Source organism: Nilaparvata lugens, chromosome 1 (genome assembly GCF_014356525.2).
Source record: "Nilaparvata lugens isolate BPH chromosome 1, ASM1435652v1, whole genome shotgun sequence".
Classification (NCBI taxonomy): domain Eukaryota; kingdom Metazoa; phylum Arthropoda; class Insecta; order Hemiptera; family Delphacidae; genus Nilaparvata; species Nilaparvata lugens.
Genome location: NC_052504.1, coordinates 68191284 through 68248670, shown reverse-complemented (window position 1 = coordinate 68248670; position 57387 = coordinate 68191284). Strand labels below are relative to the sequence as shown.

At 35.3% G+C, this 57387-nt stretch overlaps 2 protein-coding genes and 1 long non-coding RNA gene across 4 annotated transcripts; 2 read left to right on the top strand and 1 right to left on the bottom strand.

Moving 5' to 3' along the window:
• Window positions 1-26043: 26043 nt before the first annotated feature.
• On the top strand, window positions 26044-28679 carry LOC111045864. The gene is made up of 2 exons (XM_022331339.2): window positions 26044-26477; window positions 27252-28679. The coding sequence occupies exons 1-2, from the start codon at window positions 26349-26351 to the stop codon at window positions 27606-27608; spliced, it is 486 nt and encodes a 161-aa protein (XP_022187031.2). The 5' UTR covers window positions 26044-26348; the 3' UTR covers window positions 27609-28679.
• A 4105-nt stretch (window positions 28680-32784) lies between these two features.
• Window positions 32785-44221, bottom strand: LOC120354217. 2 transcript variants are annotated; one of them, XR_005572900.1, is made up of 3 exons: window positions 44088-44221; window positions 40004-40202; window positions 32785-34144 (listed from the first exon to the last, which is right to left on the bottom strand). It is a non-coding gene; the product is annotated as an uncharacterized LOC120354217 (long non-coding RNA). The 2 variants fall into 2 exon arrangements; XR_005572899.1 differs by lacking the exon at window positions 44088-44221 and adding an exon at window positions 41738-41869.
• Window positions 44222-52346: 8125 nt separating this feature from the next.
• Window positions 52347-55630, top strand: LOC111045866 (enhancer of split mgamma protein). Its single transcript, XM_039440970.1, has 2 exons — window positions 52347-52932; window positions 53822-55630. Exons 1-2 carry the CDS (start codon window positions 52876-52878, stop codon window positions 54410-54412), a joined length of 648 nt encoding a protein of 215 aa, XP_039296904.1. The 5' UTR covers window positions 52347-52875; the 3' UTR covers window positions 54413-55630.
• The last annotated feature ends 1757 nt before the right edge of the window (window positions 55631-57387 follow it).

The following is a 57387-nucleotide window of genomic DNA, read 5'->3' as shown; positions in this document are numbered from 1 at the left end:
AAAGAGTATAATATAGGATGGATGCTTTTGGTCATCTGTCAGTTGTGAGAGAGATAAATGTTGTAAAGGACAGAAGAGGGAGGACAGAGCATATTGCTCCTTGAAAGGAGCCAAGGAGCTCTTGGCATTCCTCAGTATTTTGACCGAAGATGGGAGGAGCACTGAACATCACTTGTATTCCATCAGCCTCTCACAGATTCATAAAACACCTCCAAATTAGAGGAAGTTTTTCAAAACTTCTTTAAAAGCTTCATCTGGAAAAGGTCCAAACGTCTTGAAGGCCTCCTACTGGATTTCTTTTTCCTCGATTTTTGAGAGCCAACTAACAATGTTTGGACTTGGGGCAGGCGCTGGAATTGAGTGCTTGGACTGATTTTTTTCCTGCTTCTACAAATTCCTTGACGACAAAAGTTAGGCAATTTTTCAACCGAATAGTCTCTAATGATGGGCACTTCAAGATATTCTTAAATAATAATGGATATACGGTTCGGTACGTCTTGATATGGAGATGATGAAAATAAAATAATAATGCGTTGAGCCGTCGAGCATGAATGAAAATCTAAGACTGAACTTATATCGATACATAGATAAAATCGATAATGCAATTATCTTTGTGGGAAGTAATAAAAATAATCGATTTACAGGATGCTTTCACTTGGATCATTGATCCAATCTTGTAAATTGTAATCCAAATTGTAATCTTGTAAATAAATAATTATGTAAATGAGAACTACACTTTATTCGTTAAAATTCCATTCCAGTTACCTATAGGAAAGTTTTAGCTAATTTCATATCACATTACACACATAATTATGATTTTTAAAAACAGTTGAACTAGGCCTACTTGTATATGATTCTTATTCATTGTACGTGATTTATTGCTAATCGTGTAAGACTTCATCTTAATGAAGACTTTATAGAGTGTTACAAAAAAGTGTAGCAAGAAAAACATGAGTGATTTGATACAATAGTTTTTGACTATGATCCTCCGCTTTCATTTGTGTCAGACCTATGTAGATTTAAATATAAAGAAAATAAAAATCTCAGTACCCTTTTTTTTGAAATATTTTATCACAACATGTTTCGGACATTTATGCCATTTTCAAGTGATATGAAGTAAATAAATAAATACTCAGACTATAAACTATGTAAATTTGGTTGGTTGGTGATTGAAATTCTGTTATACAATTGAAAACGTTAGTAAAAACCTAAAACATTCAGGAGACTTGACTCAGGTTGATATATGAGTATATTCATGAATAATAATCTTGAATTAGGGATATGAATGAATAAATAAATTTATCAGATTCCAAACTCCTAACTTTAGGTCAACACAGACATTCAATGTGATATAGATTACCTGTTTATGATCGTATGAATTTGACAAAATTGACTATGAGGTAATGAGTAATTGATTCTGAATAACTGATTTAGGAAAATTCATTGTCTATGGTGTAAGATAAATCATCTGAGTCAAGTCATAATGAATGAATACGATTTTTCACTGGAGTACAGATGTATTATGAAGTCTTCACAACCAAGAAAAAATGTTGGAGTATTACAGTATGGTGCATTTATGATAAAAGTGGAAAAGAATGTAAATCAGGTATGGTATCGAACCAACTTATTGTTCCTTGTCACTAACATTGCTTCCATACTAGGCGTTGAGCACTGGCTATGTTGAAAGCACTGATCAATATCATAGGTTTGTCAGCCCTCCATTGATTTATATAATGATGATATTTTTTACTTATCAATCAACTGGAGTGGAACGTTATTGAGGATGGTAGGATGCGAATCAAACGCTGAAGAAATCATCATTTGAAAATTTCACTATTGCTATTTTTTGTTGAAACCCAATGTAATACTGTTTAGTAAAGATTGTCTGATCGAATGTTTGCACGATTCGCATAATGGAATTGAGTAAAAAATGTGAGTAGCAGTGGAAGATCAGATAAAAATAAGCCTGATGCAACAACAGGCATTCAATTTCTAAAACTGAATACGAAATCTGTCAGTCTCTGGAAATAATTCTGACATGCTCGGTCGCGTGTTTGCACAATTACTTTATTTGATCAACAAAACTATCACATTTCAGAAACGAATAAGTATCAGCGGGTTAGCTGGTTAGGGGTTTTGGGGGGGGGTTGACAGGGTGAGGGTCTAATTGTGTGGGCCAGGTAGTAGAAGCCCTGTCACTCCCAAAATACCCCCATCACAGTCCGCTTCTTGGTTTTGGTTCCCCTCGTCAATGTATCTTCAGGTTGACATTATATTGTTATATAAGGAAGATTTTTCTTGCCCGTGCTCCGACTAATGGTTATTATAAGTGTTTAGTGGATCGTGAAACTTTTGTCGAGTGGGTCTCCGCGTCTTATTCTTTCTTGTATAGCTTTACTAGAAAAGAGGCCTGGATATTCCGCTTATATTGTTAGGATATTATTATAGTAGCGTGCGGTAAAGCCGGTTTCAGCATTTCCTTTTCTCGAAACGAGTCTTCAAATTGTAAATAACCACCGTTCCGAATCTCGGACGATCTTTTCTCCTGGGCAGCAGCTTGATGCTCGTCTTTGCTCTCGCGCAGCGGGGATTCGCCTTCAGTCACCCCCCTCCCCCACCACGTCACCCGCCCACACTCCGCCCGTCCTAAACCCGAAAATTGATCTGGTCCACACTTCAACAAGACCAATGCTACAGCCGCGTATACACGTCCCTCCTGTCGAGAGAGTCTCACAAATGGAAGGAGGCGACTGTCTCCAAATATATCATACAATCTTTGTGCTCTCTTCTTGACATAGCCACTCTTATTTCCTAAAGAAATAAACAAGAACTGTCATTTTTGCCAGATCAGTACGACTGTCACTGACACCTTCTTTTCTTTTTCCATCAAATCCATAACTTTTCAGGCTAATATTCTCCAGGACACAATAGCGTCTCTTTGTTGTTGAATCAACTACTTGGGGTAATCTAAGAGAGTATCTCTCTCATATATTTCTTTTTCATTATACATAAGTGACCTATGATGTTTCATGTCATTGTAGAAAAGAAGGTACGAACATCTGCACCCTGTAATATATGTTGGAATGTTGAAACTCAATTTTTATAGAGTTGAAAAGCTGAAAAACTTATTCACTAGCTGTATTAATCTAATTTTATGTCAGTTTTTTTTCAAGGAAAAAGCACAATACTCATATCTTCTGCCTACCATGGCAAATAAACGTGAAAAATAAACGCACGAGTGTCTTATTCATGAAAGCTAGTTGGCGACACTTACTTATCCAGAGCTGCCATTGGGATGCATAGATCTCATCAGCCCAATTATAAACTAATAATCTCAGTTCTGTAAAAGATTTTATGTGACTGAATTCAGTATGGCTGCCGGGCTATAAAAATGATTCACTTGAAATGTTATGTTATCCTAGTGTCGTCATTAAGATTAATGTTTCATGTTATCCGATGTTTGTTTTATGTTATCTTATATTTTACCTGACGAAATCCATGTATATGTTGTACATTTGTTGATCAATAAAAACTATACTATTCTATTTGTATCATTCAAAAGTACTCACTTATTGTGTTACAATCATCCAAAATTAATGTTCATAAATTGATTCACTCATTGAATCTCTGCAACTTTTCTACAGATATTGGGTACCAAATTCTAATATTGAGGAATTACTCCCTATATTTTTCACGCAGAAATTTTTATTGCAGAATGAATAAAGTCGCACTAAAATAAATATATCAATTATTTTCCAACTCGATCTTTATTACTAAAAATTCGATTAAGACCAGAAAATCATCTAGATGAACGAATAATATCGATTAATATAGATAGAATACCAATCAATTTCTTGTGAATCAATCTCTTCCTTGCAATTCTCTTTTTGCAATATCCAAATTAGAAGTATGCGTTAAACACTGCCATATTGTTGAGAGGAGGATTTTGAAATCAACTCCAAAAACAAGATAAAACCATAATAACACATTCAAGTTTTTATTTATTCAGTAGTGAATATCAATCAGAAATGGAATGAGTGATATGATTTTTTCAAGTTCAACTACTTCTCTGTAAACTATTTTTTTTATTATTTGAATTTTGAATATAAATTTATTTGTACTCATTTAATTCTGGCACCACTTTCCTATTGCTGACCAAAGTAACGTATGTTTAATGAGGCTGGGGAATCGCAAATGCGCGTCTTTGTAAGTATCACGAATATCTTCATATCACATAATTATATTCACAGTATGATGACTGGAAGAGTTTTATAACAAAAAACCATTCCTCTGTTTTTCACGGGAAAGATTTATCCGGCTTACTACAAGATGCTTTGAGCATCACCAAGGATTAAGGATCAAAGTAATGAACAGGCTGAAAATTGCTCGGGAGGTTTTAGAGTAATCTCTTTCACGCTACGTGATTAGCAGTCATGCTTGACTGATAGGAGTAGTTTATACAGGAGGAAGAGAGGAGTTCTGCTGCTCCACTTCATCGAAACGAATCTCTGGAATTGCTTGGAAAATTGCTGTACGATCCAGGATTTGTACCGGATCAAATGTATCATAAGTAATAATGAAATTTAGAAATTTTCAAGCTGATTTAGGAATTCGAGAATTAATCAATTTCTACTGAAGTCAGATGAATTCCATACTTTTTAATTCGTTTTATTCTCAACTCATAGAGTGCCTCGTGAGTCCACGTTGGCATCACTGCAATCGCTACACTCTGGCCCCGTGATTCCACATTGGCACCACAGTGTTAAGGCTGTGCAAAGGCTAAAAATAAACTTTCTACTCGCGATATTTCTCAAAGTTTATCAATTTGTCTATCATCAAGCTATCAAAATAAAAAAGTTTTTTCGGAAAAACATTTTTTTTCGATCATTAATTTTTGAGATATGAGCGCCTGAAGTTTGAATTTTTGGGGCAAAACATTTCAAATTCGGTAAGATATAAATCCATGAGATTTAGAGGATGGATTCTTCATGGTATTGTTGATCTAGTAAATCAAAAATTTTCTGAAAATATCAATTTTTGTAAAAGTTATTCAATTTACCAAAAATAACTCAACTAAAAGTTGTTTTTGGTTATTTTTAGTGAATTGAATAACTATCTTAAAAATTTATATTTTCAGAAAATGTTTGTTTTACTAGATCAACAATACAATGAAGAATCTATCCTCTGAATCTCATGGATTTATCTCTTACCGAATTTGAAATGTTCTGTCCCAAAAATTTAATCTTTAGGCGCTCATATCTCGAAAAGTAATGATCAGAAAAAAAAATTCTTGAGAAAACGTTTTCATTCTGATAGCTTGATGATATACAGATTGGAAAACTTTGAGAAATATCACGGGTACAAAGTTTATTTTTAGTCTTTGCACAGCCTTAATCATTGCTTCAAGCCCAGTGGTGCTACAGTGGCATCACAGTAATTGCTATATACAGTATTTCCATATGGCTACGTAGTCAAGGGCCACATGCATGTAAATTTGGCTTTGGTCTGTAGATATATATATAGATATATATTAGGCCAAAATTAAATTTAAATTCTTTACTATTTGGGCACTCTAAATAATTCAAGCTTACATTACTCAATCATATCAATTACAAAAATGCCACTCAATTTTTCATTATTTTTCATAACACTTGAGGGTTCATATTTTCTTTTAGAATCAACGAGATACACTTGCAGAATACAAGTAATTGTAATTGTATTAATACACTTAGAAACTCTACTTGAGAAATACGAAATACCAACTAATATGCGAAATATTCGAGCTGCAAATGACTTCAATGCAGGCAACATATTATTTTGAAAGTCTTTGTTCGTCGAGTCATGTACTAGTATCACGCCTTCGAATAAGTATTTGCATGACCTTTGGTGTGCGTTACGGGCAAAGGGGAATTTATTTAGTGGTACGTTAAAAGATAACGGTCCTCGCTCTTGGCAAAGACTTGATTCAACCCGCATGCTTCAATGAAAAAACAAGCAGTTTCACGATCTTGTTCTAAATCAGGGGAGTCTCAACGATACGGGCGTTGAGGCAGGTCCAGGCATTTTTATTTGGAATCGGTGAAGGTGACAACTCCTGTCAGCAGTTATTGCACTATAACTCGTTTCCTTCATAAAAAATTCATTACCAAACAAGCTTTCTACTTTGAAAAGAAGATTTTATTAATTTTCCAGAAAACACCAATAAAGAATGCAACATCAACATCAACTGAACCACTACTTAGCTGCATCAGCTGTAGCATAAGTGAATATTAGAATATTAGACATTAATGTCATAAAAATCTAAAATATTATATGACTTCTCTAGCGAACCACCCATATTTGTACTTCAGATTGCATAAATAACCTTGATTGTTAGCACATCCTCGTCGCTAATATCATTTGTCAATTAATTTATGACTACCACCATAATGCAGATCTCTTCTAAGTTTATTTGATAATATGAGTGCATAGTCAATTGCAATTCATGTTAAAAAGCCAACAATCCGGATTGCCTTGCATTTCAAGTTATTATTCATTTATCAAATTTCTGACTTGACGCTGGATGCATTTATGTTTCTACAAATGCCTCTTTAAAAAACACTTATCTCCAAGAACAAGGGAGGATTTACTATGAATGTCAGATATGTCAAAGATTAGAAACCAGTGTTCTTCCCTGACAAGAAAATAAAGTCAGTTTTTTATGTTTGTCAGAAAAATTAATAATGAGTCTAGAGTGAATTTAACAAATATCAGAATGCCACAGACATATTCCGAACAAAACTACTCTCGATCCTAATCATCATGGAGGAATCTGATAAATAGCTATCTATTTGACACTATAATGTTTGAATATAATATTTGTGCAGTGGCAAGGACTTCCAACTTCTTCATAAATTTCTCTCCACATAAAAATATATTCTTTAGACAGGGGTTGCGATTTCGCAAAATTAATAGTAGTTCCAAGATAGTATCTGAACGTCCGCTATATTTCACAAAACGTCCCAGCAAGCAATTATCGGCAACGATTTTGAGTTGGCCCTGGGGCAGCGAAAAAACTGGGCAGTCCAAAAACAGCGAGCTTTTGTAATCAGTTAAGTACTATAATTCTTGCCCCCGAGTTTGTGAAAACGACCCTCCTCACAAAATGACAAGGCAATCATTACAGTGGAATTCGTAAGGGATTGAATACTCGGAATCTAGCTCTAGGTATTCTAGGAGAATGACTTTTCTAAATGATATAGTTTTCAGCACAGTGTTGCTGAGGGGGATTATTGTCATTACTGATAGATTATTGCTCTACCCCGCAGGCGAACACATTAATGAGTCACCAGGCTTTAGGAGATTTATTAATATTACATTAATTATTGGTTATTGATAAATCTTATCTTATTGAGTGCAACTATAATGAGCCAAGAGTGATAATTTCTATAAACCATTGAATTTTTCCATTTTGATTCTTTCCTTGAATAATATTAATTGAAAGTGGTCATTTTTCATATGAAGTGAAATTAGAGCTTTAAAATTTAAAATGTTATGTGGATGAAATTTGATCTTAGGTGGAGGAAGTGGAGGAAGAGGTGATAGATGAATGAAAAGAAAAAATCTTAAGTAGATATTGAACGTAATTTGAACAACGGTACTCAGGTTTGTTCGTCAAATCAGGAGGCGTTTCATGGCACTGAATCTCATTATCAGAGAGTACAGATATTGCAGTTTATTCATTATAAATGTAATCATTGTCCATTACCATCAATGTTTACTTGTTACAGGTGTATGTTTATTTCTTACAAGATTCTGATTCGTACTGCTTTTTTCTGATGTTGATGCCCACATAAAAGTTTGTACATTGGTAATGATGATAAGAGGACAGTGGACCTAGAGATTAATGTGGGTTCCGAAGCTACACTGATCTAATACTGCGTTATTGTCGCAATAGAAGAAGTATCAGTTACATTTCAATGATACAGTCTCAACAATCACCGATACATTAATATAAAATTGATACGCTTCAATTTGATCCACAGGTTGACTACTGACTGAAGCCATGAAGAATCGCAAGTATGAAAATAACAGATATTTGTTTTTCATGAAATACTGTACTACATGGTACTGTACTACACATATACCACTTATATCAACACTTATTACATTACTAAGATACTATTGACATAAGTTCTGCTTTTTCTCTGATTTCTTATTTTATTCTTACTTTGATTTGACTCGAGTTCTTATTAGTATTCTCATCGTGCTTGGAGTGGTATTCTACTCATGATTCCTAAGCTCCTGCAGGTGCTTCATGGAATCCTTCGTCTAGTATTGATTCAACAACGAGGCATATCAACCAGTCTTCGAAAATCTCTCAAAACAACCAAAGTAAAAACTGGAAAATTGCAAATTGGAAGGCTTCTGACAGTACCCGTCCGATTGTTCAAATGAAAGTGCCAATTTTACTTCAATGTAATACTAAAAGCAAGAGCTTGGAATGTCGTTTTGAATCACATTTTCCCGCCATCGATAAATATTGCAGCGCTGCATTTACAATGTACTCTTCCTTTACCATTTTTTATTCGAGTAGCAAGATTTTATTTAGTATCGCCCGCATCTATTGTTCTTGTAAGTAAACAATGCAATCCCAATAAGTATATCAATTGAGTCCAACAAGAAACCTTGTAATTCTTAATTCTTCCCTCATTTGGCTTACACTGGAATTCTCCATTCGACATAGGGCTACATAATAAAATCTGTGCCTGGAAGAGTTTTATTTCCATTTCACCCCGATTTCATCTCTAATTGATGGGATGAATTTAATTTATCTAATTTATTCATCGACGAATCAATTTTAATGTTTTTAATACGTTCTTTTTCGCAGATTAGAAAATCTGCATTAATAATGTGCAATAATGCATTAATAATTAGATAATCTACATTGATAATAATAATTATACTGAGGGCGATGCACACATAGGCTTATGCGTGGATAACGAGTGAGGGGGATGATGATGAGAGATGACGACTACTTTTTAGGTAGACGGGACCGACGGCTTATCGTCTCCTCCCAGAGAAGAGGTGGCCGTATCTATGTGATTGTGCTAAGGTAAGAACTTCTGTCCCGGTCGAGATTCGAACTCGTGTTCTCTTGATTATTAATTAGACCGGCGCGTTATCACTTACTCCATTCTCAAAAGTTATCAATATGATCAGCTTCTTGAAGCTGGCTGAAAGCTTTATGCATTCATATGAAATAAGTCATATGAAATCTGTAGACTTGTACATGAAAAACTCTATAGATAACTTATTGAGACTGCACAAAGTGAATAGAATATTATTATATAAGATCTAATAAAGTCTTGGAAGTCTAGAAGCTTATAGCTTAATGAAGTCTTGCTAAGAATCTTGGTTGGGTTATTTGGAATGAATATGAAGTATTCACCAACCATTGTGAAACCTTTTCTATTATTTTGGGTGTATGTTGAAAAAGGTTTTTGGTGCAGTTACCATATTATAGAAACTGATATAGATCTTTGATATAGTAACTGAAGTTTTTGATTATTTGGAATTATGTAGTTTGAAGGAACCACCCCCAAATTCTCTGCTCATTCTCATTCTTTTTGAATGATTCACACTGGTTTACCATTCCTGTAATGCCTAAAAATAAGTCAACCTTCAACTTCTTCCAATGTCACTGTCACTCTGTCACTGTTTCTGGATTCGATAGATTATTTTCAAAATCTCAAAAGGTCTTATACGAATTTTCCATGACTGTTGTTTTATACTCTTTATAATTAGGGTACCTAGGTCGTTCGCTTATTTGGCAGTAGAAAGCATCAATCACAGAATCAGTGTCATCTAAGGAAGCAAGTAATAAAGTTGTTCAAAGCTGTCTCCATCTTCTTTCCTCCTATCTTTGACAAAAAATTATAGTTTTTCATCTTACATTCGTCTCCAGTTTTCGAGTTTTCTTCACCATAAAACAACAAAATGATGGTATGATTTAGAGGGCAGAGCTTTCACGAATCATAACCTTGGTCTACCTTGACGGAGACGTGACTGTGCGTGTGAGCGTGGTATTGTATGGGTGGGAGGGGTAGAAGTCGTGGGGGGAGGGGTCGCTGCGGGCGACATTCCGAAATGGCTTTTGTTTTTGGTCCATCAGCCCCCGGGCAGTAAATGGAAAAGGTGGCATAATAAGCCTTCCGCCGAACGGGCCTATTACGCTGATTGTATACCGCAGCCCCTTCAAACTCAACTACCAGAATACCCGTCTCCTACCTCTCACATTGCCTTCGGGCACTGGAAGCTATAAAAATATTCCTCTCCTCTCACACCAAATTGCTACGTGCTCAACCACTACAAATTAAACAGCGATTGTTCTCTCTCCAGTCCGAAATAAGAAAACGCTACGCTAAGAACACGTGCTCAAGTAAAAAACCGGGGATGAGTCATTAATAAAATTGGATTTTCAACTTATCTACATGCATACCCTTGTTGAGCAGGCCAATTTCATCTTTCAGCTACAGTGAGAAATTGTTCTCGATCCATAACTATTCAACGTGACAGACAAACTAATTGATTGGTAGATTTGGATTTCTCCAGATAATTTTCGAAAAAAATGAAATCGTATTATCGATCTTCTGTCGATTATCAAGTCTACCTTGTACGTCATAATTATTTCTTGTTTTAATGTAGGCTCTCCTACTTCTCCACTAACCGACCAATCCCCCATGAAATATAATTCAGGATCTTATCTGAAAATTAATTGTGATTATAAACAAAGTCGACCACACTAATACATTCCAATATAAATTATGTAACACGATTCAATGTGAAATATATCTAAAGAAGAGGAATAAATAACGGTTCCTTAAATAGGAGTTAGCTTCTACTTTTAGAAATCCAGTGATAGACACCTTCATCAGCATATAATTTCTCTTAATTGTTGCTATTTCATAATTGACTAATCAACTTCGTTGAGTTCCATTGACAGAAATTATTATCAGACATTATTTGATTTCTATCGATATTTATCATGACAAGAAGATAATCAATAATTTTGAATGAATGACTTATCAAATTCCGTGAAAAGATTATTGTAGTTCGCCGTCATGGAGATGTTGGCATCATTATTCAATCAAGGATTGTCTAATTACGTTAACTCCATTAATACTGGCCGTCGTTGCACAATTTACAGAAAGTCCAGTACCTGGACTATCTCGTGGGTTTTGAAAAGCTCTCGTAGCACGTGTTTGGGAATAATCTTCAGGAAATTTTCATTTTTCTTTCTATCTCTTCACTCCAAAAACTCCAAAACAGCAGGAAGGACTCTATTTTGCAGTTGCCAAACCAAATAAATAACAAAGACGATGCAATACGTGTCTCTCAGACTAGAAAACGTGAAAAATAGAATTGTGATAAATTCCGGTCAACCAGTAAGTTAGTATTGGCAGTCACCATGGGAGTCTGTATCCAGTGGACGGATCTGTTCATCTCCAATCCCACATTCTGGGTAAACTTCTTTTGTGGGGCAAGTGATGTCTCATGGTGGATGTATCTATAACTGAACAAGAAGCAGGCGGGGGGCAGCCACCTATTTACAAACAAAGTTCACTGGCAACGCGCCTGTGTGTTCCTGTTGAGCCTCACAATCCACTGAGAGTCTTGGACCACCGTGATGAGTGAAATATCGGACAGATGCTGGATATACTTGTTCGAACGTGGTCAAACATGGGTGAGCAGAAGTCACTCAATCCGTAGAACAAATAGAATGATATATCAAATGGATCATTCTGACAACAGAAGTGATGCTCAGTGAACTTGAGGCAGTCCGTTTTAGAAAATTCTATTCCACCTCCATCCTAGTTGTTCGACAACAGTGAAGATGTCTAAGGTCCAATGATCTACGTGGAGCGAGGGTCTGGGGTCTGGGGGAGTCAGGATTACACAGCTAGAGAGGTGGTGGAATAGGGGATAAGTTGGATTCTTGGAAACGTTAGTGAGCTCCAGCCTGGATAAATAATAATGTTGGTAGAGGTAGGAACAAATGTAAGCGGATGTAGCGATTTGAAGAAAAAGACGGATGATGACATACGCACGTTTTGTTTCAAATTTCAGGAAAATTCCATATTGAAACATCTTATGAAATAAGTAGATACTGTATTCCCAAAGAAGTTTAAAAACTTTTTGTTCGATAATGATGACATTATCCATTTACTTGGCTTCTGCAGGTATGTTCCCTGACAATCGTTTGTTATTTTACGATTAGTTATCAATATTCCAATAATATGTACAATAGCAATAATTCTAATTTGAATCATTCCACAGATAATAATTGTTCTTCATTAGTTGAAGATAGACCGGACAGGATTCATTCCAAAACACGCTATAAAATCGAAAAACACAAATCAAGGTTGTTTTTGGATCTGTATTTTTATCTTCTCAAGTTTTCAAGCAACCTGTATCACATACTATTATAATTTTTTAACTTCTAGTTACTGGAATTGAATTTGGAAGAGAAAATTCTACAGCTTACCTGTCCCAAAAATTCAATTCCCTATTGCGTTTCTTTCTGGGGGTATGATAAAGTTACAAATTTACAACAGACTACAACATGTTGCGTTTTCAATAACCCTGACAATAAATATTATTACTAGAACTAGTCTTATCTACAAGTTCTAGATTTACAGAGTCAGAACTAAAATAAGCGCTCGGGTCTGAATTGTGTTTCTGAGTCACGGGTTTATCATCTAAACTCCGGGATCTATTAAATCCTGACTTATTTGAGTCCAGGACTTGAAGCAATACTCATGAGAGAAATCCTCAATATTTTGTTGTTGTATTGTTGGCATTATAGCAAAACAGCTGATTGAAGCATACTAATTCAAATGAGTGTTTTCTCCAAACTATTTTGTGAAAATACGTTTCGATTTCTTTGTATTGTGTAGGCCTACAAATTCAAAGCAGTACCTAACCTTTTGAAACATGAATAGATAGAAAGTTCATTTTACGTTATGCTATTATTTATCATTGATCCTCGCCAGTGATTTTAAAAATGTTAGTAGGCTATTGAGTTGGAGAACGTATTTGTTTTGAAAAGAAAACTGGAATGAAAATTTATTATTGTTATATTACTATTATTATTTTTATTATTTTGTTAAAAATGACACTGATTAAAAACATTTACATTGGAAGATAAAGTTTCAAGGCTTCTTGAAAATTTCGGCTATGTCACAGTAGTAAAATAAAGTTAGTTTTTTACGAATAATTTTTATAGATCTTTATACCAAAATAAACTTGCGAACTATAAATTATGAATTTAGATGGATTAATCTAAATAATTAAGGAATTCCATGACATCTATTTGGTTATTCATCTACTCCAAAACAATAACTGAGATATGTTTGCCCAGTTAAGTCTAGAACTCAATTTTAAATCCTACCCTAGTAGAGGGTTTAAAATAATGCTGTTTTAAGTTCTGGACTTAACGATTTTCGATAAATCCATGACTGGATCCATGACTCGCCAATGAGGCGAGAATGTAATTCAAGTCCTGGACTTATAAGCTCTTCACTCAGAAAGCGAAATTATAAACTCCAGAGTCTAATGTGATTTCTAAACTTCAGGGTCTATTTAAGTCCAAAAATGGATCGTCCAAAAATGAGATCAGCGGGCTCGCTTCGCACGCCTGCATTTTTCATTTGAGCATGCTTCATTCCATCAGAAAGTCAAAGTACTGAGAAAACGCAGAAAAGCTGGAAAAAACGTTGGAAAAACGCTAATTTTAGGCGTATCTTTGATGAAATATCAAAATCACCTCATCACAAAATTTTTAGACCCTAGCTAAACCTCTGTACCAAATTTGAACATTTTCTGTCTATTACTTGACGAAAGAACTGAGAAAACGCAAAATAACGCTAATTTTGGGCGTATCTTTGACGTTATTGTAAATTCCTTCTAACACAACATTATTACACCCCAGCTGAGCTTCTGTACTAAATTTGAACATTTTCTGTTCATTTGTTCTCGATAAAGCTGAGAAAACTCTAAAAAAACGTTGGAAAAACGCATATTTTGGGCGTATCTTTGTAAATTTTCCCAAATCCGTTCTTAGTGCGCCTCTAAAGGGCCAACTGAACATACCTACCAAATTTGAACGTTTTTGGTCTGGTAGATTTTGTTCTGCGAGTGAGTGAGTGAGTGAGTCAGTCAGTCAGTCAGTGAGTGAGTGCCATTTCGCTTTTATATATAATATAATAGATTTGTGGTACATTTAATGTGTACATTTTATTTCACGAGTATTTTGTGTACAACATACACAAGAAGGATTTAGCGCATAATTATGTGTTATAAAATAACACATAATTTTATTATGTGTAATAATAAACTATTACATAATTTTTTTATCATCTTTATTTTACACATAAATTCCAATTTATGTGTATTTTGTCTACAGTACCTGCTTCATCTGTCTTTATTTTTTATGACAATTTTCAATTTTGGATAATGTCAACATTGGATGGTAGGTTGCAGCCCCATAGTTGAATAATGCTCAACGATTTATAAACATACATACCTAAGTTTGTAGATAGTAATTAACACGCAACAAGCAACTTATAACTTATACCCCATCACATATCATTCATAGTGGGGTGTATATTTATTCATTGAATTATCTATGCTTATTAAGAAATTATTCAATGGATAAAACTTCATTGTTTCAATTGTATTAAATGTTATAATATTCTTATTTGTATTAAAGATATTAATCTCCTGAAAATAAATTTAAAAATTTTTCAGAATGGTTTTCTCAGAAGTTAGAATGACTTGGTGGATGAAAATGTACCACCTGTATGGAATACTTAACGAAAATTAGATTTCTTTATTTATTCAGATCACAATAAGAGTTTGAGAATAAAGTTAGATAAAAAAGCGGAAATAAGAACGGAAAAATTTTGCTCAAAATCGGATATTTCTATGTGCACTAAATTCAATGCGCAGGATTGCTACTCCAGTTGTATTTCCTACAGTACTAATTCGTTACTTCCCAATATTTTCTTATACCTATGTACAGTACGTTCGCCAATCACTGCATTCGAGAATACATGCTGTTTAGTGAATCGAGCTCACTTCCACTTCACTAGGATCAATTCTCAACATATTCTATCGATATGAGAAATGTGTATTATTGTATAAAACTAGCCAAGTTCCGGAGTCATTCAAACAACATTCACTTCTCACCTCCTACGTTTTCAAAGATCAGGCTTCATCTTGAAGGATTTCACAAAACCTCCAATTTCTAAAGAGGCTTGGGCGTTTTCTGGCTTGCAGCATTTAGATTGAGGTTCTTCTTGAAATCGATAACAAATGAAAGCGATCCACTGCAAAGAATTAATGATTTGGATTGAGCACAAAGCCGTTTAGGATGGCTGGAAGTGGCGGCAGGGCGACCGGAGTCACCCAAAAGATTCTTTAGAGGTCAACACAAAGGAGAAGCTGTGCCGTATTCGCCAGATCTTTTACAGTTCTTAATTCTAGAGTCTGAATACAAGACGTATGGATACGTCCTGTGCTTTGTGTGTTAATGGTCCAATATTATTGCAGGAACTAGGCTTTGCTCACCTATTATTCAACAGGCCTCTGTCCACGTTGGCCAAATAATACTCAAATCTGTTTGCACATCTGGATCTGTCCTAAAGAACCCCGGATTAGGAGACTGCCAACAACAATATAACTCCACGAGGAGTAACTCTGTTTTGCCGCTTTTTCATTTATGAAGCTAATCTGAGGAGTTCGATTGAAAATATTATTCTCAATAGTCTTAAATTAAGCAGATTTATGTCCTGTATATGAGAGACGTGTATTCTGTGATAAGATTGATGACGAATTATGTAGAAAATTCTGTGAAGGAAATTCGTTGAGAGTCTAGGTTTAAAAACATAAATATGAAATAATACAATGAACTCCAAAAAATAAATCGGAAAAATCAATAATCCTGTTTTCACATTTCATACGAATACCCTATTACAATGTTATGTACTGAACTCCTTGAGTAGCTTCTCCTTATTTCATCTTCTGCAAAGAATCATAAGAAAATAACACATTGTCTCATGAATAACAATACAATATAATTTTATATTTCTTAAGAATAAAATCATTGTTCAGATAATGATAATGTTCAAAAATAATTATGAACAACAGTTGAAAATGTAAAATGATAATGTTTCCTCATATCTATGAATCAAAGGGAACGCTGGTTCCCTAGTATTATCTGAAATTAATTCGAAAGTTCTAGACTAAAATTGAAAAATGAGGGTATTATTGAGAAAGCTATATAAGACTGTACTGTACCAGAGAAAACGTATATGTTTTATTGTTTAATTCTATGACTGTACATTTACTGTCTCCATGACTATAGTTTATGGTATGGTTCTTGAAATTAAAACTCGCTTGCTTCTGGGAACATAGATTTATGATTTCCATTCATAGCAAGAATATGCGTATAGTCTGCATATCACCGTAAAGTCTGTATAATATGCATATAACTGTAAGTATCATATCGTCTATAAGTCTATAACATGACCGTCCCCCTCCAATCGAGGTTTAACTGGATTCCCGCATATCTTTCACAATGAACAGTGAAAATATAATTCTTACGAGTTCCAATTGGACTATTCAGCCCGGTCGATCAAGTATGAATAATACCATAAGAATTTATGGGATTTTTTGTAATTCATGGAATTACATGCAACCATCATAATTGAATTATAAAGATCTGATAAAATGATGTTTGGTGAAAAAAATGTTGATGGTAATAGTTGTCATGTGCATGACGCTCGGTTCGATCAAATTATGGTGTTTTCGGATCTATTGTCAATCCAGTGGTAGTATTATTGTATTAAGGTACGTACGCTCACGCGAACACGCTTATTTCACTTTTCATTAGCTGATACTCTTATCCTTGCTTATTATATATATATCTGTATTTGTGCAGAAACAGTAGGTTACAGATATAATAAGCATCAGCTGATGAAAAGTGGAATGGGCGTGCTCGTGGCGCATAAGTCTATACGCACCTTTATATATCTTAACTTAACTGTATTCTAAAGGAGAAACTCAACGTGAAGCTCAAGTGAATAGACTCGAAGGAGATGATTCTTCGTTGTACTTCACTGATTCATCTTGAGCCAAACAATCGTCATTGCTGAGCTGAAGAAGGTCATTAGATGTTCTGTTGAGCAAAACTGAGTGATCCGCGATTCAGATAATCTGTTGACGTAAGACAAGCACTAGACGAGAGAGCTATTGGGTAAATATTTGCAGGAAATAGGCTGTCGAAGTGAACGATGCTCAACAAAATCATCAATAATGGTCGCAGGAGATAATGCTGTCGTAATACTTAACCACTTTCAATCTGTTCGAATTTTTGACCGTGGCAGGGAACCGATCGCGTTTTCGGAATAAAAGGCGCAAGAAATCTTTTATGTGATTGTTGGTGGTGTTTTCGATTCGGTTTTCACCTTCAGCTCTTTCAAATCTCCTTCTGGTTTGCTTGCTAGTCCAGCTTCTGCACGTGTTCCTTTGTGTAGCATCTTCCTCGGATTCTTTTCTTTCTCACAACTTCTCGATCACTCTTCTTTACAAGGGCCAGAAAAAGAGCGAAAACATCTTTAGAGACGAACGCAGAAACCTTTTGAAGGAGACCAACGAGCCAACATCTTTTATTCAATCAATAGAAACGAAACGCCATCGATTCCATGTTTTATATTGCAGTTTAACTGAAAGCTCCCACTCTGAGCCCACTAGAAGGCCTTCTTATAGTTTATTATATTACGAGGGAAATGTGTAGACATGTGTAAACGATGCAAAACATTAATGACCCGTGTTGATTCCAATTCGGTTATTTCCAAATCTGCGGAATTGGTGGCAGATGGCTAGCTTGCTTTCATATTCTATGGGATGGAATAAAAAAATCAGAAGGAATTTACAGTTGTCAATTCAGCCATTCAGAAGCGCATCATTGGAAATATTAAATTGAAGCTATTATTTCCTTTGAGTTGGGTTTGAATAATTGGTATTGGCTACTTTTGACTAAACAACCTCTATCGATAATGTGAGAATGTGAAAATGTCGCGAGGGGCATAAAATGGTGGATACAAGGATTATGCCCCAATCAGAAAGTAATACTGGTAGCACTATAATTGAATTTGAAAAACATTCCGAATAAGGGGAAATCATATTTGTTGACATAAATCTCCAAAAGAAAAAAGTTGAATTATTGTTCATCTTTTCAAACTTTCTTACTGATCTATCTTGTCCGTTACTGTTTGCTGTATTAGATGAAATTCGCCTTTCATTTTCACGAGAAGTAGACATATCATGGAATAATTCCTCTTGAATAAATGTGGACTATAACTCTTCAGGCTACCACTACAATAATTTCAATCGCGACAACTATTGAGCCCGTTTATACCTAAATGAAAATCTGCAAACCTGATTGTACATAGGGAAGGATAAAAATTACGTCAATGATAAAGAGTCTGTAGTGAAATCCACGTTATAATTGCAGTATTTGAGTAACATTGGTGTTGCTATCCTTGTCTATTGTTCTACAAAACATATAGTGCTATCCTTCTCTAGTTTTGCAACATTGCCACATCGTTTTTAAACAATATAATTATTGTAGAAATATAATTTATTGAAAAAATGTCTAGTCTCAATTATGAAAATTTATTATTGAATAATTGAAAAATATTTTTTCTTGACGAATGATTATAATTGATTATTTCAAACAAGAATGAACAGTGTTATCCTGTAATATTAAGCGAGCAATTTCTGTATATGTTTGGTTATTTATTCATATGGTTATTTATATTGTTATATATTGGTTATTTATGTCCAACAGATCTCGAAAACGGTTCTAACGATTTTCACGAATTTTGGAACATAGTAGGTTTATGATATAAAAATTCAATTGCACTAGGTCTCATCCCTGGGAAAACTCGCTGAACGATATTAAAAGGATAATTCATCCTTGGAAAAACAGCTGAGACTTTCGTCGTCTGTGGATGATAAAAAAGTGAGTGAGCGATTGCGTCTGTGGAAAGTCAAAATATCTCATCCCCGAAATTCATAAGCTGACGTATAGCCAGCTGTAGAATATAAACACGATCATTTTAAAAAATTGTGTTCTGTTTATCAATAAATAAAAATAACGAGCGAAGCTAGGTGCCCCGATATTGTAACATTGAATTAATGTTAAGTTGAATCAGATATACCAGTATCAGCAGAGTTCTAACTTCTAAGTGCATGTTTGTCAAGTGCACACAGGAACTTGAAGCCTGTGAGACATTCAAGTAATGTCAACTGCAGAAGCAGTACATCACAAGATTTATCATTGGGATTATATTCAACCCGTGCTATTGATGTACCGTAGGGTTGATAGAAGGTGTAAAGTTTTGTTCTAAATTGCTTGCCTTTAAATTGTACTTCAAGTGAGAGCTCCTCCCGCTGTTTATCAACAATTGGTGGTCATAATTTTCGAAGAAAAATCCACGGGTACGTGCAATAAAACTAACTTAATAAGCAATTAAACTAAATCAAAACGATTGAAGTTTAATTAGGCGTTACTATTAGATTGCTTAGAGGCTCGAGCAGAGAATTGATGTTTCCTGTAGGGAAGAGTACATGAGAATTGCTAACTACTTCTGCCTCAGGTTACTTTTTATATAACATGGTAGTAGAAAAGGATCAAGAAATAACAAGGTACAAAAGGGTGAAGATTCTTTTCTTTATAACCATTGAAATCAAAGATACGTTATCCAGTAGCAATTAGATGCTTTCTGTAGGCGGCAGGAGAGAATAATGGGGGTAGATTCGCTATTTATGCCGTAGGGCTGAAACGGTACAATGGGCTTGGGCTAAAGGGCTGCTACCCTTGCTAAGGTCGGTGAGCACCTGTATGCCCGCCCTCAGACTAAATTGCATTCTCTTCTTCATCGGGGCGTAAACAAGTTGCCCTCAGAATATATCATCTATTATCAGCCACCCTTATTATGCCACCCTTCCACATTGAAAAAGTTTCAAAGTGAAGACCCCTGGCCTCGTCTGAAAAAGGTCTAATTCGGCATTTTAACCCTCTTCTCTGACACTTCCTGCCAATGACTGACCGACCCCTGCTTTTATGATTGCTGACCACTTGTACAATAGTGCGGCCTCGAAAGATCTTTTTCAAAAATATCGATTTATTGTAATAAAAGACGAGCCACATTTCACAAAATCATCTCGACCGAAACACTTGTGAATCAATATCCCTTGTAGGTCTTCCATCTTATAAACACGATGAAGAGGATCGATCAAAAATGATGGATAGTGAATCCTGATTTGAAAAATTTGTTTTGCTAGACCTATGGTGAATTAGTTGAGAATCAAATTGTGTGTGCAACCGATGCAATCAACCATGATAATTATGTATATTGATTGTAGATTATTACAGGTTTACTTACACTGTCATATATTGAATTATTTTCAACAACAGGCAAAAATATATGTTTTGATAGAATCAATCAATTCATAGCTCAAATTAACAAATTTTTAATATTTGAGCAGATTGAAATTATTTTCCTCATGTTCTAATGATTCATCTGTTAATTACAATATTTCAAACAATAGCGTTTTAATAGCTTCATGACTGAATACCAAAGTTATTCATGGATCTTCGATGGTTGAGGAATGATGATGACATGATAGCGATGAGAGAATACGATCAACTGGAATAAAGCTAGCTGCCGGTCAAAGCAGTATTCGAGTACATTCGACCATCTATATTTCCTTTACTCGAGTATCTAGAAATATACTGTTGTCTATTCTTTATTTAAAATTCTGACAATGAACAAGAAAAAATGAACGTTTCTACGATAGGATAAATTTTAGGTCACTCAAGATTAGCCTAGTATTTCAGATCGTATTACACGTCTCAAACTATTATATCAAGATGACGATATGCTGTCGTGCTATGCGCTAGTGCTATCTATGCTATTGTGATAAGCTATCATGCTACATACTTGTTCAGATTCTAGCTCATAATGATTCACAATACAGTACATGAAAGATGAAACCATTCATTGAAATCAGTACATGCTGGCTCAGATTTTAGTTCATAAAGACTCACAATACAAGTTATGAAACCATTCAATGAATTTGTGTGAACTGAATAATAAAATGATATGAGAAAGAAATTCAATTTCATAACTCATAAATTGTTGTATCTGCTTAAATCGCTGAAACATTAATATATTAATGTATTTTTTAGAAAAGGATATAAGTTCCCCTATTGTAAGTGTGCAATACTGTAATTCATTACTAATAAAGGGAAATTCTGCTTTGTCGCAGGAAGTTGTTAGCCCTCACTCTGTATAAACATGAAAGTTCGAGCTGTGTAATTGGATTGACCGATTAACAAAGGCAACATAATCGCCGAAATATTTCCAGTTATCATTTAAGTTTATAAGAATACTTTTATGCTATGTGTGATTTGCTTTCTATGTATATGATCACAAATTCCTATACAATAGACAATTAATCATAAACACAAGAATCATATTGAACTTATTTCCTGAATAGATAATAAGGGCATATCAAGTATAAAAAAGCCAGGAGTACCCAGAATATTCAACATTTTCGAAGTAAAAGGTGTAACATGATCTACGGAACCTGACCTGTTAAGGTCCAAATTCCTTTGGAATTCGGAAAGAATCACCTTGGGGTGGAAAAATACGAAGATTGCTTGTTTGTTCCATTTTACCTGGTCCAGTTATTATGTATACAGTGAAGCCCTTTCGAAAAACTGTTTTGGTATAAATAGGTTAGCGTGAAGCCTATTCTGTGGTATTATTGTATTATTAGCTGGTGAAGAAGAAAGGAAATTCCATTTAACTGGTTTCCTTAGGCACTAGCAAAAGTGGCCAGGTGCTGCTCTAATGCCTAATCTCTTTCTGTGCCGGAAATCTTACGGTCCAGTGCATATAATCTAGTGTGATTGGCAAAAAGGCTTAATGCTGACGAAAAATTTGATCGCTTCCACACGTTTCAAATCAATCAATATTTGAGTATTGTACACACGCAATTAATTATCTTATGGTCCTTGTATCATCATTGGATATTGAGACTAACGCAATCCTTGATTCGTAGAAAAGAGTATGATTTTTCAAGCCAAACCAGTGTACATCAGGTTTAAATCCTCAAAATTGGAGTAATGAGTGCATGACACTAAGTCAATGCGAAGAAGACATAGCTACTTCTCATATTGGAAATTGTGTCTCTTACATCCAGATTCAACTAGTACGTTCCGTAGTTGGACCAAATACCAACATTACGTCGAAAAAGTCAATCACAAAAAGATTCATTTTCAATTAGGGAATTCATTGTATTACAATGAAACATTTTTCAACTGTTTTGAAATGAGTGTATATTGAAATGTCGGATTGCAAGTTAATTGAATAAAATTGAATATTGAGTGTTCATCCAAAATAGCAATATGGATAAAAACAACGTAAATCTTCGATGCATGAGGTACTTCCAAACTCAATATTATATATGTGATAAAAAAAAGATTAGATAACTATTGGGTTTCACTACAGGTTGATATAGCAGGGAAGTGATGAAATTACAGAATTAACTCTCTCAAATTAATTTCACTTCCTAATCCTCATCCTGTCGTGGTCGACGACTGTATTTACGCACAAACCATAACCCACCTTAAAGCTGTGTACAGACGTTTACGCCACGAACACGCGCATTTCGCTTTTCATCAGCTGATTACATCTGTGGTTGTACATAAACGGAAGATATAGATATAATAAGCTTAGCATCAGCTGATGAGAAGTGGAATGCTCGTGTTCGTGGCGCGTAAGTTTGTACGCAGCTTTAAGGCTGGTTTTGGTTTGTGGATGAATACCGTCGTCATTTCAATTTGTCTAAAGAACCTAAAATGTTCTGTTCAATTATGTTTTAAAGGGGAAGGTTAGGTTCATACTTTTAAATGGCAATATGTTGATATTATTCAAAAATTTTTTATTCTTAAATATTGATCAGCTGTTTTAGCACATTTGAAATTTGGACAATATGAATGTCATCAGACAACAGTGCCTGTCGTCGTCGACGTCGGAAGTTTACGCACAAAACTAATCAGAAACGAATCAGAAAACTAACTACCTCTTATGCCCGGTCTACACGACAACGATATTAGCGCAAACCTGCCAGGTTTGCACTAAGTTTGCATCGTGTAGACGGGAGATCGTTGTGAATTTCTGAGGTTTGAAGGTTTGTGCTTTCTTCAATCAATCTCAGCCAGGATGCGTCAATTTTTCTAGGAAACGATTATGTCTCATCTATCCATCAAAACCTGAATCGCTTCAAAATGAAGATAGAGAATTCGCGATTTCAGATTCGGATTCAGCACCCTCAAATTAAATATGTGCGAGGTCAATTCTCAAAAATACTCAAAACAAGGAAAGTTTTTTAATGGATAATAATTATTTTATTTACTCTATAGTAATGTAATAGATATTCGCTCTTCCTTGATAAGCAGTATTCTTGATTATTATTATTATTGAGGAGAAGGAGGAGAAGTGAGAGGAGGAGTAGGTGGAGGAGAAGGAGAAGGAGGTGGATGAGGAGGAGGAGGAGAGGAGGAGGAGGAGGAGGAATAGTTGGAGGAGGAGGAGGAGTAGGTGGGGGAGAAGGAGGAGTAGTAGTTGGCGGGGTGGAGGGTTAAGGAGGTGAAGGAGGAGGTCGAGGAGGAGGTGGAGGAGGTGGTAGATGTGGGGGAGGAGGAGGAGGAGGAGGAGGGGAGGAGGAGGAGGAAGAGGATGAGGAGGAGTAGGAGGAGGCTTGAGTTACTATTCATCTCAAGTTTATAACCTAAACACTTCAAAGACTTCGTATTGAATTTATATATGGTTTAGTTTATAGTACAGGTTTGTGTTAAAGTTGGTGTCGTGTGAACAGAGATTTGAGCAAACTTGGCTCAAAGCCAGATTTGCGTAAACCTGGCTTTGAGCCAAGTTTGCGCAAATATCGTTGTCGTGTAGACCCGCACCGGCATTAGGCTAGGCGCACACCAGTTAGTCAAGACTAGACAAGACATGATCAGAAACGTTTAGTCACAATACTTCACATAGTTGCTAATGAAGTCTGATTGAATGTCTAATTGCAATGACTAATCAGTGTGAGTTGCGTCACAAGCAGCTATGTGAAGTATTGTGACTAAACGTGTATTATCTTGTCTTGACCAACTGGTGTGTGCGCAGCCTTATAATATTGAAGTCTTGTCACTTAATATTTCAAATCAAGTGGATGAAGTCAAGAAGATGATGTCTATATTCAAAATTTGTTTCTCATAATACCTGATGAGAAATTGGGAAAATCTACTGCTATGTTACAGTTATACTAGACAGTTACAGTTATGCTACAGTTAGGCTTGAGTGGGCAGAGTAGTTCTGTGTATTTCTAAGAAAGTCAACAAGGCTACTTCGCCGGGTTGCATACCGTGCCCCGTTCTCCCATAACATTCCATGCAAGGTACAGTACTCATTCATCCATACTACACTTTCATTTTACGATTAATTGCGTGATGGTATTCCACCAACTAATAAAGCCTTCAATTGAGTATTTTAGAGTGACTGATGAACAGATAGTTGGATATAAAATGTTATAAAAAATTGCATTGCAACTCCTTTTTATAATATTCATAATAATGACTTCATTATTGGTTCATAGAAACACTCTCTGAAATACTGTATTTCAGTGCTCAATGAATCTGTAGGAATGTGAATTATGTGAAAAATAAGTTCTAGAAATATAAGACATTGATATAAAAAATTATCACGATAGCTCCTTATCATGAATGGAAAGAAAAATAAAAATCTCTTTTTGAATTGTTTTATCACTTGAAAATGACATCAATGTTGAAACATGTTGTGATAAAATAATTCAAAAAGGGTACTGAGATTTTTATTTTTCTTTCTATTTATATTACAAGTAGCCCTATACAGGAAAGAGATAAATAAGATGGCATATCTCCTTATCATGGTATCAGCGTTATTGGAGAAATTTTTCAAATACAGTATTAAGTAATTTTATTTCAAATAGATTCTCTTACCTTGAGTTAAGAAGTAATCTGGTTGAAGACAATTCTATTTCCTTATACGAGTACTTGATCAAATCAAATCAACACGGTTGATTCGACAAAAAGTTCAAAGAATTAAGATGCAATTTTGATTTACAGATTCCTTGAGCAGACTTTGCAGATGGATGCAAATCAATTTGCATCATCTCATTCCATTGAACATTATTATTAACAGTTCTTATGTATTTTCTAGCCATTTTCAAGAATATAAAAAGTGATTATTGATTTGCTGCTTCAGCCATTCAGTAGTAACTGGGCTACTGCAATTGAAAAGATTTGTGTAATGATTGACTTCCCTTGAAAACGCTCATATGATCCTCATCTGATAGGGGTGAGCATGGCAACAGTGGAATATAATAATAAACAGTTTTATGCCAGTTTTTATGAGATTCTCCCTTTTCTAGGGTTAACAGAAATTATAATGAAAGGAGCAAACACATAATAAAAGATAAGGCGCAATAAAAGAGTGAATGTGCAATCCAAGTGCAGCCGCAGAGCCTTGTTTTTATTACCAGGGAGGTGTTTGTAAACAATTCCACAACTATTTCAGAGACCTGTTTAGATTTCAGGGATAGATTTTCACAGTTTTATTGGGGCTGCTTAAAATGCCGAAAGATCGGGAAGAGAGGAACAAAGCAAACCGTTTCTGGGGGTTGAAAGTATAGCAAGCAATAGAGGTAGAACAGACATGTTGAAACAGGTAGTGTTGAGTGAGTGGGTGGGAGGGGTGGAGCAGGGGGCAGATGCTCACTGTTGCCGCATTCCACAGAGATGCAACCCCGAATCGCACTGGTTTGTGTGCTTGTGTGAGTGGAAGATGCGTGAGTGAGTGTGTGTGTTTGTTTACCGAAAAGGCAGGTGTTCCTGTGGTCCTATCTTCGGTGCAGAATCACAGCGTCGTCGGCCTTCCCATTCTGCTGTGTTAAGAACTGACCTCAGAAACGGCAGATGGTCGCCGCTCCTGGGAAAGGCTCCCGAGCCTCGGTTCCCACGTTCGTGGATCCACCACGTGCACTGCTACAGCACGCACCTGCCACCCCCACCCTCATATAAAGCTCGCTCCCCTTCGCTTATCCATATCACTTCGCTCCCAACTCTCCTAGAGAACGGATCTACTAGTGCTTCTACATTTCGCTTGCTTCCTACACGACTTCCACCCACGACTATCACCATGTCTGCTTATCACTTGGAAGAGACAGCCAACCTCGCCATCGAGGAGTTCGAGAACCGCAAGAACAAGATGGCTGTTCACAACAGTCGCAACACCTTCTTCGCTCGCAAAGTGCACAAACTCAAAAAGGTAATTTCAGTTCAATATCTTTCTAACCTAAAAATTTGTAACAATTATTCGAAAACAAACATGCAATATCATAACCTAAAAATTTTAAACATGTCAACTGAATCACTATCTCTTCCTTTATCATTAACAAACAATCATCTTTCTGAATTGGTATGTTTATACTTCTAACTTGTCATTGCTTATGGATAGTTTATAGATAGCTTGAGTTGCAAATGCTTGATTTCAATCTTGTGTTTCACAAAGAATAATTTTTGAGGCTATCAACTCTGGAATTTTCAAGGTTTTTTAATGTTCATTCATCATTTAAAAATAATTTAATACTTTCAATTTTGACAATAATAGTTCACTTGGTGGAGCATTAGATCAATGTCATTGAACTTTATTCCATATCTTATTAATATTCTAATTAGCTCACCATCGAGTGTTGTAATTATAATCATATGCTCATATTATTGATCTGATTCCATGATAATTCCTGACTTCATTCATTTGTTCAAATACTGTGGATCATTGATTTTTCTAAACTGCTTCTACCTCAAACAACAATCAACTAGGTTTTGAATAGATAGATGCACTCATAGGAAACATGGAGTGCTCAGCTGTGATCATAGAAGGGAGAGATTGTTCTCACAGCTATCAGACAATGTGTATGATCAGCAGTCGTAACAGCTGTGACGGTTGCGCCCTTCAACAGAAGGGTGTACGCAGTGTACTCTTTTTATCAATTCAATTGTCACCCTTATCTGACCACATGTGTTTTTTTCTTTTGTGCAGATGCTACGTGCGCTTCTAAAACGTGACACCCCATCGCGGCCGACTGTCCAGTCACCCGAGGAGATCCAGAACGCCATGAATGAGGCGCTGGAGGCGAGGCTGCAGGAGGATGTCAAGAAATCAGCCGGTGTCTCGGGCAATGCCATCAAAGTGGTGCTTCAAGGACGCATCGAGCTGTGCGGAGTCGAGCCCGGCCAGACGGTGTCCATCCCTGTCAACTTCCTGAGCACTTCGACCGGTCGCTTCGCCTGGTCCTTTCTGCCACCCGCGGACAGCGACATCTGCCCCCGCGGCGACTCCGCCCCCTTCACCACATCGCAGCCCGCTCAACGCCAGGCGCCCTCTTCGTGCCAGTAATCCCATGTAAGATTACTCCACACCTCATACTACAATGTCTTTCATTCCAATGTCGATATATTGCATTAACAAACAATTACCTCGTCGAATCTACTGGCGATCTCACATCTCAGAGTTAATGATTAGAATACTTAATTTTAACAGAAAAGAGACAATACTTAATTTTATTTGATATATGTATTCTTGGTAAACATTAGTTAGGTATATTTTAGTAATAATGATAAGAGAGACTGATTTATATTTGAGATTTGAAATTATTTAATTGATAGTAATTCATTATCGGTCTTGGAAAACTATTATTGTACTTTTCTCATTCTATACAATATCTTTGGTGCATCAGAAGTTTTTATGATACTCGATTTATACTATATTACAGAATGATTCTTACTAATTTTTAATGGATATTAATTGTAAGTAAATTTTTATTCAATTCAATTCAACATCTGAATTCAATCATTCTGAGGTATATTACATTTTTTATTATGTCTTTCACTCATCATTTTAACTGATGCATTACTATTCTTATTTTATTCTAATTCTCGTGATTTATTAATGTTATTTGGTGATTCAATTCATTCTAATTCATGTATTTATATAAATTGTCCTTTTATTCACTTTTTTGGAAATAAGTCATAAAATTTCATTGATTTCTTCCATTGTCATTATGTTATTACTTGTCTTTTCAATATTAAAGTAGTATAAAATTATTTAATCATTTTTTTATTCAAATATACATTGTCTGTCGAATACAAATTATTAGTAGCTCTGCATTTACATTTTCTTGGTTGAAATTTACTATCTCAATTTCTTTTGGAAGAATTACTGTAATTGTCTACCTCGAAGTGCCATCTATTTTTTGTTAGTTTTATTCTTCTGTTTTTAGCTGTAAGATTATATTATAAGTATTGTGGATCTTGATATTGTGATAATACTATTGTCGCCTGTGATAAATGTTCAGCTTTAAATTGTGATTTATGTAAACAACTTCAGGTTTTCATAAGATTTCATGATTTTGTGCTACATTACCATTTTTGCATTTTCGCAAAATAAATTCTATATGGTTACTTGAAACAATTCTTATGAATTTCTTCCTTACATTCCTCTATATATTTAAGCTTATGGTTTTATTGGATTAATTATGTTCTTTCAATCACTCATCCTCATCATTGAGATAATTTATAGTGCTGAATTAAAATGCATTCCATCCTGCTATCAGATTATACTTCGATGCACATTTTAATTTAGTTCTGTAAACTATCAAGTTCAATGAGTGATTGATATTCGCATATTACTTTATTGCAAAACATAATCACCAGATTTTTAGTATAAACTGATTTAAAAAGACTTTAGTCATGACAACTATGAATATAACAATCAGAATTTCTCAAAAATAAATAAAGTCTCTGTGAAATCTCTATTGAATAAAACTGATAGTCTCATATGGAAAGGAGGAAGCTCCAGTAGTACAATATTGAAGAAAACAGTAATATTATTTCAACAAAAAGTCTTACAAATTTGGTCTGATAGTCGTTATTTCATGACATGACATGACATGACATCATTCACGACAACGTTCAGAGTCTTGGAAGACAGGCCCGAATGCATGTTTAAATTTAACAGTCGTTAAAGGAGTTCATTATTTTAGTCTAATTCGCTTATTGGTTCTCCTAGCATTTTTCACGTTAGATGGCATTGTTTTACAGCTGTTCTATTTAGTAGACGTACGAGCAACCGAGAATTATGATTTTAATGAAGCATCTTCATTCATCAATTTTCAAGATTGAATTCTTTATGACTCACAATAGGATGTGAAGACTATCAACATGTAGCTTGTAAAAGTTCTTCAGCAGCATCTATCAATAATAGTCACTAATCGCATCTAGATCCTTGCATATATTTCCCAACACTCTTATTTTAACCCTATGGAACTATCATATCTCCCTGAATTCATCAATTATTACTAGTAAATCTGTGAACAGTAGAACTCACACAGTTTTCTCATACACAAGTATCTGATGTCACCTGTTTGAAATGTTAACAAACTCAGTTCACGTTTGAATTTGTATTCCATAGGATACAATTCATCCAGTTCCGTGATAATATTTCCATCTGATGATAGTTAATTTTTTTACAATCAAAAATATTATAATTTTTTCAGCATTATTTAGTTCATTTGATTATTTTTAATCACCTATAAAATTAGTTTTTTTTTCAAATGTGAGAATATTGATACTGTATAATACCATGACTGCATAACAAAATATTGAAACCAAAGATCTTAAAGATGCATAACCCTTTCAGGTCTTTGATTGAAACTATAGACCTTATAGAAATAATAGACACGGCTTCTCCAGAACATCTGTGTAATCCACTTGTCAGCTGATTGATTACGAATAATTCTATAATCTGATAAAGTTGATGATATCAGAGTATGGAAGAACTCCTTTTCTTTTCATATTATCCTTAAAATGCAAAATTTCAAAAAACCTTGAGTATACATCGTCGCGCAGTTGAAAAAGGAATATTCCTGCCAAATCTCATTGAATTCTATCAACGTGTTTGGATGTAATCGCGTTACATACAGACAGACAAAAGAAAATCCAAGTTGAAAAATAGACCTTACTACGTTCGGTCAATTATTTTATTTGAATGACATGCTCCAATACAATGATTTCATGTTTGATATGTGAGTTCAATTATGCTTGGTTGCATTCAATTATTCTCAATTCGTATTATAGTTCCAAATAGAATCAGAGTAGATGAATAGCATTATTTTCTATTGAACTTCCTGATTCATCAGGGAAGTCCACTAATATACTTTCCGCAAGGAATACCAAGAAGATATTTTGTCAGTGTAGATTCTGACAAGTTTTGTAATACTAGTTCCTGGTAGAAATTAGTACTTGGAAATCGTCATGTTATGATAACGAGTTTTCACACCTTTTTAGTCACACCTATTACTGGTAATTGATTTCTTTGTTGTATTTGGAGAGGCATTGCAATATGAATACTGTGACAACAGGAATGTGAGATAATGTTAATAGCATCGTTACTGGTCTCAGTCAAGAAATAAACTGAATTCAATGCAGAACCACGCTGAATCCATGAATCCATCTCAAGCATGAATGATCTAGCATTGTTGATATTCTATTAGCAGCTGAATTATGTATACTTAACATATTCACTTGTTTTATTTAAGCTCAACCTACAGCGTTTGGATTGACGTTAACGTTGGACTGAGTTATAAAATATCAATATCCAGTGTTAACGCAATAACTGTGCTTCCTGTATTATCTTTATATTTCCATAATACCTGATTTAATAAATGAGTGATGAATATTGTTAATATCTGCTAAGTCTAATCTCGACGCATCATAAGTTAGTAATGACTTCAAAGAGAATGCTTTTTAAATTAACGCAGGGAAACATTAGAGAGATTTAATATTGAATTGATATAAGAGTTTCTCAGATTCTGTATTCACTTTGAGATCATTGATTCATGGTGGGGGGGGGGGTCGGTTATTGGCAACTTGGACCCGATTCAGTATTCAGTAGATTCTGTATTCACTTTGAGATCATTGATTCATGATGGGGGGGGGTCGGTTATTGGTAACTTGGACCCGATTCAAATCTGTTAATGCAATTTCAAGAAGTTTCTTAGCATATACAGTTGAGAATGGATATCGAAGAAGGTGAGACAATGATTCACGATGCTCTACGATCTCTATAGTCCGATGACTGATAAAAAAATACTTTCAGTAGCGTCTTGGAAGGTCCAGACCAAAAACGCCTTGAGGTAAATATGAAAGACAGTTACGAAAAAAGCGACAAGGATGAAGATAAACGAGAGTATACAAGAAGAGAATAAGAAGCGAAACAAAGGCACGAGAGCAATTTATAAAAGGAGCTATTAAATCGAATAGCCTCGCTTGGACGGTCGTCTTCCCAGCGATCCGCGGACGCGACGGGGCGGGGCGGGAGTGAGACGGCGACCTGTACAATAACAATAATTTATTTCCCAGCCTTTTAGTAGGCAGCTACCTTCCTGCCTCATGCTACCACAGCAACTCACGTTTCAAGAGGAATATCAAGGAGCCGTTCTCAATCACTCCTATCCTCATCATCCCGAAGAACTGCCTACCCTCAGGAAAAAACTTGTTGTCGATTACGGCGGGGGCAAGGGGCTAATTTCGAGAAGATAACTGGAGGATAGGAGAGATAGCTGTGTGCAACGGACAATGAATCATTTTGTTGTACCTTGGAGCGTAATTATCTGTTTTATTATCAGCTACCCACGACGAAGCTACTTTCTGCGGGGTCTACTCTCTCATTCATAACACACGTTCAACATTCTTTCACAAAGTACGGCGAGTTGTTGTTTCACAATACCGGCTATGCAGGATATTTACCTGTATGCAGTATACTATATGAAAACTATGTGTCTAGAATAATTTGCTTCGTTTTTTTCATGTTGGAGAGATTATTGTATTCTTCGAAAATATGTGTTCCATTACCGATCACTGTAAATAACATTCATGTTGGAATAAACTACTTGGAAACTACTACTTGTTACAAGGCTACTTGTTTTCATAATAATTGAATTATTCAAATGCAGATTGAATGTTTTGTTTTTAATATTGTAGTAATATATTATTTATTGTATTTCTCTCAAATTGTAACATTGTATTTGTAATGTCAAGGTTAGTGGTACAGATTACTGAAAAGTCCAAAATTTGTCTAATAGACAATATTTTCAATTTCATTTTCTACGAGTAGTATTTATAATCCTCATCATCAGAAACCATAGTCATAGACACCAGTATAAAAATATGAATGTCTACTATTGTAAACCCCCTTTAATGTAATACCAAGTTCAGCTCATCCAGGCATGATTTCTTAAAAGATTCAAAAGCAATATTTAGGAAAAAATTTCACTTCAGCGAATGAGAAACTTAATTTCGTAACATCAGTTAGAATATATTTTGTGAAACAAAAATAAAATATTATGTGAATAGTAAGTTAGACAGTTGATGAAGAACTAGCTCAACTTTATTGAAAATAGTGCTGCTTCACTTCTGACTTCCACCTACTTCAAGAGAATCCTATTGTCGCGAAAATTGGTATTTCATGAAGGATAATAGGTTATACAACTTATTACACAACAAGGAACTAATTACAAGTAGATAATATGATAATAAGACTTTTGCTACTCAAATTATATTTACTATCATAAATGAAATAGAGATAGAATTTATTGTGTGGAATTATTCATTTCATGGGAATATTGTTTAAATTCATACATTTATAAAATATTATTTTGTAATATTATGCTGGCAGTAAAATAAATTACAAGGTAAAGACAAATGAATGAATTTATACACATAACTATTATACTAATCGATCAACAAATATCAATAATTGATTGATCAGATAAATTTTCTCAGTTCAGTCGATACTGCACCAAAATAAAACTTTACCATAAAGAAATTTAATCATCAAAGTATTCTCTCATTCAACCTCCAACACTAAAAAATCAACAACAAATCTTCAACTAGCGGATATGTAGATCTTGGTGCGCCCAAAAAAGTAAATCAAACACGACCTCCATACTATGGCATAAAGGCAATTTGGAGCACAAGTGAACGCATTAGTTGTGGGTCCCTTTTTTATTGTTTCGTGTCCCTTGCTGGTTGCTGGTGGTGACGAGAGGCGTAAACTACTTTGGCTTCGGAGGTGGATGAGGAGGAGGTGGAGGAGATCTTGTGTCGGTTTATTATTGAGGAAGAGTGAGTGACTTTATGTCGTTTGTGTGTGTGTGTGTGTGTGTGTGTGTGTGTGTGTGTGTATGTAAGCGTCAGGTGGTTGGCGGTTAGCTGTCGCCGAGTGGAGAAGGTTGGGGGAGGGGAAGATGAAGGCATTCCTGAGGGGCCAAATCATCGGAGCGTGGCTTGGCGTTCCCACGGCTGCCGACAGCTCGCGTTGAGCACGTGTTGAGCATACAGACATGCACACACGCGCACAAGCGCACACTCGCTAACAACGTGCGCCGCTGCGGCGGCACTTTCCCACAGTCGAATTACCGCACACACACTCACCAAATAGTAATAATAATAATAATCAGTTGGCCGGGCGCATCCGGTTGGCACCTGACTTGCGACCACTCTCTCCCTCACTCACTCACTCACTCACTGTTAACAAATTGTTCGCTGATTAGCTCGTGGCGTGTCGTCGCTCGATAGCAAATTAATTAATGATATTAATGATCGGGGTCAAATTTTCCATCTAGTGATAATGTAATTTGGTAGAGAAATATTATTGGATAAATGCTATTCGTATTCTACGATATCATCTGTACTCGAATGGTTATGAGTTGATTTGATAGTTTCTTTCGATGTATCCAACTGCTTCTGTTTCTAGCAGTGTTTCTTTCACAACTGATGAGTTTCACGTGCTAGCTTCATTTCATAGTATAATAATATGACATCTAGCAGACTCATGTCACGTCAGGTTACGTCGTCTCTCAATCTGCGACAAGCCTAAAACATAAAAGTAGTTTTGTGTAGATGAATAATAAACTGTTGAAACTTTACAGTAATCTTTTGTATTAGTCAGTTGAAAGATTTTAGGAAGTTGAAGGACAACATAGAATACTTATTTATTGGATTATTATACAGAAATGCAGTGGTGATTAACTGAATTACTAATCTATTTATCTATGGGCGGGTATTATTATAGTGAATTACAGATAGTAACAACAGGAGTTGTTATAGATCAATTATTTTATTGTGAATTGATAGGCTTATTGCAATGAATAAAGAGAATACTTTCCACGGATTATTTCGTTGCATCCTTGGAACATAACTAAACTTGCTGCAAATTCGGTTTTCAATAAGAATACTTTCATGGATCTGAAAGCGATGTACTCAAAACATAAAATACGTAATAAACACCAACATAGTAGAACGTATTTAATCCCAAACTTCTCTAATTGACAAAATAAAATAATTGGATAGTATATCTTCCTTAGCTTTTTGAAATTAAATTGTTTGATACATCACAAATCTTTGCTTTTGAGGTCCAAGAAATGTTGATAACATTGCTCACATCACTCTCCTGTAAGAGTAAAGTGCGAGTGTATTATATCTCAATTTGTAGCCAGTGGCGTATCCAGGGGAGGGATATGGCCATGTATCCATCCCCCTCCCGAAATCGAACCTGAATTTGATAAAAAATTAGCATCCAATGCCATATTTCCGTTATATTGTACTATGCTAGTCGAAAAATATATAAGGGATAAGAGAATATCAATGATAATAATATTATGAGTTATTTTCTTATAGACAGTGAGAAGTCTAGTGCGTAGGTACATAGTAGCAAGGGATAGAGAAACTACAGATAGCACTTCAAAGTTAGTTCACTAAAGTAAATTCGTATGGCTTTTGTTGGTGGGGAGTCCCTTGCGGGAAGGTCCCACCGCCTGAATATATAATGTAAGCCGTCAATGGGCCTTACGACTGTCATACTTCAGCCGGGACCGACAGTTTAACGTGCCCATCCGATAACACGGGAGTGATCTGGTTAAAAAAATTTTGGCTATGAGAGGGTTTGAACCCGGTTAGTTCACTTTTTACCATCTATTATTATGAAGAAATTCAATAAGCTTATATTGCTCTAGTTGATTATAGTTTATTCAGTTTCATGCAAATCCTTGAATAAGTGGCGTGGTTTCTACATTGGACAGGGGGGGACACATACCCCTAATATTTGAAATAAAGGTTTCGCCCCCCCCCAAAGAAATGTGAGTTTGAGTACGGTACTTAAGTAAAAATCGTGTAAATCTTGAAAATGTTATAATCAAGTTAAAACTTCATTGAAACAAACCTATAAATTTGGTTGAAATGGTGCTTTATTGTGGCCAGAATTTAAGCTTTCTAGCTTATCTGAAAATGAGTAGGTCTTCTACAAAGTCACTTTTTTAGAACAGTTGAATGACTAATAAAATCCTACTCCATTCCATTCTATTTGTTATTCAATCAAAAACCCTTAAGCCTATGCAATTTTCAAGGGAAATAGAAATAATAAGTGATCTACTGAACACCAAAAAAATTTGAATGGAATGTTTGTTATCAAGTGGAAATTGCGTAAAATCGCATCAAATTAAAGATATATTTTCAATATTTTCCGGGGGATTGCCCCCGGACCGCCCTTTAGGGGTGGAAGGGTATTCCATATCCCAAACACCCGCCGGTTTCTCCCCCAAAGTTTGGGTGCTCTCTACTCCAATGTTATGATCCCCCCCACCCGAATTTTTTTTCCGGGTATGCCTCTATCTGTAGCTGGATGGGTATTGCAGAATTATATCTATAGCATAACACCTATATCATGTTTCATGTAACATCTTTATAGGCTACTGTTGATGAATAATCTTGAAGTTTTGCCGATGAAAGCTAAATTGAATGTAGGATTTGAATGACTTGATAGGCTTCTCACTGGTAATCCATGGCAATCCTGTAATCAGTGGTATATCGTTTTTTTAAACGTCTGGAATGATCTCTCGAATTAAGATCATGGATCATTGTTCTCCGATGTGAGTGTAGATTAGTCTAAACTCGCGTCCAAGTTTTCGTCGACAAAAATGTATCTCCATTATTTTAGTTACAACATCAGATTGCTAAAATATTACAGGCGTAGATTGCCCTGATTGCCCATCTAATGATGGCTTCTAATTATGTCTAGTCCGAGAGAAAGTTCATAGCTTGGGATGTGCTCTGCTCAGAATAGATAAGAAATGAGGAAAACACATAAAACAGCATCTACTATCCTAATCATCCAGTTTCAACAGACTCCAATGCATTATGTGATGTAACACACTGCAGCTATCATCTGTTGTGATGAAGTATCTGAAATTGCAAGAGAATTTTATGAGCTTCTCTTGGTACTGCATTATTGATCGTAATGAAATGTTCGAAATTGCACATCTTTCTTTAGTTTAATGAGCATGCTTTTACGATTTTAGTCGTATATCTAGTTGAATTAGTTCCATAATAATTATACTGTTCGGTTGTGATTTGACTTTTTGGTTACGATTTCTATTAATGTCAAACTATTCTATTGATGGTATAAAATATCTGCTCTTTTATTATTGAAAAATGTTCATTCATTATAGCCAAAGAAGTGTTCCAAATAAACTGAACAATTACAAACGCTTATCATGCAGTTCAACAATTTTTGGATGTGGAACAATGCTGAATTATGTAATAAGTGCTGTTATCGCCAGAGACTATAAACTGTTCTATACTCTCTGTTTATCACCTGAAACATAATATAAATTATTGATCTTCTAGAGACAATTGTGATTTGTATTAGCATTCCAATTTATCAAGCAGTTTTCGAAGGTCAAATAATACAGAAAACTATTTGAAAAGGAATTCATAGAAAAATCATGTGAAAAGATATTTCTGAAATGAATTCATATAAAAAGATAGGTAACTGAATACTGATCGAATGTGAAGATTCCTCAGTTTTATTGAATTTCCACCAAACAACTAAAGGGTTCTCTTTTGGTGGTAAGTCGATGAGATAGTATAGAAACAATAATTATTCAAAATACTTTACCCTATGCTCAATTTAAGGAAACTTGAACAAATAGTATTTTTGAATGTTAAGGTGCGAACAGATTTACGCGCCGCGAACATGAGCAATTCACTTTTAATCAGCTGATGCCAAGCTTTTGATATCTGTTGTAAAGACGTGCTTCCTGGGGGGTTATCTCTTATGATAGAGTCCCACGTTGTGAAGCCATTGTGTAAAGTGGTAAATTGTAAATCCTTTATAGATGATACGGTGTTCTTGATATTTATAAGAGCGGTTGTTAAAATCCCTATTTTGCGAATAAATTCACAAAAAGTTAAGGCCGTCCGGCTCACAAAATCGCTGGGTTCAAACCGCAGCTCTAGCTCAGTGGTAGATACATGAATTTCCCAAGTATAATTAATCGCCACATGGTTCAATGACTGGTGATTAATAATTCTTACCGCCGCTTCTATGAAGTTCTTGAAGAATACCAATAAGGAAACCAAAAAGACAGTTGATGACTGATTACCAGTAACCATGTATCCAATTGAGAATAATGAAGACCAACTATGGTTTTTTCTAGTTGATTTTTAAAACGCTCACTATGAATACAGGTATCCACCAATTTATCCTTCTGAAATTCCTTACAACTTACAACGTCAGTTCTGGAAGTTCTCTGGATCCTTATATGATATAACTGGAACCTTATTAATATAATTATCAATATGTTTTTTCTGGCGAACTAGTATGACTATCATCAAAGGATGATAAGTATTGAATGCTCTTAATAAGATCAATATTAATTGATTCACTAATTTTATATGCTGCAGAATATTTTTTCTTGGTACTGAGACAGCCCAAACTGTATATCATGAGATGAATTAGGACAAAATAAACTTCTATGATTTTGTATGCTGACATAAAACACAATATATTCCCATAAAACAATATATATATAAAATATTCTATATCTATAATTCCAATATATATAAATTCTTTAATAGTTAAACAATTATCACAAGGTTTACTAGCATTCACAGTTGTGAGCTTTAAAAATTATGAATATATTATATTTAATACTGATACTTGGACTTCAAGTCATTTCAGAATTCTACAATATAAAACTTGTTCGGTCTGTAGATTTAATAGGACATGCTTTGATCAATTAGCAAATAATAATTATTAAATTTATATTTAAAATCTCAGGGTTTTTAATGAGTCCGTGCCGTGCATGGAAGTAAGCTTCCTACATGAATCAAATAAATTCATAAACGTTCTTATAGACTATAGGATAGCACTCAACACGTTGCGAATTTTTCTTTGACTGATTTTATTTATATAGCGCTTTGATTAATTCCCCAACTCTAATAAAAAGGCCTTTATAAAACGAGCTCCTTTGAACTAACACTCACATTAATGATGTTCTTGGAGGTCTTGTAGAATAAATTAATTATTTCCAATAATTAATTATGCAGGTCCTTTTCGTCTCGGCTGGGCTCGCGCGTGGTCCAGATTTCTTATAGATTTCTTTCCGTATTAGAGATATATTTATGGGAATTGATTACAATTAAGAACTCTTCAACAACACTGAGTTCACAGATAGATAAACATTAATTACAAATAGTTCTCATTTAAAAGAGGGATTGGCTTGATAATTTTAAAATTTAACAAGAAAGAAGACCCTAATTTCCATGTGCATCCTTTCAAAACGAGATCACAAGCCAGAAAGAAAAGGTGGTTTCCAGAAAAATTTTATCTCTTCCTTGAACGATTTGTAAGCCTCCTTCTAATTGGCTTTTTGATTTAGCAAAACTCAATACAATTGGTTACTTCAGATTCAGGGTTTCTTCAACTTTATAATAGAAAAATAAATAAAAAGTTTTTACATAAATAGATGGGGTAATTGTCTTAAACTATTCTAATAAATAAATCGTGATATACGATGCTATCATGCAACATATATTTAATTTTTTATATGAGTTTTGTATAGTCTTGATTTTCGTGCTTTTTAGATTGTAATAAATATTTATGCAGCAATAATAGTTGTCCCTATTCATTTACATAAACCTTCCTTAGTATACATCTTTTGTGAGTAAACTTTATAATTCAACTTGTACTGGTTGATCGAACAATCAGCTGATTCGTTAGGTGTTGATTCAAATAACTATCGATTTATCCTAGATCGATTGATTCATTTAAAAGTGTAAACAAACAATTCTAACCTCAAATGTACATGCAAACTTTTATTTTTTATAATCTGCCAATAATAAATAAGCCGCTTTATAATTTTTAATTCTGCCAATGGATCCTCATTTTTGTTGAATTACAATTATGCATGTTTTTTCTTATCGCTTTAGATGATACGATTACTCTTTATCACTAACAACATTCGATTTTACTTGAGTGGTTCTTTGACTAGGTTATCTTTCCTTTCCATTTTATATTTCTATTAAAATTCAATAGTTCATTTCAAAAATATTTTGTGGTGCTAAAATACCACGTGACACTGTATCTTACCGTCTCTGTAAAAATTCAGATATAGTCAGCTGATTAAAAGTGAATTGCTTATGTTCGCGGCGCGTATATCTGTACGCACCTTTAGAGCACTATACCTTTCGGCAAATCTTGAGCAGAACATAAGATTTAGCATTTAAATTTTAGAGTATAAGGAGCAGTTACACATTGGGAGAAAGTGCAAGACGATTTATCCGTTATGTCGTCTGTTATCAATTATACCGTCTTTTCTGTTCCTGCTTCAAGACTTTTCAAAAAGGAAATTTTAGTTATTTAAGCTCTTCTTTCTCTAATCCATTCGTACTGACCTCCAACGAAGACCTCAATATTGTAGGCGTTTAGCGCTGACTGTCGCCTTGTAGCGTTCCGTTTGAGAGTGGAGGTCACGCATCAAACGGCTCGAGCAACGCAAACACCAATCAAACAATTCAATATTTCCGCTGGCAGCCTGGCAGAGTTCACATCACAGTGTAGAGTAGAGGCAGCACGGTTATACAGGCTTGAATCCTGCACAAAAACCGAGTCTTGGTCATTGGTTTAGAAATTGTTTAATTCAATTATCACTGCAACGACTCATTATTTTGACTGTAAAAATGTGAAGTTCCTATTATCCAAATCCTTTTAGAAAACATACTTATATGAGAATTACCACTCTAGTGAATACCACTCATGACTAGTAAACCTTGAAACATGTTAGTATTTAGTAAATTCAATAACAGAATAAATTTAGTAAAAGAGGCTTAGTGGAGTTATGCGCATTAAGTTTAGTATATTAATTACCATAATAGTAGGGTGATTTTATGCAAATCATTCTTTGTGTTGTCACAGCTGAATTAAAAACCATCAACACTGTTCACTGTTACTTACTAGGCCTGTTGCATTGCAATAGGTGCAATAGTAGAAGAAGGGGTTGTACGAGAAGTTTTGAATGCACATATACAGCAGCATCCATAATATTAACATCATAATTATTTAGATTTGTTTTGCTTTTCAGCTGCTGCAAGTTGATTGGTTCATTGAAAACTACAGTTTAAATCTAACATCCTGTCAAGCAAAAAGTGATGTAATAACTACCACAAATTAACATGACACACATGAGTACAGCAGCTACCAACTTATAGAAGTTGTTACATCATCCTCCAATCAAATGAATAGGTGTTCATCCAAGTTTAAAAGTTTACTGTCATTGAAGGTTCATCCATTGAAGTACTTTCAGTTCATCAGACAAACAATTTGAAACCTGGTGGGGAAGGAGAGAATCTTCAGTAAGGCGATTAGGGTTAGCTAGGTGGGGTGTTTTTTCATTGTAGTTCTTTTATATTTATAAAATTGATTTGATTTGTACTTGGACATTTACAGTTGTATAGTAATTATTGGTAAAATATGTTTGTAGGTACAAAAATCAGTTGAACAAAATTACAGTGACACACAGTTGTTCAATATCTTTGCTCGCAAATCTAAACTAATGTACATTAGGCCTAATATGTACCGTATACTCCAATGCAGAAAAAAACATAAATAATACTATTAAACTGTTACATCACAAAAGATTTTGAATTTACGAATTTACTAGAGTGTACTTTGACACACTTCTCTAATTCATGATAACAGCTTCTCCTTTGACCAAATGAATCGATTCCCTAATATTCTGATCTTTCGCTCATCCAATCACTATTCGTTTCTCTCTTCCTCACTACATTCGTAGATCACTAGCATTTCTCTCACTCTATCTCATCTCCCACTCAATATAGTCACTAGTTCTCTCTCCCTTACTACACTTGTTGATCACTTGCACTCCTCTCACCCTTTCTCATTCTCACTCAATATCACTCTCTCTTTATGTATTATCTTCTCACTCATAAAGGCAGTCACTCTACTACTCTATCTCAACTCTTATTCAATATAGTCACTCTCTCCATATATTATCTTCTCACTCATAAAGGCAGTCACTCTGTTACTCTATCTCATCTTTCATCCAATATAGTCACTCTCTCAGTATATCTCTCACTCGTAAATACAGTCACTTTATTACTCTATCTCACCTTTCATTCAATATAATCACTCTCCTTGTATGTTCTCACTTATGAAGGCAGTCTATCTGAATGTGTGTTTATGGGCAGCACGAGGCCGCCTGTGCCTTGGGCTAATTGCCTTGGGCGCTGGCGACCTCTGGCTGTGGTCGTCTGCCGGCCTGGCTTCCGAATTGGCGGTCCGCAGTCAGCCGGGCAGCCTTTCACGCTTCGTTAGAGTGGCGCGCACCAAGGACATATTCAAATCATCTTTCATTCCCAATTGTCACCACTCATCCGCAACTAGATCTCTACTCTTATCACTTTATCTGTAGAGTCTTCACTTATAGTGTTATTGAGGAAAGAATGAGAATCGAATGGGCTTTCGCACTAACGGTGATGTAGGTTTCTTAAACTAGTAGTTCTGTGAACAGTAGACCTCGCGCTCAGTAAGTTACATTGACCTGTTGTTATGTTTTCTCAAAAATTAATAAATAATTTATCAATTTAAAATGTCTAGAAAAAATCCTAAATAAACATAGAGCTTTCTGCACTATCTTATCGTGACGTGTCGTCCGAGAATGTGAGTGTGAGCGCTGTTATCAGGTCTGGCTGCAACTGTCTACAACGTTGATGGAAAGATATATTTTCAAGATGTTCGATGTTTTTGAACGGGTAGTATTATAGTCCACTAGACAGTTGATTTATGATGAATAATTATAAAGTCTGATTTTTACGGTAATATTGGCGTTCAAAGGAGACTCCTTTTCCTTTTGTATTATCCTTGAAATGCAAAATTTCAATAAAACCGTATGTATACGTCGACGCGAAATTTAAAAAGGAGCATACCTGTCAAATTTCATGAAAATCTGTTGCTGAATTTCGCTGTAAATGCGGAACATAAAAGTATAAATATAAACATAAAGAGAAATGCCAAACCATCGACTTGAATCTTAGACCTCACTTCGCTCGGTCAATAATTTTTGTCTGATAGAGAGGTAGTATTAAAGAGATAAAGGTTTCACTGTAATGCTTCACTCCGTTGTTTCACTCCGTAATGAAGGAAAACACTGTTATATTATTTATAATAATTATATTATTGTTAATAAGTTTTTTTTCTTCCAATAGTTATCCCTTTGTGTTTGTTGTGATCACCAATAACACTAAAGAAAAATCCAATATTACTTCCAATGATGCTACTTATTTCCATTATCTCAATCCAGAGAATAGTTTGCTGTTGTGATTTTCAATGCATATAAGTTGTATGGTAATGATATTTTTCTTCTTGACGGTATTCAGTTTAACCAAATTGTCAAACAGTCATACATGTACTAGAAAAATGTTCCATTCATATTTATAAACGTTGAACTGTAGTTCTCCGAGAATGTAGAAAGAGATAAGATGCCACAGGGCTTTATCCTTCAGTCATTTGTGTTGTTGCACTGATCAAAACAGGTGGACTGTGCATCGAAAATCGCCTTCGGAATTCGAAGGTCTAGCAGATTACTGGAAACTGGGAAGGATTGTGAAAGGATGTTTACGGGCAGTCAGTCTCATCCTCCTCAGCGTGTGCGTCCGGGGGCCCCCCCCCCTCCTTCGTTTTCCTATGCAACAAAAGCGACAACCGAGTAAGAAAAGGCTGCACACGACACAATAACATAAAAGTAACGCACGCAGCTCTTTCTGCCGACCGACACGCACGTAAGTCCGCAGCCAAAGGACGAACGGAATTTTATTTTTGTTTACTGGCTCGCCCTTTATTCTGTCTCTTTTCCAGTTGAGGAGGTAAGAGAGGAGAGGAAGAAACATCATTTCTGGTAGGCATCGGTTAATAGGAACCGTGTGGCGAAAGCAATGGGAAGGAGCGCACGTTTTTTACATAATTCTGTGAGGACGTCTTGAAGGGTGAGGGAGGGGAGGTCGCTAAGGGAGGCAACGACTGACGTTCTACATTTCTTTTTCTTTTGGGAGCCCTTGCTAAGTGTGCACGGCCACGAACGTGAAGCCCCTTGCAGCTGTAAACCACGTGGGCTGGTTCGAGTCTTGAGATGTTTCCCACGGTAGGCCCCCGCCTTTGGCTTCGACTCAACCTTTGCAGCCGTCCAAAATTCCCACACACGCCCGGACCCCTCCACCCCTCAAGTAGACCACCCTTCTTCTCCACCCGTCACACCAGGTGACCGACTGGCAGATCAGCCCTCTTTTCTTATTCCTCTTCTTCTATCATCATTCTTCCTATTCAATACTGCGTTCGTTCTTCTTTATTTTTTCTTGGCATTATATTGTACAGGTTACAACTACTACTACTACTTTTACTACTACTCTACTACTACTACTACTACCACTACCACCATCACCTATTGTTACCTCTGCCTCTACTTACCAATCAAGTCTGCCCGCATTCGAAGCTATCATTAACTGACAAATCATGATGACAATCATTGTTGGACTACACTTGCATATTTTTGCATACATGGATTTTGGCAGCTCTGTCGTACTTGAACAATCATTTGTTTTTATATGAGAATCCATGAAGTTCGGAACAGGCGGTGATACCTAAACCCTGAAAAAAAGAAGAAGATGACGAGAATCGAGAATCTCTATAGGCTACAATATATCTTGAGCAACCATTTAAATAAACCAACATTGGATTTTAATGATGAAAATTCCTGATGAGCAAAATCACTTCCGGATCTAGTGATTTTCCACGATCAGTATTACATTCTTATGATCTTGTTATTCCAAATACATTATTTGCTGTTTCAAAACACATCTCTTTCTTGGATTTTTTCTCATTGTTATTAATATGATGTCGATTCAAAAGATATTGAAAACATCAGAGTTTATTAATAATAATGGGTTTTCCTGAACATTAGAACCTGATCACCATAGTCAACGCGATGTAATCTCTTGGTTGATATTTTTCCATCAATTCATTCAACAATTTCTCCAGATATTTTCAAGCTCCAAAATAGAATATCCGTTTTGGTTATTGACATCTGACGTCATCTATCAGTAGCTTGGAATGCACTCAAGAATGAGGAAGTACAAAATATGTATTGAAGTATTCATTCCAAACACATAACAATATTCATCTTTCTGCAATCAACTAAAATTTTCATTTGAGAAGGCTTCACTAAGAGTCGTTGAATCGATTTACTCACCATTTGTTAGTTCAGCTCTGAAAAACTTGAAATCTTCAATCTTTTAGAGGAAAAGGACATTTCTTTTCAGGAGGAGAGGAGAGAATTAGAGGATAACCCTTCTACATGATTTTCTGTTTATTACTCTTCATATCAGAACACCAGTCAGAAATGTGGTTTATTTATTCAATAATTACTATTCTGTACTTCACGAAAGTGAAGATATTGATCAATCAATGAATCGATGACCTTCTTGATCTCTGATATCATTCGTGCTGCTTCTAATAAACTGTCTTGTTTCTCATCTACAAGGCTTTCCGACTTGTGTTGCTGGAGGGTTCGAGGTTCGAGGCTTGGTCATCTCACATTATTTATTAAAGCAAAACAAACAACCGGCTAACCATCTATTCTCTCTGTCTCTCTTGTTATTTCCAGTGTTGATTTGATCTTGGTATCTTTCTCTCAAAGCAGAGAGAATGGTAAGTTCTTCTCTCTCGCATGCGCGCGCGTCTAATCTAATTTATTTGGAAGTGGAAACTGGTCGTGGTTGGGACGGAGGTCGCGTCGTGCACGCTCTCGGGACACTCGACTGCGACCACCACGATCACGCACGCAATCCGAGAACCAAGTGCAACACGATTAGGAGACGAATGATGGGGAAGGAGAAGGAAGAGAAGACCTTATTATTTTAGAGCGGCACAATCAAATAGTCGAATCGCGACTCCTCCAACTGGACGCCAGCGGCCATATTCTTTATCTTCTTTTTTACAGCACGTGTCCCGTCTCAGTCGCCGCCGCCGCGGATTCCCCTTCCCCTCACCGCCTATCATTGTTTCTAACGACCGGATTGCGGCTCGCATCTTGTTTTCTGTTTTCTGTTCGCCGCCCTCAAGACACGAGATAAATTCGACATACGTGCCGTGCAAAAAATGTTGGTTCGCTTCATTTGTTTATTTGCGCTGTCGGTTACGCTCACGCTTCCATCCGAGACAGAGACAACCGGTTGTTCCGACGCCTGACGCCAACACTCTCCACATATTGCATCCACACTTGTACAGCTTCCATTCAGCGTCGGCCGGCTTCCTCCTCCTCCTCCTCCTCCTCCTCCTCCTCCTCCTCCTTCATTCATCTATTCAGTCGGAAATCTATGCATGCATCGATAAATTGGACCACTTTCTAAGCAGCTCACCACCCGAGGTTATAAATCCATCGATAAACCAGTAACACCCTCCCTTATCATATTATCATCAACTCTGGATTTTAACAAGCAAATGAATGCTTGAGCCGAACCTTCTTTTTTGAGTAATGTTCTCTGCATCCAATGCTATCTACTAGATATTAGTCAGCTTGAATGATAGAGTCCGAGTCCCTATAGGTTACGACACAATATCTTAATCAATATTATTGTTGAAATCTTCCTTTCTCCGAAAAGTCTCTAAAACATGCATAATGCTTACTCAATTATTGGTCTATAGTCGCTTACGTATGTATGATGACGCATAATACACTCTCAGTATACACTCTGTATAATCTTAGATTATGTTTGTGATAATTATTCAACTAACTTCTAATATTATAATATTAGCAAGTGCAGTGAATGAAAATAATGTAGTGTAAAATTATATTTTATTGAGAGTATTTTCAAGTCTTCATTGAAAGACTTTAGTACAGTATAAAAATAAGCAAGTTATAAAATAAATGGTTAGTCTGAGTGACCAGTTTTAATATGAATAACAAGAAAAATGTCTTTTTATCTCAACCATCCCATCACATTATTGAAGTATAAGGTAAGGTAATGACGCATAATACACTCTCAGTATACACACTGTATAATCTTAGATTATGTTTGTGATAATTATTCAAGTATAAATATTTTAAGGTAATCAATATATTATGCGTTGATTGAAGACAATAATAACTCTCAAAGAAATGAATTATTCAAGTCATCATTATATAATATAATGGAATCTATTTCGACTTAATTCCTTCAATTATTAATGATAAAATACATGTTTTATTCAGCAAGTCTTGACCAACGAAATGAGCTTTTATTTCCATCATTTTTGAAGAGAACTTAAATACACCACATGCTTAATCCATTAGGTTTTGTCCACCAAGATGAGCTTTTTGTCATTTTAGCACAAAAGTGCTCCTTCCGACATCCAGCACTACCAGTATTCAAATCCACCGTGCACCAGCATAATATTGAGAGATTCCTACGCCCAATCTGACAAGGTCAACCTATTGGGGGATAATTAAATAATCTAAAACATTCATGCAGGTTATATAGCTGGGTACCGGTATACTTTTGAAAACAAAGCCAGGTAGTTCATAAGATTGTGAGGAGTTTCTTCTTACTGAGGTGTTTATTTCACGATTATAATGACCGAGTAATCTGAGACGTGTTATCAACTTGACAGAGACGAATCTTGAGAAAAGATAGATACGATTTGAATCATTGGCCGTGTGCCGCAACACGGTTCGAACAGGTAATCTATGAGAGAGAGTGAAGAGATGTAGATGGCATCTGGCTTGGCGCTGTTTACCACATCAGGCGCTGGTGGTGGAGGGGGGGGGAAGGCTCACGTGTGACGTGCTTGAGAGACTTGCCTTGTATTGCTTGCATCGCCACCTGCCTTATTTTCCCACACTGTGATTGACCCCGGAAGCCCCCTTCTCCGCCTCGAAGAACGAATTTACTCCACTCGGTCAGGACCTTCAATCTGCCTTCACTTCGCTCGACTGCCTTCTTATTCTGTCCCCTTCCTCTCCTACCCACCCATCTTGCCATCCTAACTTATCAGTTTCACTTACCTTACCGAACAAGTCCGGCTGAAAGCCAAGCCCCTTCACTTTTACGTCTTCATCTCCGTTATTGTTTACACGGAGCGTCCTCTTCTCTTCTCTTCATCACAACTCTTCTGTTTTTTATTATCGTTCTCTCTCTTCCTTTGCTGTCCGGCTTATCAAGGATAATCACGAAAAATGAATTTTGTAAAGAGGCTACATGCCTGCCCTTTATCTTGAAGTTTCTTCTCGAGATAAAATATTGCCTGGTTGATGAACATAAAAGCCGCTTGTCCATAAACACAGATTACCTTATTCCTATAATGAGACTCGATGATGTCACCAGATGTTCTATTATGAAAACAGGATGCTTTAATACAGATTAATAGCGAGAGAATTCAAACACTTTAAAAAATAACTTAGGTTCAATTACTCTTAATTTTTCAACCTACTGAACATAGATTGCATGTATACATCAACATCATCATAAATACTAAACATTGTTTTATCAAAACTCTATTACTGTTATTAAATTGTAAGTTTCAATTTTCCACATGTTTGGATCTCAATATGCTCTACAATCCTTTATTCCAGAGAGACCCAAGATTTTTTAGTCTATTGAAGAGGAAATCTTCTTCTAAGGGTTAGTTAATTACACAATAATTTATGGAAACTGAATTCAGAAAATAATGCAATGAGAAGTTTAATTATTATAAAAATAGACTGCTGTTTATATAAACAGAATAAATCTACTGATATGAATGGAAACTATAATATAGAATGAAAAAGGTGAGTTATGATTCGGGATGAAGAGGACGCTAAGATTCTACGGTATTTAAACCGATTAATCAGCCTTGATCGCATTGATAGGGCCTCCGATTTAGAAACTAATTCGTTACCTCAGTTGGACCATTAACAGTGGTAGGCCAAGGCATTTGGGCTCATTGATTGAAGAAATGAAAGCGATAAAATCGGCCAGTAAAGGAACGGTAACTTTGCAGAGAAGAGCTGCAAATCGTTGTGAAAAGCTATTCACAGGTATTGGGACTGAGGCTTCCTCTATCGACTTGAATCGCAAGCTCATAAATGAATTCGACACAATAGTTATGGCCGATCAAACAACAGTTGGAATACATTCAATGAGGAATTTGCGTTGACGTTGATAAAACAAACACTTTTGAACGCAATACAGGCTTTTAATATTGTGACTAATTATTCACACATTGTAGATCATACAGATGTTTCTTAAATGAATGATATTTCAATCTCGTGATTTGTTAATATTGTAGCGTGGAATTAAAATTTATTAAAAATTATTTTCTGTTTAAAAGTTTTTTTCAATAATTCAAAATCTGATCCGTGTACCATTATTCTGAATCATAGGATTGATGTTGCTTCGCACTTTTTATTTCAATGGTACGTAAAAGGATTCACCATTCCCATTCTAATTTGGTACCGTAACTGTCTCTTTTCTTTTATCAATTCGCTCGAGTACAGACATCAAACGAAATCTATGATGCAAGTTATTTCACGTTGAAAGCAATGAATATTTATTACATTGTTGAACATGCTTAATACTAACAGAGGAGTTATCTACAACAATCTCTAACTCTAACTTCGACTTTCATTATCCTATTGATAAGCTTTACATTATCATTATCCTAAAATATTCTTCATCAAGTCAAGTCCTTAGACAAGTTCAAAATTATGGTTTTTAGATCACCAATGAGAATTCCGCCCACTGTGTATTGTTCAATAACTGAGGTGCCGAGTGCCGAGAAATAACTCATGAAAATTATCTTTGACAGAGACAGGGTTAATGAAGTGTATTATAAATTGCGGTCTCGTGACCAATTAATAGAGCTGACTTTATTCAGGCGGTTTGTCATGAGACCACTTGTACGTTGTTTCAATAACCGCGTGCATTGGTCTCTATATCCACGTCCATGAGTCATTATTGGCCTTTGCATGAGCATGCGGGCAGAATCGGAAATTCCTTTCAAGAAACTCCAACAATTCCACTTTTTTTTTGCTGCAGCCTGAATATCGGGCACCGAGCTTCGCTCTGGAGTACAAAAGCATAAAACAATTATCACGAAAGAAAAAATTATGATAACATTCATACAGAAATGTTCTATCTAATCACAGTAAATTGAGATTAATTCCCAGAGGAATGCAAAAATTTCCCTCACAAAGGCCCAGTTGCACAAAAGCCGGTTAAATTGTAATCCTGATTAACTTCACGTGAACCAAATCAGAGAAGACCATTTCAAAAAGAAGGATCTACTGCAATTAATCAGGATTGAAAATAACCCGGCTTTTTTGCAACCGGCACTAAGTACCTGATAGAATGATTACAAAATTTCAACAGTTGAGTCATAATTTTGACACAGTCCCACACACATGTACTCGCCCCCTCTCTTCCATCACCAACAGATGACTAAATAATTATTATCAGCTGTTTTTCCAAGGATGAATAATGATCATCCTTTTAATGTCCTTCAGCGAGTTTTCCCAGGGATGAGTCCTAGTGCAATCTGATCTTTATATTATAAACCTACTATGTTCTGAATTTCGTGAGAATCGTTAGAGCCGTTTTCGAGATCCGGTGCAATACAAACATATAAACATCTAAACATATAAGCAGAAGTTGCTCGTTTTAAAGTATAGGATGTAAATGCAGGCTCTGTGAAATGCTGTTCTGAAATCTTGAAATGTTTCGATGATATTGGAAAGGATAACCAATAGACAGACCAGTCAATAAGAGTAATTTAAGAGCACTATAGAAATGTGTTGCAAAATTTGTATGGAGATGGTGATCAAGGTACACTAATAAATATGTGATAAATACTGTTTTAAATTAAGTTTATTTTATCAACATAAATCCTCTACTGGATTTATACAGCATATCACCCATTCACACTCCTTACAAAACCCATTCGCATCAAAAAAATCATTTGCATGTTAAAATCTACATGGGTTCGAATCAGATTACACCTCAATTCATGTTATCACATATTCAGCTCATGTCCAAAACACAAGCTTCATGCTTCTACTTTTTCTGTATTCATTCGAATTAGTTTCAAGGTTGACAATAATCTAACAGCCTCAACTCTGTTCTTGTTCCACTCACTACACAAAAACACGTAAAGTGTAAATCATGACTGAAAGGAAAAGTAGAAATTATTTACATAACGAAACACGTCGTTATCATGCTTAGATGAGACACGTGCTTCAGAAAATAATACGCGACTTATTAGAGTTTCATTGTCGAGAGAGCTCGTGCTGTTTTCCATTGTTTCCCAATGCTTTTCAATTAGTTGTTCACCGCCTATTTATAGGATTTCCGTTTAAGCACGCATCAATAATCATATTATATAAGTTATTTGAAGCTCAGCCGACCAGGCATACTCACAAGCCAGACGCTATCATCTAAAAATGGAATATCGTTCTAATTTTGTCATGCTTATTGAAAAGTGGTACTTATAATTTTCCATCAAGTACAACTGTCTACGATCAATAAACGTATTTTTCAGTATTTTTCAATTACTAGGCCAGTTCATGTACTTGATAAGTCTACGCTCTCATCTACCTGTCTGAGTACCTCATGTTTTGGTCTGGGTGCTATTCAAAAAAAATAATTCACTACACAAGCAAAGTGCTGATTTTCTAGAACTACTATTACTTTCTGTATAAACCATCTTATGAAAATAAAATTAATATGATCACATGAAATGAAGCAATAATAGCTGGAATTTCATAGATATAAAACCCAATTTCTTTCACTATCAAATATTCAAATAATCTCCACACTGTTTGTAATATTTTTAATCGTTAAATTGAATGGTTAAATTATAAAAATCTAGATTTTTTCTTTAGAATTATAAAAATCTAGATTTTTTCTTATGGAAGTTCGAAGACTTGTTATAATGAAATATCTTTCAAGTTTGCAGATGCTGTAAATAAACTTGGTTTTGAATATATTCATATTTGAATAGAAAAATTTAATTTAATTAAATCCATAAAAAAATTAAATATAATTAAAAATATACATACTTCATAAGAGATACTCTGAGCAACTGAACGTATACAACCTAAAAGGGAATAATCAACAATGACAAGCAAAATAATAAATATTTATCAAGAAAAACTTTGCTTTGTAGTTCCCTCTTAGAAATAGTTGCCTTTGGCTATCCCTACCCTATTTAGAAATTTCTGTAACACGAACACATGAAAAATTAAATATTTTCAACTTTCAAATATATGATGTGATGAAATCAATATTCAGTAAAATTGAGAAAAATACCAGACTAATTAGCAAGATCAGGACAATTTATTTTTAATAATACTGTAATCCGAAATACATTAATCAACGAATTAGTCAATTTTAGAATAAATCATCGATTGATGGATTGATCTAAGCAGACTCATAGGCAGACAATAGGCCTAGGCATTTTATTTGTTCAACATAGCAAAATTATTTCGGTTCAGTAATGCCTTCTTTATAATTATTTAAATCGGAAGTGAGATGGATGATAATCATGTAACATCGAGTACAATATTGAGTTCATGATAGCCTTGTTTGATTGGGAAGATGCTAGCGGCAATGTACATAGCTCACAGCACGTATCTGTCCTAATTTATCAATAACAAAGTTCAATATTAGAATAGTGGCGTTGTGTTTACTGTTGTGGGCAACGTCACCGAGTGACGTCATTCGGTATTTTTCAGCCGCCGACAACATGTTTGGCTGGTGCTGTCTCTGTCTCTGTCTAATCGGCGGCTCATGAATGTACATACTCAGAGAAGAGCAACGACGCTGGTGATGTTTATGAAGAGAAGAGGAAAAAGAAAGAGTAGCGTGTCACTCTCGGTTGGTGTTCTCTGTCTGGCCTGTTGCTGTCTCGCTCTGGGGTGAAGCTGGGGTGAACAGGAGCCAGCGAGGCACGTGGTAAGTATGCTTATAGCGCGCGTGGCGGCAGCTGTTTTTCAGGTGCTCTCCGGTGGGAACACAGTGCTGGACTCGGTTCCCACGCTCACTACACCTGGCTCGCCTATAAAAGCCCCCTCCACGGCGACAAGCCCTCATTCCACATCCAACCGTCGACGCGTACAGTTGTCCTCTGTGCTCTGTGCTCTCCTAACAGTTCGCTTGTTGTGTTCGCTCTGTGCCTTCAACGTGTTCAGTTTGTTAGATACTCAGTTTTGTGTGACTTGTGTTAATATTTATACATATACAAAATGTCTTCTGAAATGGAACAACTTCAACCCATCTCAAGGACTTACCAATACAGAAAGGTACCGTATTAATTTTTTATCGTCATAGTATTATAGAATTCCTTAAAACTCAATCAAATTTGTTAATTAATTTTCAATTTGAAACTTGAATCACATTATCAATAATCGTTGTCAGTCAGAAATAAAGTCATTGAATTTCAGTTGCGTTCAAATCAATTTCATTGTTTAAAATTTAGTACATTTTTTACTTTAATTCTGTTATCAGAAATAATCGTTTGTCATGTCTTGTAGCTTTCATTTACTTCACTTATCAAACAACAATTTCCTCAACAATTCACAGCATTCTTGTTGTTCCCAAGTACATGGTTAGAGTTCATCAGTTGTCATGAACAATAAATTAATTTCTCCTGGAAAATTATTTCTTTTCTACGATTCGAGTTGAATTGCAAGTGATTATAAAATTGACTTAAAGTTTCATTTCTACTCTGAACACGAATACTTTTAACATTTCAGTTCTTTGTCAGTTATATCATTTTTTACTCAATCAAAAATTCTCAAAATTCATAAAACATTAAAACAATTCTATTTACTCATTATGAAAGAACAGAACATCTATCATCTAATTTAAACTGATTTATATATTTCTTATCAGTCATTGGAAAATATTGATATTGGTGTGCAACATCTATCATCTAATTTAAACTGATTTATATATTTCTTATCAGTCATTGGAAAATATTGATATTGGTGTGCAGTACATCAGAAAAGTCTGAGACTTTTCAAATTATTGCAGTATTATTTACTGATCAGTGTCAATCTTTTCTCGATTATTCCTTTCTAATCTTGTCTGGAGTTAATTATTTTCGAAAGAGATGAAAATGTTCTTTTTCGTGAAAATGTTTTTCTTGATAGATTTTTCTAACGAGCTCTGTTCTTTTTGTTTGTTCAGGTGATGAAGCCAATGCTTGAACGGAAGCGACGCGCCCGCATCAACCGCTGCCTGGACGAGCTGAAGGAGCTGATGGTGTCAGCACTGCAGGCCGAGGGAGAGAACGTCAGCAAGCTGGAGAAGGCTGACATCCTCGAGCTCACCGTCAGGCACCTGCACAAGCTGCGCAAGCAGCAGCGGCTGTCAATCAGCCCCGTCACCGAGGCCGACCGCTTCCGCGCCGGATTCACGCACTGTGCCACTGAGGTGTCTCGCTGCCTGGCCGCCACACCCGGCGTCGACGTCCACCTCGGCACCAAGCTGATGACCCACCTTGGCCACCGCCTCAATGACATGGACCGCCTCTCGCCGCTCTCGGTCCGCGTCCAGGAGTCGTCCGCCCCCCCTTCCCCAGCGTCACCAGCATCCACAGCCTCCTACACCATGCCGCTGACCCCCGCCTCCTCGTCCTCCTCCAGCCACGACTCAGATTACCTGCCTGAGAGCACTCATCATCAGTTACAGCAGCATTCCGGACTCCTTCTCAAGGTCGCCGATGACATGCACAGCAAATCCACGAAAATCTCTGAGCCAGTCTGGAGGCCGTGGTAGATCCCCTCTCAACAAGTGCACATCTCATCGCCCCCGTCTTTCACTCGAGAATCTCATAGTTTTAGAATATTTAGCTTTCAACATATTTCTCTTTCAAAGTGAAAATTTATTATGTTACACCAGAGCATTGTTCTGAAAAAACAACACTTTAGCTTTGAAAAATATTCTTAAGAGAAATTTATACTCATCTGTATTCAAGGAGTAGCTATATTTTATCGACATAATATGAATAATAAAAAATTCATTAATAATTTTGATCTCCCCATTTGATATGATAGATCATATTAATATTTCTATGTAAATTATCCCAATATTGATTTTCACTTTAAAACAGTACGGTACATACAGTAATTTACTCTATGGGTAAACCATAATTACATTCCTAATAATCTAGAATTTTTTTTAATTCAAAAATTGATTTGTATAACTTCTCCCTTTAATTGTATGTACTTTACTCTGCTTCAATTATTTACACTGTGTTCACATTGCTCAGTAAAATACTTATTAGTTGCATATTTTTATTGGTTATGTTTCTCTCATTCTAAGATAAATTCAATAGTTATTTAACATTTTTATTTTATAATCATAGTAGTTTGCCTGTTGAAATCCATGTTGTTTTGATCAATATCAATATTGAAAACCTTTTCAAGTAACAATCAATTATTGACAAAGTTATTGTTCTTTTAATTACGAAATTTGTTGTAAAATTATTGATTACTCAATTAGTTCAATCTTATTTGTATACAGAAATGTAACTTTATAATGTTTGTAAATATTTGATGATGTTTTCTCAATTTTGATTTTTGTTATTCGAATAGATTTTAAAGTTGCAATTGATTATTCGAAATATTTCTGAATCGAAACTAGTTATCAACAGCTCAGATGATTTTTGCACTTCTATGTTATCTAATGCCCTTTAAGTAGTTTTTTCAATTATCTTGTAGTTAATGTTGTGTTAATCTTTGCATTCTCTGTTCCACATTTTCAATCCAATTTCTTCTTGTTTAGATGTTAACTTTAATGTTGGGATTTTTTCATTCAATTATTGATAGGATAGATAGATGATTTTATGTGATAGACTGATAACTGTGATAAATTATTATTGTAGACTTGTACCTATTTTTAAGATGTTTATGAAAGATATTCTAGACACAAAGATGTATTGCAAGTTAAAACTGTGATACAATAAAATTTCTATTGAATTTTGAACCTTAAAAACTGTTTTCGTTTATCAAAAAAATACCTCAACACTCAAATTACATATGATACGATTAATGAATGTGGTAAAAATAGTTCTGAACCATGTCAATATTAATAATTGATAAATTTCAGCAAGTTAATTGCCATCAAGAATTTACTTCAAACTTATCAACTATCTAATAACATACATGTGTACTGAGCTATCCTTCCCATATTTAAAAAAAATATTCCAAATGAAAATTGAAGCATGAAGTTCTTGAAAAGATGATGCATAATAACTTATATTAATTTGTTGATTGAATTGATGGCTCAAAATTTCCATCAAATCAGGAATGGTTGAAATCTATATCCAAAAATTACTATTAATTGAATACCGTATTTTAAAAGATGATAAAATCAATCACCAATTGGAAACTCTTATACTGCTTTTGCCATGAAACTTCTGGGGCTGAAAAAATGCTACAAGTCTTAATAGCTTGAAAAGAAAATGAATTGAAAACAAAGTTGAGTTAGTATTAATATATTTTCAAAGAACAAATGAAAGTGTTACAACATAATTATATTGAGGAGTTTCTGATAATCTTTATTATTCATCAACACATAACTAATACAGTATGATGTCTTCAAGTGCAAGGTGAGTATGATGTCTACCATTGAAAACTATGCTATATTTTCTCTATGACAATACTACTTGACAATCTTTCATGATTGTTATCTACTTGACAATTTTTGATGAATTCAATGTTTAATCAACAATATTATTTGCAAAGATCACTTATGATCAAGGAGCTCAGAAAACTCAATCTCATCCATTATACTGTAATTTAGCTATTCTAGTTAGCACTGTTTTAAAGGAAAGACTCTGCAAAATTCTAATTAGAAGTGTACCTGATCTACATATCCTGTTATCCAAATAGAGTTCTATATATATTGAATTTTCAATTTTTTAAATTGTCTTAATAATTTCAGTTCTCTAGATTCATGATAATGAAATTGAAGAGACCCATAAGTGGTTTCTAATTACTCCATGAAACCCCTCAATTGATGCTAATACAGTATATATGAAATGAGAGTATAAATAGTCAACACTAAAATGGAATTCTGAGGCACTATCTAGTTTAGATTGAGTATGATTGAATGCATACTACTCAGAAAAATAGTCTATAAATCGTTGTATTAAACTGATGCATTCGAAAATTTCTTGAAAAACTGAGAACAAATAAGGTGCAAAACCACTATTGTTAATTTGAATCGAAAGATTTGTGTAACATGCTTTAAATTCACAACTGTGATTAGTTTTATAATCACAAATTTGATAGTTGCTTCAACTTACATTGGGATAAAATTGAAATTGCAAGTTGATCAACGTTCTAATATCAAGTGGGAAGTAACAAGTAAGTGCAAAAAGGTGTGACGTGACAGTTTGAGTGAAGTCATTTTGACGCCAGATTCAAGCGGAAAATTTTTGAGCAGTTTTGCTGCTGGCTTAATCCGGTTGTGCGCCTTCCATTGAGTGAGATAAGTCATCAGAACGGAATCTGCAACACGTGCGCCTCCTTACAGCGATAACGTCACAGCTAATAGATGGCACACCTACTCATTACAACATTTCAACCTGTGGATGATAAGTCATCTTTCTTTATGGTTCCTCTGATCTCTTTCAGCATTTAAGCTCACACTCATATATAGGCACTTTCGTTATCCCTAGAACATTATGGAAGAACAAACATACTATTCAAATAAAATAATCAGTTTTCCAAATCAATAATTCCAAA

Bases quoted from the DNA above. Each gene is read 5' to 3' on its own strand.
- LOC111045864 (XM_022331339.2), top strand. From the start codon at position 26,349: ATGTCTGCTTATCACTTGGAAGAGACAGCCAACCTCGCCATCGAGGAG. The intron at 26,478-27,251 runs GTAATTTCAGTT...TCTTTTGTGCAG, and splicing joins AAGTGCACAAACTCAAAAAG to ATGCTACGTGCGCTTCTAAA.
- LOC111045866 (XM_039440970.1), top strand. From the start codon at position 52,876: ATGTCTTCTGAAATGGAACAACTTCAACCCATCTCAAGGACTTACCAA. The intron at 52,933-53,821 runs GTACCGTATTAA...TTGTTTGTTCAG, and splicing joins GGACTTACCAATACAGAAAG to GTGATGAAGCCAATGCTTGA.